This window comes from Sciurus carolinensis, chromosome 8, assembly GCF_902686445.1.
Source record: "Sciurus carolinensis chromosome 8, mSciCar1.2, whole genome shotgun sequence".
NCBI lineage: Eukaryota > Metazoa > Chordata > Mammalia > Rodentia > Sciuridae > Sciurus > Sciurus carolinensis.
Genome location: NC_062220.1, coordinates 85,491,766 through 85,562,770, shown reverse-complemented (window position 1 = coordinate 85,562,770; position 71,005 = coordinate 85,491,766). Strand labels below are relative to the sequence as shown.

General features: G+C 39.7%; 3 protein-coding genes across 14 annotated transcripts; 1 reads left to right on the top strand and 2 right to left on the bottom strand.

Moving 5' to 3' along the window:
- Positions 1-19,844: 19,844 nt before the first annotated feature.
- Positions 19,845-30,019, bottom strand: Cbx3 (chromobox 3). Of its 7 annotated transcripts, none has more exons than XM_047561662.1 (6): positions 29,511-30,018; positions 28,054-28,108; positions 24,846-24,988; positions 23,803-23,965; positions 21,494-21,588; positions 19,845-21,078 (listed from the first exon to the last, which is right to left on the bottom strand). In XM_047561662.1, the coding sequence occupies exons 2-6, from the start codon at positions 28,075-28,077 to the stop codon at positions 20,952-20,954; spliced, it is 552 nt and encodes a 183-aa protein (XP_047417618.1). In that variant the 5' UTR covers positions 28,078-28,108; positions 29,511-30,018; the 3' UTR covers positions 19,845-20,951. The 7 variants fall into 7 exon arrangements, with proteins under 7 accessions (XP_047417618.1, XP_047417615.1, XP_047417617.1 ...); XM_047561659.1 differs by lacking the exon at positions 29,511-30,018 and adding an exon at positions 29,251-29,345; XM_047561661.1 differs by lacking the exon at positions 29,511-30,018 and adding an exon at positions 29,259-29,333.
- Positions 30,020-30,273: 254 nt separating this feature from the next.
- Hnrnpa2b1 (heterogeneous nuclear ribonucleoprotein A2/B1) lies at positions 30,274-40,167 on the top strand. Of its 6 annotated transcripts, none has more exons than XR_007109864.1 (13): positions 30,274-30,492; positions 33,147-33,182; positions 33,280-33,390; positions 33,549-33,695; positions 33,930-34,140; positions 34,277-34,378; positions 34,451-34,531; positions 35,164-35,226; positions 36,262-36,381; positions 36,820-36,942; positions 37,501-37,580; positions 38,949-39,021; positions 39,627-40,167. XR_007109864.1 is itself a non-coding variant. In XM_047561655.1 (12 exons), the coding sequence occupies exons 1-11, from the start codon at positions 30,487-30,489 to the stop codon at positions 37,560-37,562; spliced, it is 1,062 nt and encodes a 353-aa protein (XP_047417611.1). In that variant the 5' UTR covers positions 30,274-30,486; the 3' UTR covers positions 37,563-37,580; positions 39,627-40,167. The 6 variants fall into 6 exon arrangements, 4 of the variants coding, with proteins under 4 accessions (XP_047417611.1, XP_047417614.1, XP_047417610.1 ...); XR_007109863.1 differs by having other exon boundaries at positions 38,949-39,084; XM_047561655.1 differs by lacking the exon at positions 38,949-39,021.
- A 2,421-nt stretch (positions 40,168-42,588) lies between these two features.
- Nfe2l3 (NFE2 like bZIP transcription factor 3) lies at positions 42,589-67,961 on the bottom strand. Its single transcript, XM_047561653.1, has 4 exons — positions 67,171-67,961; positions 50,703-50,879; positions 44,640-44,723; positions 42,589-44,142 (listed from the first exon to the last, which is right to left on the bottom strand). Exons 1-4 carry the CDS (start codon positions 67,726-67,728, stop codon positions 42,907-42,909), a joined length of 2,055 nt encoding a protein of 684 aa, XP_047417609.1. The 5' UTR covers positions 67,729-67,961; the 3' UTR covers positions 42,589-42,906.
- Positions 67,962-71,005: the final 3,044 nt, after the last annotated feature.

Below are 71,005 nucleotides of genomic sequence, written 5' to 3'. Positions count from 1 at the left end.
CAATGCAGGGATCAACCTCAGTACACACAGAAGTTAGAGAAAGGAAATGTAGAAAAAAAAAAAAAAAGAAGAGGATTAGGAATGAATGAGATCAGGTAATGTAATACAGAAATTCTGCTATTTACTAGAACTTTTTTCCTTCTTTTTTTTTTTTTCAGTTGTTGATGGACCTCATTCTACTTATTTATATGTGGTGCTGAGAATGGAACCTAGTGCCTCACACATGCTATGCAATCACTGTACCGCTGAACTTTTAAAACACTGTTAAGATACTCTAGAGTTGTCATGAAGAAATGACAAGATGTTAGAGCTCTTAACCTCTGGATAAAATATTGTATATTCAAACACTTTGTTCTTCTTTCCAATTTGTTTTATTTTACTGTGGGTTTTTTTTTTTTTTTTTTTTTTACAGTTTTGGGGAGTCCATCTCATGTTTATAGATAATGATTCTTCCTGAACAATGGATTCTGCAAGTAGGAGCAAAAAGACCATGAATTATTGATATGGAGTCAATAAATAATAAGACTAGTGCCTCCCTTGTTGCTATGATACAATAACACTGTGTGATACAGATGAACTGTTATACCACAGATATTTTGAATTTTATAAGATGTCATATATGGGGGGAGGAAAGAATAGAAATTCACTGGGTTAGACAAAGGGGAATGAAGGGAAGGGTAAGGGATGGGAATGGGAAAGACAGTAGAATGAATCGGACATAACTTTCCTATGTTCTTATATGAATACATGACCTGTGTAACTCCACATCATGTACAACCACAAAAATGGAAGTTATAGTTCATGTATGTATAATATGTCAAAATATATTCTACTGTGGTGTATAACTAAAAAGAACAAATAAAAAAATTTTTAAATTCACATATGTATGTTAATTGCATCTGTCTAGAACTGGAAGTATCCGGTTTGTGAAGTAATTTGAATTTTGGGTCAATGGCAGGCAAGGACATTACCCAGAATGAACCTGGGAACTTAAGTGGAAATCACTTTTAAGCTCTGGGGCATGTGCATGGTATGGAGCTTGGACAGGTGAGTCAGATCTTCATCAAATGGTGAACTTGAACCGGCTACATGTGTGTACTAGGCACAGGGGTTAAACAGTGAATAAGAAATAGTCCCTGCTGCCTAGGAGCTTGTCAGGGAAAGACAGGCAAATTAGCTAGCAATTTTGTACTGGGAGGTAAGGGATGTAATGGGGTAGAAACAGAAGTTCATGAGAGGAAGCCTAACTCATAAATTTCTTTCTAGGGGAAAAGCGTGAATGAGTGGAAGGAGGGCAATTGAAAGCACAAAGAGGGAGGTAAGGAATGGAAGAGGTACTTAAAAGAAAGGAGAGGTCACAGAATGACCAGAGCTGTCTGAGCACCACACATGAGCATTCTGAAGGACACCAGGAGAGCTCCCTCCTACCACAGTACTTGTAATCCTAACTGTGGAATTCTGCGTTTGAATACCATTTTTTTGATTCTGTTAAGAGTACTCATATATCAAAAGGATGGAGAAGGAGGGCAAAGTACCTCTTAGCTTATAAATTTTACCTTGAAAAGCAGAATCCATGGTTCTGAGAGGTAAGAAACAGGAATGGTAGGTTTAAATAACACTGCAGAGAAGAACTCAAACAGTAACTTTAAACCAACTTTTTTTTTTTGGTCATGAATTTATTCTTCAGAAATATGTTATGATTATGGACCATTCAGCCAGAAAACTACCCCTACCCCGCCACCTCCACCAAGTTCTGCATTAACTTCATAGAACCTGTGTTATCAGGTTAAAAACTCCATGGTTTGAAGCACAGGTATGGCCAGTTCCCAGTAGAGTGCAACATGAGGAGTTCCTGGGCAGCTGTGAGGAAGTCAGAGAGGGGGAAGGGAAGTCTCTAGAAGAAAGGAGGAAGAACTTAAAAGGAAGTGTCACATAGGACATGGCAGCACAGGCCTGTAATCCCAGCAACTCAAAAGGTTGGTCCTTAGCAATTTAGCAAGGCCCTGGTTTAGGAAGACTGCTGTGTTCAATTCCTGGTACCAAAACAAACAAACAAACTCTCACAATTTTCCCAACATTGGCCATGGAAGGTAATGGTGTACTATGATAAAAAGAAGCTAGATGCTGTGATGGATAATGTTAGGTAAAGACTCTTAACCATTCTTTCAGCAGAAAGGTTTACCTATAATCTTAATCCTATAGAATAGAGGTTGTCAAATTATAGTCTTCAGTCCCAATTTAGTCCACCGCCTCTTTTTATTTGCCAGCTACATGTTTTTCTGTGTGACCTGAAAGCTAAAAATGGTTTTAACTTCTTTTTTTTTTTTTTTTTGATACATGGATTCCTCTCCATGTTTCCCAGGCTGACCTTGAACTCCTGGGCTCAAGAGATCCTCCTGCCTCCGACTTCTGAGGGTTGGGACTACTGGCAAACACCACTGAAGTACAGAATTGATGAAATGTGAAAATTACATAAAGTTTAAATTTCAGTGCCAATTTGAAGTTTATTGTTATGCAACATGTTCATTCATCTATGGCTGCTTTTGGGTTTCAGTGGCAGTTAGTAGTTATGCCAGAAGCCACATAACCAAAAAACCTAAACAATATGTACCATGTAGCCAGGCGCTGTGGTGCACACCTGTAATCCCAGCGACTCTGGAGGCTGAGGTAGGAGAATCTTGAGTTCAAAACCAACCTCAGCAACTTAGCAAGGTCCTAAGCAACTCAGAGAGACCCTTTCTCTAAATAAAATATTTTTTAAAAAAGGGCTCAGGATGTGGCTCAGTGGTTGAGTACCCCTGAGTTCCTTGGTACCTGCCCCCCACCAAAAAAAAAAAAAGAAATATACTATGTGGTAGACCTTTATAGAAGGACTCTTTTTAAAATAAAGTTAGTAGGCATCAAAAGACCTAAGTGATAGTGTATTATTTGGGGCTACAATCATTGAAATAATCTTTCTCATAAAAGCAGATCATTTAATTTCCTACATTTCAATTTACAAGAGATTTTTAAAAAGATTTCACCTACTCGTGACATTTATATATATTAAAAAAATTTTTTTTAGATGTTGATAGCCCTTTATTCATTTATTTATATGTGGTGCTGAGAATTGAACCCAGTGCCTCACACATGCGAGACTTATAAATTTTACTTTGAAAAATTTACCACTGAGCCACAATCCCAGCTCCTCATGACATTTATATTAATCTTTAGGAAACATTGCTAAAGCTAAGATAATTTTAAATGTACAATTAATCTACATATGAACTCTTAAGTTAGGGTGATATTTTGTTTAAAGCACAGGGGGGAATAAATAATATAAAAAATTGGAAGATAACTTATTACTTAACCCACACTACTTTCTACTCTCACTGCAATTACCTGTTTACTGGCTGGGATATACGTCACTTTGCTAACTTTAGTGCAGTTATTTATTTTAAGTATGTGTAGTATCTTCTATGCTACAAATTAGAGCACTGTGACAATTACAAATTTTTTCCCCCCAAAATTTAGTTGACCACTGTAATGCAAGAGTCCTTTCTGTGATCCATGAAATGATATTTTTCAAGAAAGTTTCTGGGCTGGGATATAGTTCAGTGGTAGAGCACTTGCCTAGTAGTGTGAGGCCCTGTGTTAGATCTGCAGCACCTTCCCCAGCCCCAATTTCTACCCAGTTCTAAAGCCTCTTTTCTGATCCCCAATCTTCTAACTAAAGTCTTTATCCTAAAGATAATGCTTCCTGTGTTTGGGAATTAAATTTCTGCCTTTTTCCTGTATAAGAACAAATTGGCTACTATATATAGTTAATAAGTTAGAACATTTTTTAAAAATTTGCCAGCTTACTTTAGTAATTTATCTTAGAGTTTTACTTTGATTGCTTTACATTTTGATTTTGGAATTTAGCAAGAATAGTTTTCTCAAGGGCTGGAAGGAATTAGTAAAAATCAGTAAGTGAATATAAAAAATGGTTTTAACTGTTTTTTTTTTTTTTTTTTTTTTTTTTTTTGTCAAAAACCAGAGAAAGTCTGGTTGAAGTTTAGGAATTATTTGGAAGGTGCATTTCATCCTGATTAATTTATCTTGACTGATGCCTGGGTTTCCAGTCTATAGGAAATAAACCAGCAGGGGTAGAATGACCCAGAGGGGACCCCAAAAGACTTAACCTGGAAGTTGTAGCCTAAAATGCAGTGACAATAGCTAAGGATGGGGTCTTCTTGTCAGCACGTATACATGGCATCTGGGTTCTGTGGTGTAAGCCACTAGAGAGCATAAACCACTTTTTCCATCCTATTAGTTGACTGGGAAATCTGTCTTTAAGAGTGACTCTCATCCCCAGCCCTGCTTTGTGGAGTGGAGAGCATTCCTAGGATTCAGGGTTTACCAAGTTCAGGCCATTGTGTATCAAATGCTCTCATATTCATCCTGTTAACTCTGTAAGATGCATAGTGTGACCATTTTGTTGATGTCACCCAAAAGTGTGCAAGAAAGTTTCAAGGAGGCAAGAGAAAATTATATGATCCAATCAAAGAGCCTATGGAGGAGAAAAGAGACATGAATTTTTTTTTTATTGTAAACAAATGGGATACATGTTGTTTCTCTGTTTGTACATAGAGTAAAGGCATACCATTTGTGTAATCATAAATTTACATAGGGTGATGTTGGTTGATTCATTCTGTTATTTTTCCCCTTCCCCCCACCCCTCCCATCCCTCTTTTCCCTCTATACAGTCCTTCCTTCCCCCATTCTTGCCCCCCTCCCTAACCCTCACTCTAACCCTAAAACTAACCCCTCCCACGCCCCATTATGTATCATCATCCACTTATCAGCGAGATCATTCTTCCTTTGGTTTTTTGAGATTGGCTTATCTCACTTAGCATGATATTCTCCAATTTCGTCCATTTGCCTGCAAACGCCATAATTTTATCATTCTTTATGGCTGAGTAATATTCCATTGTATATACATGCCACAGTTTCTTTATCCATTCATCAACTGAAGGGCATCTAGGTTGGTTCCACAATCTGGCTATGGTGAATTGAGCAGCAATGAACATTGATGTGGCTGTATCTCTGTAGTATGCTGATTTTAAGTCCTTTGGGTATAGGCCAAGGAGTGGGATAGCTGGGTCAAAAGGTAGTTCCATTCCAAGTTTTCTAAGGAATCTCCATACTGCCTTCCAGAGTGGCTGCACTAATTTGCAACCCCACCAGCAATGTATGAGTGTGCCTTTTGCCCATATCTTCTCGAACACCTATTGTTGCTTATATTCTTGATAATAGACATTCTAATTGGGGTGAGATGGAATCTTAGGGTAGTTTTGATTTGCATTTCTGTTATTACTAGAGATGTTGAACATTTTTCCATATGTTTGTTGATTGTGTGTAGGTCTTCTTCTGTGAAGTGTCTGTTCATTTCCTTAGCCCATTTGTCGATTGGGTTATTTGTAGTCTTGGTGTTGAGTTTTTTGAGTTCTTTATAGATTCTGGAGATTAGTGCTCTATCTGAAGTATGATTGGCAAAGATTTTCTCCCACTCTGTAGGCTCTTTCTTCGCATTGCTGATAGTTTCCTTTGCTGAGAGAAAGCTTTTTAGATTGAATCTATCCCAGTTGTTGATTCTTGCTTTTATTTCTTGTGCTATGGGAGTCCTGTTGAGAAAGTCTGTTCCTAAGCCAACATGTTGAAGATCTGGACCTACTTTTTCTTCTATAAGATGCAGGGTCTCTGGTCTGATTCCGAGGTCCTTAATCCATTTTGAGTTTAGTTTCGTGCACAGTGAGAGTTATGGGTTTAGTTTCATTTTGTTGCATATGGATTTCCAATTTTCCCAGCACCATTTGTTGAAGAGGCTATCTATTCTCCATTGCATATTTTTGGCCCCTTTGTCTAGTATGAGGAAATTATATTTATTTGGGTTTGTGTCCGTGTCCTCTATTCTGTACCATTGATCTACCTGTCTATTTTGGTACCAATACCACGCCGTTTTTGTTACTATTGCTTTGTAGTACAGTTGAAGTTCAGGTATTGCAATACCCCTGCTTCATTTTTCCTGCGAAGTATTGCTTTAGCAATTCTGGGTTTCTTATTCTTCCAGATGAATTTCACGATTGCTTGTTCTACTTCTGTAAGGTACATCGTTGGGATTTTAATTGGAATTGCATTGAATCTGTATAGCACTTTTGGTAGTATGGCCATTTTGACAATATTAATTCTGCCTATCCAGGAACATGGGAGATCTTTCCATCTTCTAAGGTGTTCTTAATTTCTTTCTTTAGTGTTCTGTAGTTCTCATTGTAGAGGTCTTTCACCTCTTTTGTGAGATTGATTCCCAAGTATTTTAGTTTTTTCGAGGCTATTGTGAATGGGGTAGTTTTCCTAACTTCTCTTTCTGAAGATTCATCACTTATGTATAAAAATGCATTGGATTTATGAGCATTGATCTTGTATCCTGCTACTTTACTGAATTCACTTATGAGTTCTAAGAGTTTTCTGGTGGAATTTCCTGGTTCCTTTAAGTATATAATCATATCATCAGCAAATAGGGATAGTTTGAGTTCTTCTTTTCCAATTCGTATCCCTTTAATTTCTTTGGTCTGTCTAATTGCTCTGGCTAGAGTTTCAAGGACGATATTGAATAGGAGTGGTGAGAGAGGGCATCTCTGCCTTGTTCCACATTTTAGGGGGAATGCTTTCAGTTTTTCACCATTTAGAGTGATATTAGCCATGGGCTTAGCATAGATGGCCTTTACAATGTTAAGGAACGTTCCCACTATCCCTATTTTTTCTAGTGTTTTGAGCATGAAGGGGTGCTGTATTTTATCAAATGCTTTTTCTGCATCTATTGAAATAATCATGTGATTCTTGACTTGAAGTCTATTGATACGGTGAATTACATTTATTGATTTCCTGATGTTGAACCAACCTTGCATCCCTGGGATGAAACCCACTTGATCATGGTGCACTATCTTTTTAATATGTTTTTGTATGCGATTTGCTAAAATTTTGTTGAGAATTTTTGCGTCGATGTTCATTAAGGATATTGGTCTGAAATTTTCTTTCCTTGATTTGTCTCTGTCAAGTTTAGGTATCAGGGTGATATTGGCTTCGTAGAATGAGTTTGGGAGGGTTCCCTCCTCTTCTATTTCATGGAATACTTTGAAAAGTATTGGAATGAGCTCTTCTTTAAAGGTTTTGTAGAACTCGGCTGAGAAACCATCAGGTCCTGGACTTTTCTTTGTTGGTAGGCTTTTGATGACTTCTTCTATTTCATTACTTGAAATTGGTCTATTTAAATTGTGTATGTCCTCCTCGTTCAGTTTAGGCAATTCATAGGTCTCTAGAAACTTGTTGATATCTTCGAAATTTTCTATTTTGTTGGAGTATAGATTTTCAAAATAGCTTCTAATTATGTTTTGTATTTCAATCGTGTCTGTTGTGATATTTCCTTGTTCATTTCGAATTTTGGTGATTTGGGTTTTCTCTCGTCTTCTCTTTGTTAGTATGGCTAAAGGTTTATCAATTTTGTTTATTTTTTCGAAGAACCAACTATTTATTTTGTCAATTTTTTGTATTGTTTCTTTCGTTTCAATTTCGTTGATTTCAGCTCTGAGTTTAACTATTTCCTGTCTTCTACTACTTTTGGTGTTGGTCTGTTCTTCTTTTTCTAGGGCTTTGAGCTGTAGCGTTAGGTCATTTATTTGTTGAGTTTTGCTTCTTTTATTGAATGCACTCCATGAAATAAATTTTCCTCTAAGTACTGCTTTCATAGTGTCCCAGAGATTTTGATATGATGTTTCTTTGTTCTCATTTACCTCTAAGAATTTTTTAAATTCCTTCCTAATATCTTCTGTTATCCATTCTTCATATAATAGCATATTGTTTAATCTCCAGGTGTTGGAGTAATTTCTGTTTTTTACTCTTTCATTTATTTCTAATTTCAATCCATTATGATCTGATAAAATACAAGGAAGTGTCTCTATCTTCTTGTATTTGCTAACATTAGCTTTGTGGCATAATATATGGTCTATTTTAGAGAAGGATCCATGTGCTGCTGAGAAGAAAGTGTATTCACTTTTGGTTGGATGGTATATTCTATAAATGTCGGTTAAGTCTAAATTATTGATTGTGTTATTGAGATCTATGGTTTCTTTGTTCAATTTTTGTTTGGAAGATCTGTCCAGTGGTGAGAGAGGTGTGTTAAAATCACCTAGTATTATTGTATTGTGGTCTATTTGGTTTCTGAGATTGAGAAGGATTTGTTTGACATACATGGGTGAGCCACTCTTTGGGGCATAGATATTTATGATTGTTATGTCTTGCTGATTTATGGTTCCCTTAAGCAGTATGAAATGTCCTTCTTTATCCCTTCTGATTAACTTTGGCTTGAAGTCCACTTTATCTGAAATGAGGATGGATACCCCAGCTTTTTTGCTGGGTCCATGTGCATGGTAAGTTTTTTCCCATCCTTTCACCTTTAGTCTTTGGGTATCTCTTTCTAAGAGATGAGTCTCTTGCAGGCAACATATTGTTGGATCTTTCTTTTTTATCCAATCTGCCAGTCTATGTCTTTTGATTGATGAATTCAGGCCATTAGTATTCAGGGTTATTATTGAGATATGATTTGTATTCCCGGTCATTTGACTCATTTTATTCATTTATTTGTTTATTTTTGACACGACTTGGTTCCTCTTTATTTGAGAGTTCCTTTAGGATATCTCCTCCCTTTGCTGATTTGCTTCTTTGTTTTTTATCTCTTCTTCATGGAATATTTTGCTGAGAATGTTCTGTAATGCTGGCTTTCTTTTTGTATATTCTTTTAGCTTTTGTTTATCATGGAAGGATTTTATTTCGTCGTCAAATCTGAAGGTAAGTTTTGCTGGGTATAAGATTCTTGGTTGGCATCCATTTTCTTTTAGGGCTTGAAAAATGTTATTCCAGGCCCTTCTAGCTTTTAAGGTCTGGATTGAAAAATCTGCTGATATCCGTATTGGTTTCCACCTGAATGTAATTTGGTTCTTTTGTCTCACAGCCTTTAAATTCTGCTTTATTTTGTATGTTAGGTATTTTCATTATAATGTGCCTTGGTGTGGGTCTGTTGTAATTTTGTGTATTTGGAGTCCTATAAGCCTCTTGAACTTGATTTTCCATTTCATTCTTCAGATTTGGGAAATTTTCTGAAATTATCTCATTGAATAGGTTGTTCATTCCTTTGGTTTGTTTCTCTAAGCCTTCCTCAATCCCAATAATTCTCAAATTTGGCCTTTTCATGATATCCCATAGTTCTTGGAGATTCTGTTCATGATTTCTTACCATCTTCTCTGTTTGTTCGACTTTGTTTTCGAGGTTAAATATTTTGTCTTCAATATCTGAGGTTCTGTCTTCCAGGTGTTCTATCCTATTGGTTGAGCTTTCTATGGAGTTCTTATTTTGGTTTATTGTTTCCTTCATTTCAAGGATTTCTGTTTGGTTTTTTTTCAATATCTCTAACTCTTTATTGAAATGGTCTTTTGCTTCCTGTATTTGCTCTTTTAACTGTCGATTGGTGCGTTCATTCAATGCCTGCATTTGCTCTTTCATTTCATCGTTTGCTTCCCTTATCATGTTGTTTATGTACATTCTGAACTCCCTTTCTGACATTTCTTCTGCCATGCTGTCATTGGATTTTATTGATGTAACATCCAGATTTGTTTGAGGCATTTTCTTCCCTTGTTTTCTCATGTCGTTCAGGTGTCAGTGGACTGCAGAGATGTTGCAGATTTCCTCTATTGACTTATAATGTCCCTGAAGATTGCTAGTGTATCCCCTCTTATCCTTCAGTAGCCTGAAGTCTTAGAGGAAGTTGATACTGCGGTGTTCCCCTAGGAAGCTGCCTCTCTAGGGGTGGTGGTCTTCAGGTGGGGTATATTCCCTGCTTGTGGGCAGAGGTGCCTCTACTTGTTGACCAATGGTCATCCAAAGGGGAACTAGACTGCGGGCTGAGGCAAGGCCTGTTTGGGCCTGTGTCTCTGGTTTTACTGTCCTTGTGGGAAAACCTCACCCGGCGGGGAAGACTCACCCTGTGGGGAGGTCTCGCTGGTCAGTTCCCCTCCTAGAGGTTCCCCTCAGTCCACAACTACCGCCTGGGCAGGGCAGCCTTCCCAGGCAACGTTCCCAGGGGCCTGGACCTACCTCCTGGGCCTTGGGAGCCCTGCCCTTCACAGACGAGTCTCCTTAGGTGGCCCCTCCTCAGAGAAGCTGCCCGCAGTCCTGGAACCTTCGCTCCGCCTCTCAGCTTGTCTCTGTGTAGTTCTTTCAAGAAAAGGTGCCTAGGTCCCCAGACCGGACCGTGCTTTGCACCTAATCGCCTGGCTATGCGACCCGTCCTCTGAGCAGTCACTTGGAGCCTCGTACATATGCTCCAAGCCCCAGTGACCCGCCGCTCGTCTCTTCCTCCAGGCAGCCACCCGGTGTTCTGTGTGGGTGCTTGGAGACCAAGCCACTCACTGTGCACCTCCACCACCTCAGGACAGCCCCCTCCCAGTTGTTCAGGCGGTTGCTGAGACCAAATAGCTCGCCGCCCAGCTCTTCCTCTGGCAGCCGCAGGAGCCCCGGCAGATCGCTCCAAAACCAAGCGGTGTGTTGCGCAGCCTCGAGACATGACTTTTAAAAAATAGTTTTATTTTTAAAATCCCCCCAGTTTTATAAAGCATAATTCACAAAATTATATATTTACAGTGTACAATGTAATATTCTGAGAATATACTGTGAAGTGATTAAATCAATTATATTCACATCACTTAGCAATTTTCAAGTGTATAATACATTATTAACTATGTAGCCACGAGGCTATACAGTATATCTTCAGAACTTATTCATCATAACTGTAACTTTACCAATTCACCCACACCACCCTGCTGCCCCCTCCAACCACCATTCTAGTCTGTGCTTCTGTAGATTCCACTTTTAAAATCACACAATATTTGTTTTTCTATGTCTGGCTTTTCTAACTTAATGTTCTTTAGGTTCATCCCCATAGTCGCAAATGATAGGACTTCCCTCTTTTTAAAGGTTGAATAGTACTCCATTTTATATATATATAATATTAAACCTAAATAATACATTATACTAAATACATAATCATATATTTAATATAACATTTATATAAACATACATTTGATACAAATTTATGTTATAAAATAATATGTATACATGTAATATCACATTTTCTTTATCCATTCATCTGATACTGGTTGATTACATATTTTGGCTTTGGGTACAATAGTGCAATGAACATGGGAGTACAGACATCTCCTTGGCAAACTGATTGCATTTCCTGTGAAATGAAAGAAGTGGGATTGCCAGATCACAGTGTAGTTCTATTTTTAGAATCTCCATGCTGTTTTAAGTAATAGCTATACTAATTCACATTCCCACCAACAGTGTACAAAAGTTGTGTTCTCCACATCCTTACCAAAGATTGTTATCTTTTGGCTTTGTGTGTGTGTGTGTGTGTGTGTGTGTGTGTGGTGTGGTGTTAGGGATGAAATCTAGAGCTTTGGGTAGGCAAGAACTTTACCACTGAAGTACATCCCCAGGCCTCTTTTGCACTTTTTTATAATAGCCATTCTTACAGGTGCTGGGTGATACTTTGCTGTGGTTTTAATTTGTAATTCCATGCATTTTATCATATATCTAATTATTTGGAGTAGGACAAAGAATACACGTACAGCTGGTAAGGGGTTAATATCCAAAATATAAAAACTCAATAGCAAGAAAATAATCAGATTTAATCTGAAAAATAATCATGTTAAAATTGACTTTGTAAAATGTGTTTTCAGCTAAAAGCCTTTTTTTCCCCCTTTTTTTTTTTTTTTTTTTGACATCAGGAAGCAGGGCTTTATTCTGCAATGTAAAGGAAACATGGTTTGCCCACCTGCTCCAGAAATAAATTGTTATGACTCAGGTACCAGCCAGCATTGCCCCTTGTGGACCCCATGCAGGATTCTAAAGACAAACCAGAGCCCGAAAATTCTAAGCTTTCTTCCCATAAACACACCCATATCATTATTACAGAATTTACTTCTATACTGGTATCAAAAATTATACTAAAAAATTATCACTAAACTAACAAGTCGGGGTAAAGAAAATAAAAGACTGCTTGATTCAGTTTTTTATTTTTATTTTTTCAAACAGCTCTTTTGAACCGGGTGTAGTGGTGCATGCCTGTAATCCCAGAAGCTCAGGAGGTGAGGCAGGAGATTTGCAAGTTCAAAGCCAACCTCAGCAATTTAGTGAGACCCTGTCTCAAAATAAAACATAAAAAGGGTTGAGGATGTTGTTCAGTGGTAAAGAGCTCCTGAATTCCATTCGAGATACCAAAAAAAAAAAAAAAAAAAAAAAAAAAAAAACCAAAAACCAACACAATCCCCCAAACCTCCCCCAAAACCTCAGCTCTATTAAAATGTAATTCACATGTCATATAGTTCACCCACTAAAAGTATACAATTAAATATATTAGTATATTGGTAGGTTTGTGCAATCAGAAGTATAACTCTGATGTGGCATATTCCTTTAGGATAGCTAGAGTGAAATGTCCCAATTGCATGTGCTTGTTTTATTCAATCCTTTATTTTCAGGACAGCTTTATCAAGTGTTCTCACCAGAATCTGTCTTAAAATGTAAATGCCATTTCAGAAATATGTCTGTCTGAACTAGATCTGGGTCCAACACCTGGATCAATACAAACTAAGTAAGGAGCAAACAGTAAATACTTGTTTCATAATAGTACCAATTTAAACCTGAGGTTGCTTTTTTGAAGGACTTCAATTTCTATCATGGATTTAATTCATCCTTGAAAATGAACTTGTACTTAAAATCCTCACTTTTCCTTTCTCAGGTCAAAATAGGGTGTGGGTCTATTCTAGTCCACTTTTCTATTACTAAAGAAAAATCCTATGCTTTTAGATAAATGAGAAGTAATAGGAGGAGAAAGTATTAACAGCACAGAACACAACAATAAATACAAGGGAGGCTACTGCAGATTATGTGGGGCAAAATAGGCTTCGTAACTTGGAGAAAAAAAGAAAGTGGGTGCATTCAGGCACTAATCTCAACCAGCCTTCTGCATTTTCAATTTTAAATGAAATATAATTTTGTCCTTTCTATTCTGATGTAGAATTCATATGTTGAACTTGATTTTAGGGGTTATTCTCCTTTTGGCAGATCTTTTATCATTTGAGCTTTTGAATGGTAGAACCACTATATTTCAAGCTCAAATTTAAATCTAGGGCTTTCCCTCCAACATTCCTTTCTGTAAATGGAGCTAAGGCCTTATTCCAGGTGCTAGGGATAGATATGGCCGTGGTGAAAAAAACAAGTACTTGCTCCCATGACGTTTAAATTCTAGAAGAGGGAAAAGCAAATAGTTCAAGAGCTCTTTGCCCTCATTTACATAACAACCAGTCGTAGGGAGAGCAGAACCCTATTTATATGTGATAATGTTAAGAGGGCAGTCTGATTTGTTCCAAGAATTCTGTTAGATGTAATGTCTTTGTTCTAGAAAGTTGAGTATGGCCTTTTGTGGTACTACCACTTCACGTAACAAAAAAGCTACAGCATTCCCTCTGCAAAGTGTCCAAACTTCTCTCCTTTTCATCAGAAATAAGTTTCTATTACTGAGAAAGTTTTCCTGGAGCAGAGGAATCAGATATCCCCGAAAACCAAAGAGCCTAGAGAAGTGAAAAGATATAACAGGAAATCTCGTTGTAACAAAAATTGATAGAAAGATGAATTCTCTTTAAAGTGTGTCTATCTTGGAGTCTTATCCAGAGGTATTGTTACTAAAATACCAAAAAAGGCCTTGTTAAGTGGTGGCATGGAACCTGAATGCAACATGTATCTTCCTTTATTATTATTAAGAATATGAATATTCTTTATACATTCTCCACAGTTTCATGTAGTAATATGACTTGAAAAACTAGTTACCAACCAAAATCTAAATTTGATGTTCATTGACACATTTCATAGATACCAAATCAAAATTGGAGACTATTTAGAAAACTGAATATTTTATAATATTCATTTTATTTGTATATGAAAAACCATTTGGTTAAAAATAAAAGTAGTATAAACTATTCAAACTTAATCAAAATGTTATGAAATTTGCCTCAGTGAAGTTCTGCCTTAGTTAAAAATAAACAAACTGTGAGGTCTAAAACCTCAATGTGTAAAACAAGCAACAATCCAGTAGAAAAGGGATGCAGAGGAGGTAGATTCCTAGAGATCCTACCACTCTATTTGATATCCATATTTTTAAAATTATCCTTTAGACAAATTGGTTTGGTACTTTAAACGCTTTTAAAATCACTGTTGAAAACAAGTGACTAAAGTTTCTAATATTGGCACACGAATTTCATGGATTTCAATCCAAAGGTCTATTGGAGAAAAAAGAGGTGCACAAGTATTTTTGTTAGATGTGTGTCTCAAAGGTGTTGAAACAAAATCAGAATAAAATGTTTCAAAAATTATAGCAACAAAATTTGATTGAATCTTTCCTTTTTTTCATAGACATTATTACAGTTGTGAAGTCAAGCAAATACAGGAAAAGTAGCACTTCAAACCTAGAAGTGGCCATGTTGTTAATTGTGGGCTGGCCCAAGACAAAAAATATTACAGAATTGATGTTGCCTTCTCCCATTTCATCCACAGGACTTGCTGTTCACATATCCATTAGTTTTATTCTCTGGTTCATATTTAAGTTTTTATTTCAGAGGTGCAGGGCCCAGAGAGGGGTCCTGTCATTCTTTGAATTCTGGATGACTTTAGATTGAAAAACCAAAATACTGGCTGCTTTTTCCGTGACACTTTCTCTTTTTTGCATTGTTCACCATGTTTTTGTGTTTAAACACCAGGCAAGACAGTTTCAGCAGTCATCTTGTATTCTCATCATGGATGTGGGAGTCACTTGAAGGTCAAGCCTATCAAGAAAGCTGGAGCAAGTGCTGCTCTCAGGTCCCATCTAGGGTGCCAAATTTATTGCCAAAAGTACAGTCCTTGTTCCAGATGCCAATCTAATACTGAGGACACAGTTTTGAGAAAAAGAAAAAAGATGATTTATTCTTCCTTTATTGTTTTATTTTCCAATTTTCCAATGCTCATTCTCACCTGAACTTTCCCCCTGGGTATATGCCTCTCATTTCCCACTTGATTCTCTTACTTCTCCTCATCAAAATGATTAAGAACACTGAGACACTAAAAGTGGCTTCAGAGCATTAAAAATATGTTTAATATATTCAAGAATTACCTATTTAGGGTATAAATTAGGGTTTGTCTGTATCCAATTAATGCACCAAAGAATAGGTAGGAGTTGGTGTGAACTTGATCCTTATAGTAGGAATTGAAATATATAAAATCTAAAATGGCAGAGCAGAGTGGTGCCTATCTGTAATCCCAGCAACTCAGAAGGCTGAGGCAGGAGAATTCCAAGTTCGCAACTAGCCTCAGCAACTTAAGAGAGCTCCTGTCTCAAAATTAAAAAAGGACTAGGGATGTGGCTCAGTGTAGAACATCCCTGGGTTTATTCCCCAGTACTTAAATAAACTAAAATGCGGAAGTCCTGAAGATGGCTCAAAGGCTGAGCTTATGATCTTGTTTTCTTTTTTTAGTTGTCAATGGACCTTTATTATTTTTATTTGTGGTACTGAGAATCAAACCCAGTGCCTCACACATACTAGGTAAGTGCTCTACCACTGAGCAACAACCCCAGTCCATGATCTTTTTTTTTTTTTTTTTGGGTGCTGGGGATCGAACCCAGGGCCTTGTGCTTACAAAGCAAGCACTCTACCGACTGAGCTATCTCCCCAGCCCCATGATCTTATTTTTAAAAAGTGAAAATTCTCTACACATTCATGGAGCCACAAGAATATTTTAAATATCAATGTTCTTTCCCTGATCTCCCAAGTCAATTTTTCTCCCAATTTTCCTCTTAAGGAAAAGGGCAGGTTCTAATTTTCATTTGAAAAGTAAAACTTGGTAGGCAGATCTAGGATGTTCCAGCAGGACAATGAACATATTTATATAAGAAGTTTTCTAAAAAACAAGAAGAAAAGGCTGAAATTCTATGCTTTAGTTTACTAACCTTTTTCTGGAAACTACTCTTCTGGTGATTGATTGATCATAGTACTCCACCCATCTGGTTAGTTTGGAGCTCCTGACCCAGGCCAAGAAATCAGAGATCTTTTAAAGGATTTTGAAACAGGATATTGGAAACACTGTTTCTTACAAGACTTGGGGATCTGGGATTTGCCATTCTCCCTAGTAGCACTGTTTTAGTTTGTGAAAATCATTCTTGAAGAGAGAGTACATAAAAAGAGCAGAAGAAACAAGATGGCATGTGTTGGGGTTGTGTCAGTCCAGGGTTCTCATCATAAGCTTAGAGTTCAGTCTGGTATTGAAGTTTACAGTTAGACTGGCAGTTATATACATCTAGTCCATGTTATGGATCAGACATTCAGCTTTATTTTTTTCTTTCCATGATTCATATTTATTTAACCCTGAACACCTCATGAATATTATCCTCATGGGAGGTTAAGTAATTTGTCTAAGTCCATACAATAAAGAGCTGAGTTGGGATTCAAAATGGGGCTCTGAACCACCTTGTAGTATTGTCTGTAGACTAGTAATTACTCTTATCTAAGCAAACTTGGATTAGTAGCTACTACTTTTGGCCAAATTACATATACTGCAGGCATATTATGTTAAAAGAAACAATCAAAAGAAATTCTTCAACCTATGTTCAAAGCCACTTTAAAAAACAAAACAAAAAAAAAACCCTTTTTATTGTTTTGAGAAAGGACCTTGCTATGTTGCCCAGGCTTGCCTTCAACTTTGGCAAGTGATCTTCCCGCTTCAGCCTCCCTAGTAGCTAGCACTACAGGTGTGTGCAACCACACTTGGTTCCTAAGCCAATTCAATCCTCCATTGAAACTTGTTTCTCCTAGGTTCTTTTTCTCACTAAATGTCATTTTAATCTGTCCAAGATAAAGTGAAATCTTGGTCATTCTGCACCCTTCTTTTCACATTTTATATCCCAAACCAATTTAAACACATAATGGTTAGTTACAAACAGACAAAACATTACCTTTGATAGTTTTTTCCTCTTTCTTCCCAGTCAATGCCTTAGTTTATACAAATCAACTTGATCTTTATTAACCTTTTTTCCCCCCTTACTTTTCTTATCTATAAAATAGGGCAATCATAGCTCCCCCAGGAAATTAGAGTAAAATTCTAGAAAACAGCATAGTGCCTGGTAGATAGTATAAAATGTTAGGTATTCTTCTAGTAACTAACAGTTCTCATGGGGAGAACTGTCATGTACTAAATTTCATTATGTTTATTACAAAAAAAAAAAAAAAAAAAAGCTGTAATGGGAAAATAAAGGCTCCAAATTAGTACTTCGTATTTCGTACTCCTGATAACTGATCATTGCGTGCACAAATGTTTTCACTCTAGTTTTAATTTTTGAAACACACACACACACAACCTCTGGAAATTCAACTCACAATATTCCCTTCCATAATTATTCTATTAGCAATTATATTAGTGATTGTCATGTATCTGAAAAGTGCAGCACATTCAAAGATGCTACGTTTAGAGGATGGGTGAAACAATGAAGTATCAAGATGATTAGCACCTACAACTTCCTCGGTTGTACTAAATTAACTCCTCGAGTTTTTAAGTTGTTAAAATTGCTCCTGTTGTTCATTTACTATAAAGGTACAAATTCATTTATTCAACAAAGGACAAAGGGGTTTATATGTTAGGTTACACATAAATATGCTATTTATTTTCTTCTATAATTCAGATTATATTTTGCTTGATACCCAAAACTTTTGGGTTGATGTAATAAAATTGCCTACTGTAAGAATTAAATGAGATGTAAGACAGCCTTTCGGTTTTATCTATTAAGACACAAATTTAAAAAGAAAACTTTGTCTTCATTAGCTTTCTGGAGGGATATAGACATATGTGTGAGAACAGCTGGAAGCCTGAGAGCATTGTGGTTAAGTGAAACAAACCTGGATGTTCTTTGACAGACCCAGGAAAGACCTAAGGATGATTAAGCTCAAACCCATGATTTCCTTACATTTTCCTATATCAATATGTATCTGCCTTAGTTAAGGATCAAGACATTCCTTCAGCAGATGTACTATGTCCTTGAGAATCAATAAAAAAGTGAGAATCTCTCATATCCAACATAATCTCAGATAGGGACCTGACTATAAATCCAAGTCAATGAAAAGAGAAGAAATCAGTGCCTTGACTTCATTAACGACTTGTGAATCCATCTACATCTATTTGTTACTATACATAAGAATGCTCACATTCCATCTAACAGCAAAAAAACTACAGCCTAAGTACTTAGTGACTGGTTAAGTTGGGGGATCAAGTTAGGGAATCTCCATATACAGCCTATATCTATACTGTTAGGAAAAAACAGGTAAAAAGTATCTTGATTGCTAAGTACAAGGGACCATTCTAAATATCTCATGTGCATACATTTCATCCTTACACCAGCTCAAGAATGTTTCACAGAAGAGAAAACTGAGGCACAGAGTGATGAATAAAAGATGCAAGAGATGGCAGAGTTCAATCTGAACAGTTTGGAAGAGTCAGCAGTTATACTAGAATAGGGTAGAGAAAGACTTGAATGTGAGCTGTTTTGGTGTAAAAAAAAAAAACCCCAAAACTACAAAGAGCAAACAAATGTACAACTGAACATTGGAAAGATTAATGAGGCAGTTTTATTTCTGTAACATTTGACTTAGAGTAAAATGATAGAAAAAGTTGTTCTTTTTCCCCTTCAGCTAAAGATCAGATTTAGGATTCAGGAATTCAAGAACTTGAATGGCTTTGTTCAATCTTTCCACAAAACTCCTGCAGTAACCAGGAGATGGAAAGAGAGGGAGACTACTGGAAGATGCTATATTGCTTGCTGGTATTGAAGGCAGAAGCCAGAGGGTGAAGAACTGGGAAGTAGGTAAGGAAATAGTTGATAACTTGTCTTTAGACCACCAAGACTGATTGTAGGCTTCCAAACTCCAGAACTGTTAAGATAAATACATAGGATTTTAAATAATTTGTGGTAAACGTGTTACAGACCCAACAGGGAACTAATATAACACAATAAATACCCATACTAAAATATAACACAGAGCTACCAACTGGTAATATGCATAGGTTTTGTATCATCTGTGAACTGAGAATAGCACTGGGTCTATAACAAGACTCTAATGAACAGTATGGACATAACTTTCCTTTCTCTGCATGAACTTTGTAATTCTGTAGACATGTCTATCAACCTAAGTATTTTTCAGAATACTTATTGTTTGTAAAGGTAATAATGAAAGAATAGATTCTAAGTATTAAATTTATTTACTGATGCCACGCACAGTGGTGCACACCTGTAATCTCAGTGGCTCAGGAGGCTAAGACGGGAGGCTTGCAAGTTCAAAGCCAGCCTTAGTAACAGCAAGGTGCTAAGCAACTCAGTGAGACCTCTCTCTAAATAAAGTACAAAATAGGTCTGGAGATGTGGCTCAGTGGTTGAGTGCTCCTTAGTTCAATACCTGGTACCAAATTAAAAAAAAAAAAAAAAAAAAAGTTATTTACTGAGTCAAATTCCTCTTATGGATCACATGAAACTAATTTTTATCTTCCCACTAGAAACAGTTTTGTAGAAAGTTCGAAAATTATAAACTCAAAGGTTCAGAGATATATATTGTAATGTCTTACAGGTATCATCCAATTTATAGACATGGGTGTTCACACTCTCATTATAAAGGAAATCAGGTAAAGAAAGTCTCATCACATAAAGGAATATAAAACTATTTATTGACCATTGTTCACCAGTATATTTACAATAAAGTAAACAATATACAGTTGGGTAACATTCTGATTACTACAAAGTTATTTTCCTGGCTTGTGTTGAACCAGTAACCCAAACACTGAAAAGATTGAGCCTACATGTAAGGAATGAATTGGGGTAAAGAAAAAACATGCAGGTCATTAATTTAGACTATAAAAATTTTCTCACCCATTTATGAGAGCAGGTTGTAAATTGCCAACATCTCTAGCCACCTGATCAGGTTTCCATAAGCCAAATCTTAAGACATTCCATGAATTATGACCTTTTAGTACACAGATTTCAACTTTTAAAAAAGGAATGGCTAACCAGAGGAACCCTTAAAATGTCCACTTAAGTCTTGCTAATTAAGACAAACTAGGATTTATCTAGTTTACTTGTTTGGGTGCAGAAGTTGTTGATAGTATTTTTCCTTTCAGGAATTTTGTAAATAAAACTACTGCATTTATGTGACTATAGATGTAGATTTAATGTGGTTGTTTTTAATTATCCAATTTTAATTACAGAATCATTTATTTAATCTGAAGGGTTATGGTTGCAGGAAAAATTTCAATTTAACTTGAAGTGACTTATAGACTGCAGAGAATGATGGCATCTCAGGAACATGGTTTTATACCCATGGTTTTTGTTTTGGTGAATATTTAAAAACAAAAACCATTATGAAAGTATTTTATGTACACATGCACACACACACACACACAAATAAAACCCTCAGAATGGTCCTTAGGAATATGAGTTAAAAACGAATCTGAGTAATGACTATGAAAAATTTCCCCAACTTTTAGAAAAGCAGAGGAAATATACCATCATATCAAATGCTCTTTCCTGATAAAGGAAGCAACTACAGAAAGCTTTTATTTGTTCAAAGTAACCAGTGCTACTGATGCAAAACAAAAAAATAAAATGCAACAATTCCCCCAATACTACTTTCAAAACCAACATATCAAACTTGATTTTCATTAGAATGTAGTTATTTTTTCACACTAGTAAATCAAAAGCCAAGACCCAGATTTTATATATATATATAAATATATATAAAAAACAATGCAAACAGTTATTGAGCTTCATCTTCTGGACAAGAGTGCCAAGTTAGTCTCTCTTCATAAAAAGCAATTACAATTTGAGGACACTTCATATTTGCTTCTTTTGCCAGCACCAAGTCTGCCTCATCTGAATCTTTCCTGTTATGAGGGAAAAAAGTTCAGTTAAAATTGCTTATGTCAACTGAAAACTACTCAGAAAATAATTCAATCAAACAGTATTTAAGTGCTTCATGAGAATTATATGGTAGATGTGGTTATGTTTCTTAAATACACTTCATTTTCCAAAACAGACCACAGGTTTGCTGGCCTTCCTTTAAAAACATGGTTGCTATAAGTAACTAGAATCTTCTTCAGCAGACTATTATTCTCCATTTTATAAAGGAAACTATAAAATCTTTCTAAGATATGGCTTGAAAAAAATTTTGAAAAACTCGTCTATGAGGCTGGGGATGTAGCTCAGGGGTAGAGCACTTGCCCAGAATGCAAGAAGCCATGAGTTCAATCCCAAGGACACTGAAAATATAAATCAACCAAGGATCAATCAATCACTTACCATTTCATGAGAAACATCAATTCTCCACTGCTATCTGTAGCACCGATTATTCGTTCAGGATCAAGACCTCTGGCAAAGCCTCTTGGTTTGTCAGCCTATTTAAAAGAGATTAGGTGATTACTTGTCACACAGCAAACTAATATTAACTTCTTAGTTTGTCTTCATGAAATACACCTTTTACATCAAAATCTTCTAAGAGTGAAATAGAAACAACTGAAGTAAGAGCTCCCATTCATATTAGGACACATTGTAACTTCCATCAAGTTTACAAACAGGAAAATAAATCTTTGTCTTATTTCTTAGGTAGAAGGCTTAAAAATTCAACAAAAAAAACCCCCCAAACTGAACCAAAAGCAGACAACCGGCTTGAAATGTGGTGGCACATGTCAATAATCACAGAGACTCCAGAGGCCCAAGTGGAAGGGTCACAAGTTCATGGTCAGCCTCAGTAATTAAGCCCTAATAAGCAACTTACCAAGACCCTGTCTCAAAAATAATGGCTAAGGATGTAGCTTAGTGGTAAAGTGCCTCTGGGTTCAATCCCCAGTACTAAAAAACAAAACAAAACAAAACAAAACAAAACAAAACAAAACAAAAGTTTTTGAATTTTTGTTCATTCAAAGATATCAAGGGCAGAATTGTGTAGATTACAAGAAAACTAATCCTTTTATTTCCAGTAATGGTAATAATAATAAGCTCTTTAAAGTATTTAAAGTAACTTCTAGAACCTAAGTACAAAACATTCAAGTATTTTAAAATACTATAAACTTAATCAGTATTGTAACAATCCGAATTTGACAAATAGGGGAAATCTTAGAAGATACTTAGTATAAATAAAACTCATGGTTTTCCAAAGGATGGTCTGAGGACCCCTGGGAATCTGAGGCTTTTGGGGAAGAGGTTCTGCTCAGTTTCCTTTTCATGTACCAGAGTGTGGACTGTTTTCATATACCTCCATCTAAACATACCCTAGCAATAAGATGCAGGAGTACAGCTGTCTGCAATCCTTAAGCCAGATGCTGAGAAGGTATGCAAAATGCTGCTTTTCTTAATATTTTGTTTTCGCAAAGTTTTTTAAGTAACTTTTTATGAAAAAAAAAAGTATTTCTAGGCTTTAAAATCATTTGAATAGAAAATATTTTAGAAATCTACTTTAATTTTCATTACGTAAATACTTAAATACTTGTAACCTACATAAACAAAAGTTCTTTGGGATCCTCAAAATTTTTGTAGAGTGTAAACATTTGAGAAATGATACCACTACCAGAGCTTTATATCTATGTACCAGGCTATGGAATCAGCTTGGGTTACAATGATGGTCTATTCTTTATATTCATTAAGGCTTTATGCATGTTAAGTAACCTTTTCATGGTTTAATTCTTTATAAAATAGAAATAATTATGGTACCAATCTCAGATATCGTATCGTACGTGAAATGCAAATCACACAAATCGCCATTAGTTGTATATTAGCAAAAACCTGATAAATAACTTGGTAATTGGTAATGGTTCAATAAAGTTGTGCTTTTTTGTTTGTGATTTACTTTCAGAAACAAATCTTTATTCATCATCTTGTTTTCTTTTGGGTGACGGTATCTACAACCTTAACGCAACTGTTATAAAGATCTAATGTTCAAAGAATCTAATTTCAAATCTATAATCCCTTACCAATTTATATCTGTATTGCAAACTTAGTGCCTGAGCCTAGAAACTAACCTGGCCACCAAAACATTTCTCCAAATTGCCATGCTAAGCCAGTTGGTAGGACAAGTACGATCTGTTTTAAAGTCAAGGGTAGAAGAAGTTACCTGATTTGCCCAATGCAAGACACTATGAAGCAAAGACTGGATCAAAGTATATGTGTAGTGAATGAACCAAATATCTCAATTCATGCCAGAAGTTATAAAGCTATTATCCTTATTAAAGATTACATACTTTGTCAGTGACACTAATGGACTATAAAATGAGGATAAGGTATCTGGACTTCTTTCACTGTAGTATAAAGGCATTCACTCTTAATATTGTTTGCATTTAAGATGGCTAGCCTTAGATCACAAGAAATTGGTCTGATCAGGGATAAAATTCATCAATCTTCTGAAAATAGTACTAGAACATTTTAAGTGGCACAAGTACTTCCTGTACATTTATATAATGTAGGCTAAACCATGCTTATCCTTTTTGGCCCAAACAATAAGCATTTATAAAAGGCTTCTTAATGGTATTTTAAAAGTATCTGAATTAGAAAAAAAAAAACAAAAAACCCCTTGTCTTTTTGAAAAGTCAGCCTGGTAAGTAATGTTTTATACTTACAGCATCTCTCTTCTTCTTTGACTTGCTATCATCAGATTCACTGTCAGATAAAGATTTTCTTTTGGTACCATCTTTTTCTTTACCAGCTTTTTGAGAATTAAGAAATGCTTCAATTAACTCTGGACAATCTAAATTTTCTTCAGGTTCCCAAGTATTGTCAGCACTGTGTTCAGTATAGCAAAGCAAAAGAAAAGTGTTGATATAATCAAACATGTCTGGATCTATTTATAGATCACTGGAAAAAAGTTCTCTGTACAACAATCACTAATCATTCCCTATCCTTTGCATTCTTTTGAGAGTGTATCTAGATTCTTTTTGTGACTGTATTTATAGCCCTAAGTAGGCAATCTGCCATTGTACTCCAAAGTTAATTGAACCTGACTCCAACAGAATTGAGGTAAACATTTTTCCAAGTTTCAAAATTTAGAACCTGACTGGGTCTTATTAAAAACACAATTCTTAATTTCCACCCCAATGTATAGTAACGTTGTTTTAAAACAATGATTCTGAGAAATTTCCAACTGTGAGACAATGTTTTCAATTTCTGGTAGGTGCTCATCATGCAGTAGGAGTTGGTAAACCAAAAACTAATCCAGCCTTTATCATAACCTACAAACTAATTTTTTTTTTTTCTGCGGTGCTGGGGATCGAACCCAGGGACTTGGGCTTGCAACGCAAGCACTCTGCCGACTGAGCTATCTCCCCAGCCCTAATTTTTTTTTTTGGTATCTTTAAGAAGCTGTGGAAGAAGTTTTCAAAACAGAAATCATACAAAATTTGAATTTCAGGATCCATAAATGAAGTGTTATGTGGTGTAATTAATTTCAATTAGTACAATATCTAGCTACATTAAAATGCATTACATAATATACTTTCAACTGAATACTGAAGTCTTGGCTTTTAAAAAACATAATAATAGCCTAGAATAAAAGATTTCTAAAGTAAAACTGGTAAAATGGTAAGAGATCAAGGTCAAAAACAAGTTTTTAGGACTGCAATTAAAGATTAAAAAAAAAAAAAAAAAGAGCACAAAAGTTTCTTACTCTGTAAATCCCTTCCACTTCAGGAAATATTCCACCTTTCCATTTACTACACGCCGGTCTAGTACTTTTTCCACCACGAATTCTTCAGGTTCTGCCTCTTCAACTTTTTTACTCTTTCCATTCTGTTTCTTTCCCATTTTTTGCTAAAAGAGAAATCAGCAAACATTAAAAAATTTGAAGACACTTTAAAGGCTATATTGCTTATATTGTTACATTCAACAAATTTTTACTTCTATATCCCAAGGCAGGCAACTTCTGAAAAATTATCAGATAAAGGAATGCTTTATTTCCTTGATTTAGCCTGAACTCATGATCCAACATATTTCACAAAAATGATAAAATCAGAAATGCTCTCTGGGAAATACCATTATATTTTCCCAACTTCATCCCTAGGTAGTCTACAGACCAAATTTACTGAATTTTCACTCATTTTAACCACAACATAGCAACAATTAACTAGAAAGTATTAGAGAAGGAAACAGAACAGACTAAACTGTAGTGACGAGTCTTATTAAGTGAAAACTATGGTAGCCTTAAATCATACAGCCTTTCCCAACTCAAACAAATGTTAAAAGCTCAATATAAACAAAACGTCAATGAAAAATCAAGTTTTAGAATTATTTTCAATTGTAGGGTCATCCATGGAAAACATGAGGAAGTTAAAAAGGACAAGATTATTTTTCCAGGAATATTATCCACAGGTATTTTCCTGACCACTTGGAACAAACCCCTGTCACTTTCACAGGCCAAGATGCTTTTAATTCTCTAAGATGAACTCCTTTCCTGGTTTCTCAAGAGAATCTTAAGTTGGGAGCAACCAAATTCACTTTTAAAAGAGATGAGCATGTTTCTTCTCTTTCTCTCTCCTTTTTTTGGTATAACACTATTTAAGAGAAGTAGGAGACCAAGTTCAACCAGTTATCTTTTTTTTTTTTTTTTTTTTTGCGGTGCTGGGGATCGAACTCTGCCGGCTGAGCTATCTCCCCAGCCCCTCAACCAGTTATCTTTAATAACTCAGTAGATTTGTTATGGGAGGGGTGAAACTGGGTAAAATTTAAAAAACTTGAAATGGGAATTAGAAGATACCAGTGTGATCAAAAATTGCCCAGCATAATATATTTAATCATTTTATCTTAAACAAATGCTATACAAAAACCAAATTTGTCAAAAACCAGAACTACTTAATTACCCAGTCACTGAAGCCATCCCACAAGTAAAGAATGTAAGCAGAAAAAAGTAAACAGCAATGCCTCAAGACTGTAAAAGGACATATTATGTAAGCACATAAGGGTGTACACACATATACATAAGAAACAAAAATTCTCTGGAATTTAACATCTGATTTTGCTGAATTCTATTTCCAAGTCAGGCCTTAATTATTCTCAGTAATCGAATCTTTAGAATGGGGCTCCTCTATATAGTGAGAGGGAGGTGGTAGGAATAGGAAAAAAAAAAGAAAAAAAAAAACTGTAGCACACCAAAAGCTCACTAGATATTGACCCTAAATGAAAAAGAAGAAACACCACAACAACAAAAACAAAAAGCTACTATCCATGAAGGAAGAAGGCTAACAAAGAACACATAAAAAACAGACAACAAAAAAAAAACACAAGGATTAAACAAACAAAAGGAAAAAAAAAAAAAAAAAAAAAACTCCTGCAAGCAAAAACACTTTATTCATTACCAGGACATTCACAATCTACTTTCTGGTGTTCATTTTTTCCTTTTAAAGTAAAAGTATACACTTGGCTTAAATCAGCAGTCTTTTCAAGCAGGCGGTAGATTTTGGAGCCACAATACATGCCTGCTATTCACCCACACACTTTCCCATTTAAATTACAGGACGCAGTTCCCACTAATGAAATTATTTTAAGATGAAAAATTAGATCAACCCATTAAGTCCCAAGTTTTCAATTCTGCAAATACTCGGTAATACTGGTGCATTCAAATTTGTTAATTCATTGCTCAATTTTCTTTTGGAGGGTGGGTACTGGGGATTGAAACTAGGGGTGCTCAACCATCGAGCCACATTCCAGTTCATTTTTGAGTTTTATTTAGAGACAGGGTCTCAATGAGTTGCTTAGTGCCTCATTAAGTTGCTAAGGCTGGCTCTGAACTTGAGATCCTCTTGCCTCAGCCACCCAAGCCACTGGGATTACAGGCATGCACCACCATGCCTGGCATTCAATTCATGTTTTTATAAGTGTTCTTCATCTGGGATAATGGGACAAAATGGGTCAAATACTTTTAAAGTGGTTAATTTGGTCCTTTTACAAAAGGAGAAAATACCAATAAATACAAGCACTGAAGAGTAATAAAATGTGCAAATAAATCTTACTGAACATCAATTTATTGATTTTCTTATCTATCTACATCCTCAAAGTCCCATGGACAGTTCATGCTTTTCCCATTCAATCCTGGAAGGATACAGGTGACTGAAAAGCCTATTTGATCACCTACACTTTGGTTTACAGACTATGGAATTTGAAGAGCAACTCAATCCTGAAGAGGCAAAGATGAAGCTTCCACTTTTTATGAGTCTATCACAAAGACTCACCAGACAGGCTTCACATGACATCTTTCAATCTGTTTTCCAGAGTATCTGACTTCATGTACATCTAGTTGTGGCACAAATTAAAAAATCACAAACTTGCCCTTTTCAGTGTGAAACTCAAGGGGAGAATGTACAGATTAAAACCAGATATTCTGCCTTTTTAAAAATGTTAACCCACTTTTGTATGCTTATTATTATTATTAATGCAATGCGTTCTCATAAGTTAACATGGTTAAATAGATATGACCTTACACTTCTGCACAACCTTTTATGAAACACAAGAATGCATGTAACATTCTTTCACATCACATATATTAGTGTTTTATTTCAAAATAAACAGCAAAACTCCTGTGTTGTCGATCAGTTTTTAACTCATTCAAAAATTCTGTGAATATAATTCAAACATTAATCCTAAGTTACCAAAAGAAATAAATGTGTTGCTCAATTTTTACAGGTGTTCCATATGACACTTAACATTAAGCAAAGACAACATTAACAACTTCATTTTTGTCCCTAATTCTCTCCTATGGGACTACGGGGGAACTGGAAAATATATGGATGTACATAAATTTCTCAACCACAGAGATGCAGTTATAAATTTTTGGGAAAAATTAAAATTAGATCCTTACATATCTTAGGTTTTAATTAACTTACCAATGTAGTTTTATTGGAGGCCATTTTTTTTTATTGCAGACTTGAAGAGCTATTACTAAAAAAATGCATGAGAGTTAAAAAGTTTTCATGACACAAAAAAGATAGCTAAACAGGCGTTTTGTACGGATTTCAACCCTCCCCCACATTTCAAAAGGCTATCAATCCAGAAAAGCAGATTTGAGCTCCTTGGTAAGTATTAAGTGTTAAATGCCTGGGTCTATCAGAATTTTAACCAAGTTAGGCTAGAAAACCTTAAGTAATTAGCGAAAAACGGAGAAATACTTTCCCAACTAGGTCCCATTTATAATAAAATCAACTTTCAATTTTTTTTTTTTCCCCAACAAAGAACAAACCTTTTGGTTCAAAATCAGGCACGGTAAGTAAATTCACAAGGGTCAACTACCATGAATCTTTTTCTGTAGATCTCTTTAACAGTCCAAAGAGTCTCCTACATATATATAATTCCAAGTTGATTTCTGTTCAGAAAACCTCCCTCTTTTCAGATGGAAATTAGAAATAACGAAAGGAAAGGGAAGGAAAATCAGCCCCAACCCATTTCCTGACACTGTAGACTCACCCCTATATATTCTCTCCGATATGCCCGAGGTCCCTCCTAGCTTAATCCCGCGACCCGAAGCCTAAAGGCCAGATGCCCGCCCCCACCCGGGAGCGCGGGCCTCGTGGTCAGCGGATCCGCGGGGAGAAACAAAGGCCGCGGCGCGGGGGCTCAAGGGCACTGCGCCACAGGGCCCGCGCCACCCCCTCGGGCGGCGGCCACGTAACGGAGCGGAGCGGACGCCGCGGCCTCGAGACAGGGGCCGCGCGCCAGGCCTGGACGATGCAGGAAAATGCACCGCCCTCCCTGGAGGCCCAACTCTGCTAACAGCGCGCGTGGCGGGAAGGCCCCTCTTCCTGACCGGAGACGGGGGAGGGGAAGACATGCGCTTTGTCTAGAGATAAGGCGGTTGTCACCACAGCTCTCTACCCTCTCGAAGACACTGTCGTCCCCCCGACTAACGGCCTGCGCGAAGGCAGGCCAGCTGCAGGGCCTCCGCTAGCCCCTCCGCTCCTTCCCCAAGCTCCGGACAAGAAGTACGGCGGGAAGGGTCGGGAAGCAAGGAAATGGGGATCCCCGGCGCGCAAGGGTTATCTTAAGCACTACCACCGAATTGGGGGGAGAGAAAGCAAGCCACCGACTTCACCACCTCCGATGCTCCAGGTCGCGAATCTGCAGCGTCTCCAGCCCTGCGCGCCTCAAGCTCGAGTCACATCAGAGGGGGGAGGGGCAGGAGCGCTGCGCGCGCGGGGTGTGTGTGACGCCGCCCACGCCGGGCGGCCGCGAGGGGCGGGGCCGAGCGCTCGGGGGAGGGGCGCCGCGCCCGCCGGGAATCCCGGGCCGATGCAAGGGGGGAGGGGTGGAAGAGAAAGACCGCGGCGCCAGCAACCGTGGCACTTACCGTTCGCGGCTGGGGCCTGGTGTTCCCAAGAGCGGGAGGGAGAAAGGGGCGAGAACTGCGACCGGAGTCTTCTTGTAGGCTTTTCTGCGTCGCAGTGGCGGCGGCTGGCGCCAAAACCGAACTCCGCCTACTTCCTCACCCCTAAGAGTGGGCGCCTCCAAACGCAGAGTGGGGAATTGGGAGCTAAGGACGAGTACCCCTCTCGGACCCCCCCTCTGGAAAGGCCTCTCCTGAACCCAAGTGGTCAGCCCCAAAGCCGTTGGCCAGGGCTAGGTTGGTGCACCATAACAGTGTAAATTGTTGACTAGACGTCTCCTCGGGTGTTACCGGAAGGGGCCGAGTCAGGTCTCTTATGCTGGGGGAGGGAAAACGAAGGTTTGCCATAAAGATCTGGGCGGGAGAACAAGGGGGATAGGATTATCAAAGGTGTAGCTGCAAGGGGAACCGCATGGGATGAGGGGGCTGGACCTGAGGTGCCGATTAAGCTCCTCCCGACAGCGTTAATTTCAAACTGCGCGACCGTTTCTCACCTGCCCTGCGCTAAGGCGGGGGCTGAACTCAATTCGGAGAGGAGTAACACGAAGGACTCGAGCCTTCCGCAATTCACTGAATCAATTTACGCAAGTGACGTAAAGCATTATCGCTAGCCGCAGAGTGGGGGGAGGAGCACGTACTCGGCGTAAGGAGGGCGTAGAGCATTCCCGCCATTGGCGGCGGTTAGGGCGTTTACGTAACGGCCTGACGTAGGGGAGGACGCGTTAGTCGGGGGGAAGGTTCTAGAAAAGCGGCGGCAGCGGCACTAGCGGCAGTAGCAGCAGCGCCGGGTCCCGTGTGGAGGTGCTCTTAGCGGTGTTGTTTCTCGAGCAGCGGCAGTTCTCACTACAGCGCCAGGACGAGTCCGGTTCGTGTTCGTCCGCGGAGATCTCTCTCATCTCGCTCGGCTGCGGGAAATCGGGCTGAAGCGACTGAGTCCGCGATGGAGGTAACGGGTTTGAAATCAATGAGTTATTGGAAAGGGCATGGCGAGGCCGTTGGCGCCGCAGTGGAAGTCGGCCCGCCGCCTCCATGGGAGAGTGGCAGGAAACCGGGCCGCTACAGGAGCGGTTGGTCTTAGTGTGTTTGCGAGAGGGGTCGGTAGCGGAGGCCTGATCGTACAAACACCTTCCCCACCCTCAGCCTCCCGGCGCCATTTCCCTGTGCTGGGGTGGGGGATGGGGAACTAACACATGGCGGCCGCGGCCCTGTTTTAGTGGGAGCGGGGCGCGTAGGTGGGAACCATCACTCCTTTTTAAAGGCACGCCGTTTCGGGGACCTGGGTTACTCCGCGATTGAGCGTTTCGGCGGGCAGCGGGCCCTCGTGAGCGAGTCTGCGGAGCTTCCCCTCCCCCCCTCTCCCGGGAACCGGATTTGGCGGCCGCCATTTTCCTGTCTTTCCTTCCTCGCAGCGATTTTCTTATAACTACCTGAATTCTATCAGTTTAGTTTTTTTTATCAAAGCTTAGAAGTGGTTAACTATTTTTCTTTCTTCTCGGGCTGTTTTCATATCGTTTCGAGGTGGATTTGGAATGTTTTGTGAGCTTGGAGCTTTAGCGTCCTGCGCACCTCGTTTAAGGCGCTCTGCCTTCCCCTCGATGAAATGGCGCCATTGCGTTCAGAAGCCACACAGAAGAGGGGGGGAGTGGTTCCGCAGGGCTTGTTGGCGCGGGCTGAGAGAAGGTACCTAGGGCGTTGGGCGCTGTTTTCGCGAGCTTTTTACAAAGAAACCACTTTTCCAGGCCTTGATGTTTTAAGAGTAACGGTTTTATCTGGATGTGCGTTGATTAAGAGCAGTCGAATTGTAGCAAATTCGCAGTAAAAAAAAAAAAATTTGGAGCTCTCGGTACCGAGTGAGTGCAGCGACGAGGAGGGTTACTTTGAGGGGGAGGGGTATTCACTTGCAGTTCTTTAGTGTTCTCAAGGGTTCTGCCTGAATGGTGGAACTTATTTGTATTTCTAATATTTTTACTGGGAAGTTTGAACTTTACTGGGTAAAACTACGGATCCTTGTAAGCCAGTAATTATAAGGAAAATGAAATAAAAGCGATTTTGTTCTAGTTGTATTTGATCACATGACTTGGTCCTTTTTAATGCGTGTATTGCAATATAAATCACTGTTTGGGGCCTGGACCACTGTGTTTGAACTTTGTCACTTGATTTTCTCATTTGTTTGCAATCATGGTTGATCATTACATTGATAAGCGTAAGGTTTCAAGCGAAGGGGGTCTTCCTGATTATTTTCTTTGACCCTAAGCACATTTATAAAATAACTTTGTTTATAATCGATAGTGGACATCGGGTAAGTTTGGAAAAAACTGAGGTAAGTAATGAGTTTTTGCTTTTTGTAGTGATGTGTAAGAATTATATGTATACTTTTTCTTCGGTTTAGAGAGTTCAGACTACAGTAAATGCAGTTAGGTGGAAAACTGCCTTGCTTAATAACCACTGTTTTAAAACTGGAAATTTTCAGGGGAACTAGTTAGACAAATTAAGTTATTTTTAAAATATCAGAATACTGAAAAACTAATCAAAGATCTAAATGGGCTCTTAATCAATATTTTTACGTGCAGATGGGAGACTGCATGGAGCCAGAACTTCCATAGAGTGGTGTTGAAAGCAGTAGTGCTGCTTTAGTTGAAACAGTTTTTTTGTAGTTACGATTATGTTTGATCTTTTACTATATCATGCTTAAATTCAGTTTAATAATTACACTTCCATAATTGCCCAAAATGGAAGACTATTTGATTCAGTATGTTTTTTGCTGGTTTGCAGATACTAAAATACTTTAGCTCAGATTTTTTTTTTTTTAAAGGTTTAAGACTAGCGTGGTTAGTCAGATGGGCCCTAAGTTCAGTAGGCCTGACCTGCTTTAATTGGGCAAATAAGAGGTGGTGTTATAATGTGAAATGTTATAATTTTTGAAATATGAGAGCTATAAGATTTTAATGTATTTTTGTTTATGTGGTTTGCTGACACTGTACTGCCACTCAAGTAACCAAATTGAGTGCCCGCCAAAAAACCAGCATTTTAAACTTTGAGTTTAAGACGTTTTTAAAGATGCTAATGATAAAAACAATTTGCTTACTTATAAGAAAGGATGTTGTTGTTATTATGCATACCTAGAATATTTTTTCTAATTGTTACATGGAGAAACTTGTTTCAGTGGTTCCATTGGGTTGAGATAACTTGTAGTCACCACCAGAGGGGGCAGTTAAGGGAAAATTGCTTCTTAGGTGAAATAAGTTGGTAAGCTTTGGGTTAGTAAGGAACGGAGAGTTTTTACATGTAAAAATCCTAGGTTGAGTAAAGTTAACAGTGATTTTAAGATATAAAATGGAATGACAATTTCATTAAGAATTTGTAAATAACCCTCCAGTGATCATGGAATAGATTGGTTTCTTCTCAGAAAGTTGTAAAAATTTAAGTGATACTAAATTGGTTTAAGATATTTTAATGTGAAGTAAATTTAAATCAAGCTTTAGTGACATTGAAAGTTGTATAATTCAGCTGAGACTTTTTTTTTTTTTTTTGGTGTAACACAACTAATATGCAGTTTAACATATGGTTTAAATTTGATGTAAGTTTTTTTTTTCCCCCCAGAAAACTTTAGAAACTGTTCCTTTGGAGAGGAAAAAGGTACTCTGCCAGCAGGTCACCTCATATTTAAGAATTTAATTTCCTGCATACAAAGAGAAAATGTAAATAAAAATTGAAATGGTGTTTTCCTTTGCAGAGAGAAAAGGAACAGTTCCGTAAACTCTTTATTGGTGGCTTAAGCTTTGAAACCACAGAAGAAAGTTTAAGAAACTACTACGAGCAATGGGGAAAACTTACAGACTGTGTGGTAGGTTAACTGGAAAGTTGGCTGCAGACATTAGCCCTTTATCTCTTGATATTGCGATTAAAATGTGAATCACACAGATAGTAACAACTCAGAATTTGCAGTAAAAAGTTCTAATTTGTTACTAATTTGAATGCTAAAGTTTCCTTTTGGTTTTAAAGGTTATGAGGGATCCTGCAAGCAAAAGATCAAGAGGATTTGGTTTTGTAACTTTCTCATCTATGGCTGAGGTTGATGCTGCCATGGCTGCAAGACCTCATTCAATTGATGGGAGAGTGGTTGAGCCAAAACGAGCTGTAGCAAGAGAGGTAAGCTAAACATACCTTCTGCAATAAACATGAAGAAAAAATCCTAATGAACAGAAAGTAATTTTTGAAAGAATTACTAGTTAATAACTTTTTACTAAAACTGAGTAAAACATATGGACCCCCTGCTGATTTCTCAGAAGAGGGATTATGGAACAGATATAGTACAAGGATGGTATATATATGATCATATCTGGTTTCTTCTGTCAGGATAACATTTTCCTCTCACTATTGTAGGAGTCTGGAAAACCAGGGGCTCATGTGACTGTGAAGAAGCTGTTTGTTGGTGGAATTAAAGAAGATACTGAGGAACACCACCTTAGAGATTACTTTGAAGAATATGGAAAAATTGATACCATTGAGATAATTACTGATAGGCAGTCTGGAAAGAAAAGAGGCTTTGGCTTTGTTACTTTTGATGACCATGATCCTGTGGACAAAATTGTATGTAAGTGTCTTTAAGCACAGGTGTATGGGGTAGATTTGGGGTATGTGAACACATACATAACTTTATTAGGTAAAATTTTGCAGTTTCTCACTATTAAGTGTGCTCAGTTTAATGGAGTCTGAATTGTTCATTCCAGTGCAAAAATACCACACCATCAATGGTCATAATGCAGAAGTAAGAAAGGCTTTGTCTAGACAAGAAATGCAAGAAGTCCAAAGTTCCAGGAGTGGAAGAGGAGGTAAGATTTTAAACTCTCTCCCTTTCTTTTTTCATTTGAGTGTTTGCCATTAATCAGGGCATTTTATTGTAGGCAACTTTGGTTTTGGGGATTCCCGCGGTGGCGGTGGCAATTTTGGACCAGGACCAGGAAGTAACTTCAGAGGAGGATCTGGTAAGTTCAAGTTCTAAAAGGTTAAAGGGTAATGTATGCTTGATTGCAGAAAAATTATTAGGTTTTGGTAAAAATTACCTAAGTTAAATATTTGTCCCAAAGACTTCTAAATCTTGTGTCCTGCCAGTATACTCATTTGTTGGTTAGAAAAGTGATAATAGGTGTGTTTGGGTGTTTTTTGTTTTTGGCAACTGAATTCAGGGTGGTCACATAGGTCTTACCACCTTAAGTTTTCAAACACTTGAAGTGATATCGCAACAGCCTTAAAGAGCATGTACTTTCCTGCCTAGTTAAATTTACACACAGGAATTGTAAGCGTAACAATGTCTAAATATTGGTAGGGATTTTGCTTTAGGCTTCAGTTGTAATTACCCGAATTAATGTACCAAAAAGACATTGGCCTCATATAAATGTATAGAATCATGATTTTAAGGGACAGGTCTAAGTATAAAAGTTAACTGTACTAAAAAGATTTTAGTTCTACACTTTCATATATGTATTTTTATGAATAAACCGGTAAGATTACTATGTTCCGTTCTGTGGTACCTGGTTATTATTTCAAAAAAGTGGGGAAAGAGTATTTCAAATGAATAGGATTAACCAGGTTAAAATTGTTTTTGTATCCCTGACAGATGGATATGGAAGTGGACGTGGATTTGGGGATGGCTATAATGGGTATGGAGGAGGACCTGGAGGTCAGTTTCTTCTACCTGTTGATTTATATGGCTAACAGTCACATCTTATGTTTGTCTGTCTGTTTTACACTACTTAGGCTTTTTTAAAAACAATTAGCTGTATCTTAGGTATTATAACTTAGTACATATATACAGGTTTTGGTGTAGAGCACAAAATCATGGATGGAAAATGTCATGCAGTTTCATTTATTGGAAAAAAGAATTGGAGCTAGGTGTGGTATTATATATTTTGCATTTTCTACAAATACATAGGATAATAGATTTGGCTGAGATCAGTGTATATGAGGGGAATGAATCCACATGTAAAAGCAGTTGAATTGTCTTAGTTTGGATGTCCTAGGATAACAGTATTATGCTTCAGCAGGCTTAACTAATACACGAGCAGTTCAAAACCATGGACTGGTAATAGACTCGATTTTGCTGCTTTTTGGTCATGACTAAATTATTAAATGTATTTCACTGATAACCTTGTTTCAAAAATTCAAATTTTAATTGGACAAAGCAGATTGTGCTTCCTGCAAGTGATTTGAGACTCACTGTACCAGTTTGAGAGGTTTGTAAACTATTTCAGAGTTTACTAGTTTCTTATTTCTAGTCATGAGAAGGTAATGAGCATATTGTGTAAGAAAATTTGGCAATTATTAAGGAAACATTATTTGGAAAGTTTATATCTTTTGGGAAAGTAGGTAGGTGTTGTCTCTTACAGTAACTTTACACCAGTGAAGCTGCTCCCTTAATCTTAACCCAAAATCCAGTACTTAATGAACCATCAAGAAGGGAACCTTAAAACCTTTAGGTGTAGGGGAGAGGTATGTAAGTGTAAATGGTTTTATCCAGTTGTGTGGTAGGTATGCTAGATCCCAAAATGTTCATCAGGTAAGCATTCTATCTTTGAAGTTATTCTAGATAAGATTTTATAGAACAAATGTTTCGTGGTATAAAAGGTATGTACTTTAAGAAATTGTAAATGGGTTTGATGTGACAGTTCAAATGAAATGGAAGGTATTAAGTAGTTAAAGGTTTCTTTTATAATAGGTGGCAATTTTGGAGGTAGCCCTGGTTATGGAGGAGGAAGAGGAGGATATGGTGGTGGAGGACCTGGATATGGAAACCAGGGCGGGGGCTATGGAGGTGGTTATGACAACTATGGAGGAGGTAATTTCACCTGCAAACATTGTGTGGGGGAGGGGTTTGTGTGTGTGTGTGTGTGTGCGCGCGCGCGCGCGCTCTCTGCTGGGGATCAGACACAGGGCCTGGGATATGATAGGCAAAACACTACAGCCAAGTTACATCTGCGACACCTCCAGCCCTTGCAGCCTTTAAATGGGAATTTGGGTTGGAATTAATGACTCTTAGATTTGAGGGGTTTTTTGTTTTGTTTTGTTGTGTGTGTGTGTGGCTGGGAATTGAACCCAAGGCCTTGTGCATGTGAGGTGAGCATGCTATGAATTTTTTTTGTTTGTTTGAATGTCACTATATGCCTTTTAACAATTGTACATTAGGAGGCTTTTTAATTTTTTTGTAGAATACTTGGTCTCTGGTTTGATGTTTGGGTGTATTCCTGAGGTCTGTTATATTTCATTTCTATTACAGGAAATTATGGAAGTGGAAATTACAATGATTTTGGAAATTATAACCAGCAACCTTCTAACTATGGTCCAATGAAGAGTGGAAACTTTGGTGGTAGCAGGAACATGGGGGGACCATATGGTGGAGGTAATTTATAAATACAAATTGAGATTCTTCATCAGAATTTAGTGTGATTATAGGATTAATCTTTCATAATTTGAAAAGGGAAAATAAAGATTGGGGTAAATCTCCCATGGTGTTAATGAAATAATAGTTAGCAAAGATACTGACAAAGTAATTGTATCAGATTAGGGATTATTGGTATGGCAAAGTTGGAAAGTATAAGATTTGGGGATTAGGGATTAGCAAAGTAGATATTGGGGTGGGATCTTTTTTTTTTTTTTTTTTAACAGACATAAGTCGAATTATTGTACGTAGAAGGTGGCTTGAATTAATGTAAATGAGTACCTTTATTCAAGCTGGTTTTTGGCTTAAAGCCAAGTGGTGGTGGAGTGCTTCTTATAAAAATATAGCATCAACAGTGTTGCTAAGTTTTAAGAACGAAATTAAAACATTTATGAATCCAGATATGTGTCCCAAGTAATCTGGTTAACTGGACCATGAATGGTTATATGTTTATAAAAATCAATGATTATAGGAAATGAAAGTAAGTTTGCTTTCTTTTTGCTCTTCTAACCATTCTAGGAAATTATGGTCCAGGAGGCAGTGGAGGAAGTGGGGGTTATGGTGGGAGGAGCCGATACTGAACATCTTATTTGCCATGGGTAAGTAGTTTTTGAGTTTTACAATTATTATTGTCTTGGGAGATCTAGCTGCAGGAGTAAAAAGCTTTTTAGGATGTTATCTTTCCTTAAAATCTGGTTAGATGGATAATTTCATAACCTATTTTTTTTTTACTCTTTACTTCTGTTGAAACAGGCTTCACTGTATAAATAGGAGAGGATGAGAGCCCAGAGGTAACAGAACAGCTTCAGGTTATCGAAATAACAATGTTAAGGAAACTCTTATCTCAGTCATGCATAAATATGCAGTGATATGGCAGAAGACACCAGAGCAGATGCAGAGAGCCATTTTGTGAATGGATTGGATTATTTAATAACATTACCTTACTGTGGAGGAAGGATTGTAAAAAAAAAAAAAAAAAAAATGCCTTTGAGACAGTTTCTTAGCTTTTTAATTGTTGTTTCTTTCTAGTGGTCTTTGTAAGAGTGTAGAAGCATTCCTTCTTTGATAATGTTAAATTTGTAAGTTTCAGGTGACATGTGAAACCTTTTTTAAGATTTTTCTCAAAGTTTTGAAAAGCTATTAGCCAGGATCATGGTGTAATAAGACATAACGTTTTTCCTTTAAAAAAATTTAAGTGCGTGTGTAGAGTTAAGAAGCTGTTGTACATTTATGATTTAATAAAATAATTCTAAAGGAAATTGTGTAATTATAGACTTTTTATTTTAAATAAGTTAAGGAGTGGGTAGTATAATTAAGGTCCATTGCAAAGTTGTTGTTATGTTTGTATAAGATAAATGGTGGTCAGATATAAGTGTGTTGTCTGCAATTCATCAGGATTAAATTAGATAACTTAAGGGATATCTCTGCAAGGAGAAACACCTTTTTAGATCTTTTAGATGCTGCTTCTTCAATGCAAGGAAAGGAAATAACCCCAGCGAGGTACTCTTCAGGGACACAGGTCTAGTACAAGAGAACTCTTGACGGCTACTAAGTTCAGCCAGTCTTAAAAAACTGTGCTGTTTCTACAAAGCTTTAACTACAGTAGTTTATAAGGATGCCAACGAAAGCTGAGGGTGTAGAGCAAAATAGTTCTAAGCTTCAGTTAAACTTCTTTAGGTAAGATCTTATTTACTTTTCCTTTCTTAATTTTCCTCCCTAAAAGATAAACTAATAACTCTTCAATGGTCTTACAGTATAGTGGTTCTTGTGTAGTTTAACATAGCTACAAATTGAGTTTAACAATATATAAACTCAAGAGAATAATTTTTATAAACCCTGTTTTCCAATCTGTCATTTACTTAAATTATTTTGGTTGTTTTCCCTTTTTTTTCCTTCTTTCCCACCCCCTCCCTCTTCATGAAGATTCAGGTGCTTAACATATCATTTTTTTCCCTGCTGGAATTTAGCATTGATATGAACCATGGACAAGTATATTCTGCTGCCACAAAGACTGTAAAGTGCTTCATTTCAACAGCTGAGGCAAGCCAAGTGATCATTAATAAAGCTTTTCTTGGTTCCTTCAGTGGTGTTGGTAGTAAAATGGTAGGTAAAAGTTAGGCTGCAAGTTCAATAAATCATGAGATTTCCCATCATTGCACCCTGTGTATTCACATTTCTTGGAGCAGGCATTTTGAGTGAACCTAGGGTTTTTTTTTGTTGTTGTTTTGTTTTGTTTTTTTTTTAAATAAAGACTTATGGTTCTAACTTTACATACTTATGATGGATGAGGCTGAAAGAAGGTAGGACAAACTAGTTGGATTTTTTTTCAGATAGCTTAAGAGTAAAATGTCTGTCTACATTATGAATCTTGTATGTACCCATTACTGATAGTTGGGTTAAAATGTAATATTTACCCAAGGTCCTGTTCTAAACAGATATAGGTTGACTGCTGAAATTCATTTCTGAAAACTATTCCTCAAAGATTGATTTCCTGGCTTTACTGCCTTTTCAGGAATGTGATATTCAGGGCTTATTCCGTATGCACCAGTGAGTCTTCTTTGATCCTAAGACCACCACTGAAGTTATTTAGGTTCTTTGGACAAACATGATAAACTTCTTCAGATACTTTTTTTTTCCTTTGGCAGGAAGGTGTCTTGCTGCAGGTAACTAATGAAGAAGTGGTCAACCACAGAGTCTTCAAGAAATAAGAAATACTGTACCATCTGAAAGTAGTTCTTGTTGGTGCCTTCATTTAAGAAGCACTTTTTAACATAAAAGGGAAATGTTTTCTGATAAAAACAAATACTTCATTTAGTACAGGTTCTTGATAAAATAATTACAAAATGAGTGTTGTTTGTAAAATAACAAAATAAGCTAGAGAGATACATGTATCATGTTTTAAATTAGGTTTGTGAGTAGACAGATTTAAAGTTCTATTTTAAATACAAAATTTATAAAAATAAATACTTTTGTATCCAAATACCTGGTGTAATGTTTACACATAAAATGTGTGAATCTTGTTCTATCAACATTCAGTTGTCTACAAGATTTCCATCCCTTAATTTTTTACAGCAGTTTCCAGACTTATGCATATTGCCATTTTTCTTTGACTATTAATAGAAAAATGAGAAAAGCATTGTGGACATTATTGGTTGTCCCTAATAAAATGCTATTCTTCATGCACTATATATTCAGCGTTTGAATACTGCTACGGTTTTCCTTTATGTCTAACATTGGTGGTGTTTTAAAACCGTGTTAACCAGCTAAAGCGGTTTATTAACTGGCTTGTGAAAGTTGCTGAGACAAAAATCTGGCATGCCCATAGTGTTTTGTCAACCACTATTTTATTGAAATCTATACTTGTAAGTTAATAGCAGTGATCACCTTAGAAAAATGAAGCTTTGTGGGTCAATTTCATAATGGGGACTTTATACGGACATCTTTACCTGAATGCACTGAGGAAACCAGCAAAGGGCATACAAAGTTGATTTGCTTTAACCAATTTATTTTACTTTTGATAGTAGGTACCTTAACAGGTAAGTCAGATTAATCACTAGCACAAAATTACCAGCTTTGTGTTCATATCTTCCACTTGAAATGCTTTGTATCAGTCCTGTCATCGACCATAAGGTTGTCTGAATACTTGACTTCAATTTTTTTTTTTAAGGAAAAAAATAATTTCAAGGTGTTAGAAAAGTGACTCTACAAAGAAGTTGAACAATGATGAGAAATAAATTGGTGTGACACTACCTCAATACCGATTCTTAACCAAAGTCAAGGGAAATTAAAGGGGAAAATGAACTGGCACATAAGGGTTCACCAAGATGGGGAGCAATGCCAAATATTCCTGCATGTTGTAATTTTCAGAAAAACTAAAAACAGGTAGTGTTTGTGTAACCCTAGACATGTCTTAGGGAAATGACTTACTGGATGGTGTGCATGTTTTTATCTCGGGCATAACCCTTACTACCGCATGATAACATTACTTTTATACTTGGATACCTTGTGCTTTATCTGTGGGTCAGTGGTTGGGAGCATTTTAGCTATGATTCTGGCTTCAACTCGGGGATACAAGCAGAAAACTTGTAATAGCCTCCTAAGGACTGAAAATCTACCATGGCATTTGTCTTCTGAGAGGAACAAGAATAATGCACAAGACAGTCAAAAATGCAGTATTGATCTCCATGTGATAGGACACCACTCACCTGATTACCAAGAACACATCACTGGGAACTACCTTGAGGCTTGGCAAAGTGACTTGCCATATTGTGGCAGCTTTTACAAGTTGATAGGGAAAAGTTTTATCTCAAGGTGGATTTACATGTATTTAACCCTATGACTTAAAGCATTAGGAGGTGTTTGAGGGTTTAATAGTCTTGAGGGACACATCTACATTCTTGCCCTTTTAAGTCTAATCAAGATTCTGAACTTGGGGTATCCATTTGCTTGGTTTTCTTAGCACTTGGCTATTGAGTATCTCTTTGCAGTTTTGGGGATTTTGGAGGGTGGATGAGGACAGCAAGGTAAAAGGAACAATGCTTTGAAGTAAATTCTTTGGGTAATACCGAAGGTCCCAAAACCCCCCACAAGCTGTGCTCTAAGTAAGGTCAGTACAGAACAAGCCAGTGTTGGGACTACATTCCCACTCTCCCGACAGTGTCAATTAGCATACTTGCTTGCAGAGCATTAAAGCTTGAGAATGTGCTGTGTGAAAGTCAATCCTGGTGTGAGTCACTGCCAAAAAAAAATGTGAAGGTCTTAGGGAAAATGATGGCAGCATAGTGGGTGCTTTTTTTAACTAAATCAGTCATTTTACATGAGAAATAATTGGGGAATTTTACATTTGGGCCAATCCACACAACCTGGGAATAAATGCATTAGAAAATGCAAGCTTAAATGTTAGATGGGAGGCATCACATGTTATTGTACATTGCGTGGTTTTTTTTTTTTTTTTTTTCTCATGTTATCCAGGCACAATTGGGCACACAGTGGGTGAGAACAGTCCTGGCTAGCAACAACTTTGCATTGGGTTCTAATGTGTAAAACAAATGAGATTGCCTGCAGCAATACTGGTTCATGTGCCCTTGTATCCATGATTCTTATACTAGCCCTTGGCAAGTAGGAAGTTGCCGCCATTGAGTAAGAAAGCACTCACATCTTAACAGGTATTACTGGTTGAGGTTTCGGCACTTGGAAAATGCGTTCAGTAGGTATCTGTGTGGTGGTGGTCTTCCTCAAAGTGGGCTGTAATTGAAGATGGTACTTTTACAAATTGAATTGCACATTACTAGGCAACAATGCCTATGGGAGATATACAGTAAAAAGAAAATCCATTTCTTGCCTAGTGCTCCAGTAACACTAAAATAATGTTCCTATTCATTTGAGTGAAACTGGTTGACTATATTGTGTTTGGATAGTAACCTGGTGAAAATATAGTGTGGTTATCCGACTCTTGTGCTGCTAGGTACCCTGGGGTTGAGTAGTAAAAGAAGTGACCCAAATAATTACTTAAATTTATCTTTTCAGCACTAAACAGTTATTTATGAGCTCACTAAAAACTTCCCATATTTTTATACTTTTGACTTCACACTATATAGCAAACATTGCTTGGAGTTCAAAGGGAGAAGTTTGTATAGATTTATTTTTTGTATAAAGTTTGTATAAATTTATTTTCACAAAAAGTATAAGTTAAATATACATTAAAAGATTTTGAAAAGCTTACTACAGTGCTAACAAACTGAAAACGTTAAGGGTGGTTTTTTTTTTGTTTCTTAAAATACAAAACACGTCTTAAAAGTAATCCCCAGTGTTTGCTTTTCAAAGTGACTGGATCTTACTATCCCCCCTCCCATAAGTGTGATGATCTTGCAGTAAAGATAATACTTGAATAAAATTCCCAGTGTCCACACAAAAAGGAGTCCATTTTCAATTTCTTCTCTCACCTTTTCTCTTTCCCTTTTGGCCTTCCTTTTTGTGGCCCGAGGTCACCAGTTCTTTGGGCACAATCAGAAAGGTTCCATCATGACTGCACTCAAGTGCATACTGGCTGGGATTGACAGGCCTCCCCTCATCATCTTTCAACCTACTAAAAACATCATGACAGAGGTCCTGCAGTTTTTGTTTCATTATGTTAATTGCTTTGTTACATTGGGCTTGTTCTCTTTTAAGGGTTTCCTTCTTTGCTTGCAAATTACACACATCATCTTCTAGATTCAAAATCATGTCTAATTTACGTTTACGACAGTTCTGGGCAGCAACTTTATTTTTCCCTCTTCGTCTGATGTCACGAATGAGTGAGACTTGTAAGTCTGTTAGATAATACCTGCTTAACATGCTGTTAAAAGAATCAACCGGCATGCGGACAATTTCATCTACAGAAAAAGGGATATGCAAATCTTTAGCACGCTGTTCGTCACGGCTCAGACTTTTATCTGTATCATTGAGATACACTTTCTGTGATTTCCCAGGCCATGAAAAAGATTCAGAAGTGGGTTCTGGTTCATCTGGCTGTGTGTGGTAAGTGTGGTTATGAAGTATGTGTTGAAATGTGAGATCTCCATGAAGACCAGTTTCATTCCCCTGATCCATGTGACACACTTTACTGGGTTCTGGGTAGTAGCCTCCTACAGCTCCTTCTAAATCATGATGAGAAAGAGAATCGAGGTTACTGTAACCTACAGCACCTTCATCACTCACAGAGTGAGAAGAATTGCACTTGGTAATAGAGGTGCTATGGTGACTTGAATTCAGTGAAAGGCCAGAATCTGATTCTGGTTCTTCAAAAAGCTGAGAGATTTCCATTGGATCAAAACTTTCTTCTGTGACAAATGACAGTAAGTTTATCTCATCAAATATGTTAGCATCAAGGTCATATAGAAGATCTTGGCTTGTTAGATGCTCAACGGGTGGAAGAAATCCTGTTATATTAGTTTCTGGAAGGGTTCGCTCAGGATTGGAATGAAAATTCCACTGCAGAAATTGTTCCTGTGAAGTCCTTGCCACTGGATCTCTTCTAAATGTGGTGTTGGGATACAGCAACATGGCCTCATGAAGATTCACGTCATGACTTATAGCCTGGGTAAAATTAACATTGTAATATGTGGAAGAATTCATGCCATCACTGATACTGCCTAGAACAGGTGGAAAATCTTCTGAGATGTTCTGAAAAACAAAGAAGTATGATGGCCCTTTAAATATATATAGATCTATTTCAAAAAAATTCTAATACCTAATAACTACTCACTTTTGTCAGTTCCTCTATACTAATTGTGATGTGCTTTTGGCTGTACTTGGGGATAAAAGAACTGTTCTTAGAATACTCTGGCAATTTGATTGACTCATTGTAGCTGTTGGCAGTCAATCCACATTAATATCGGATAATACCAAACCATAGTGAATTCGCTGAGGTAGAAGTTAAGATCCTACTAAAGTTCATAATGAAGATATAAATGATACCATAAAAATAAAGCTATGCCACAATGTCAAATATTTACTACCATTTTGCTTTTAATATGAATGTGATAAATTGATTTAAGTCCTGTGTGCTTACTGTACAAGTTTGACATTAAGCTGCTATGTCATCCAAATAAAGGATGGTATTTATTCACAGAGGTCAGTGCTGAAGTTTTCATAAGGATAAAAGTCAAGATTGCAGTTACCTCCACAGAATAGTCAGGTTGTGAAGAAAGCAGCTGAAATAAGTCTTCTAGAGAGAAAGATATATCTGTCCCATTTAGATGTCTCTGTAGAAAAACAGGTATACAAAAGGTCAGACAAAAGACAAGTCGCCTGGGGTTTTAGGCTTAATCTTTAGAGGACAAAGTGTTAACTGCCATACTGGATCATTTACCCCTATTCCTCAATTGGGAATGTTACATTCTATTTCTTTCAATATTTTTATAATTAGAATCTCTCTTAAGGCTCTTTAACTACAAACTCCACCATTATTCTTCTAATCTTCCACTTATCTTTTACCACTATTTTTTAGTTCCGCACCTTATTTTGCCCCTCCATAAGGCTACATATTTACATTTACCCTAATGTCTTTCCCAACTTAACTTATAATTTGCTTCACTTCAGTCCTGCCTTCAACATTAGGCTTGTTCAAGTAACTCCTTTGAGAGAAAAGTTGAATAATAGGGTTAGTTTTTGTTTCCTGGAACTATTTTGCCTTCATGCTACAGTGACAATTTTTGGTAAGAATACTAGGCTGCTTGGAATTCTCATGTACTACTTTAGTCTGAGGGCTCATTTTAATTCTGGAAGCATTGCACCATAAACTAATATTAAATATTGCCTTTCATATTTTCTAGTACTTTAGATTTTTTTTTTCTGTCTCAAAATTTTTTTCGTAACATTTTCTATCCTGTGGTACATTGTGGTATTTCGTTATATCTTGAGTCTAATCTGTTCACTTCTTAAACCAGTATTGTAACTACATTTTTCATGCCTGGGATTTCTTTTTTTTTTTTTTTTTTTGGTACCAGGGATTGAACCCAGAACCACTGAGCCATATCCCCAGCCCTTTTTATTTTTGACTTTGAGACGCAGTCTTACTAAATTGCTTAGGGCCTCCTAAGTTGCTGAGGCTGGTTTTGAATGATCCTCCCTCAGCCTTCTGAGCTGCTGGGATTATAGGCATGTGCCACCACAGCTGGCATGCCTATGATTTCATTGGGAATCTTTTCTGTATCCTTTTTCTTAAGTCTCTTCCCTCACAATATATCAATCTTTTTTTTCCTCACATGCTGACTTAGGGCTATTTCTGCATGTTGTCATAGTCTTTAAAAGGTAACCTCATTACATTGTGTTTTTCCCTCCAAAACCTGTTCATATGATTTTCTGAACTTTTTATTGGCTCAGGATTCCTTGATGGTAGTACAGATTCAGACCTTTTAGTTCACATTCCAATCCACTCAATCTTAGTCTCTTGTGAAATTTGGTTCCAAATCCTCTTCTTTAGTACAGTTATCTTAAATTCTGGCTTTGAATCTTTTGGTTTCTTCTATTTATAGAATTCCCTTGTTACTGAGTTCTATTTACTTAAAACTGTCCATTTTATTCAGGACTTCTGTTTTTAGTGTGTACAGGGGTTTTTGTTTTTGAGGTGCTGCAGATTGAACCCAAAGGTCCTCTTCCACTGAGCTACATCCCTAGCCCTTTTTATCTGAGATAGTTTGGCTACAGTTTTGTTAAGTTACCCAGGCTAGTCTTGAAGTTCCAATTCTCCTATTAGACTCCCAAGTCACTGGATTATATAGGCTTGTGTGTCCTCACACCTACCTGGCATAAGGGGTTATCTTTGCTAGTGAATTCATGATCCTGACTGAGATATTCATGTTCTGTGCTTCACTCCTACCCCTATATATTTAATGTTTCCTGGTATTTTTGTTTTTTGGAAGATTTGGACCAGCTGGGGAACTGGAAGTCAAGCTCACTGGTAGAGCACTTGCTTAGTATGCATGAGGCCCCAAGTTCAGTCCCCTAGCCCTGGCCCCCAACAAAAAAAGTTGAATTAAGTTTCAGGGGCTGGGGTTTGGCTCAGCTGTAGAGCATTCCCCTAGCACATGTGAAGCACTGGGTTTGCTCCTCAGCACCACACAAAAATAAAGGTATTGTGGCCGTCTACAACTAAAAAAAATTTTAGAAAATCTGAAGTTTCAGATCACAAATTAGTCCAAATACATGGTTTCCTTTTCTACGAAGCCATGTTTTTTAGGACTCATGATTAGACTTTTCTGTATATTGTGAATGTTATAGGGATATTTAAGCTAAATTGGTGGATAAGATTTTCTTTTTGCTCCTCTTTAACTAGGAAATTACATGTTTTAAGGACTCTGGACTTCTTTGCCAGCCAGACTACTGTTTAAAATGAGACCTCACTTCTTAATATTCTGAAATATTCTACTAATAGCCCCAACTTTGGACTTAGTCCTTGGCCAACTACTAACCAAAATTTACTGGTCATCATAAGTGAGAATGGATAACAACAGCAAAAAAAAAATTCTTACTAGTGGGTAAATAAGGTGGGGGGTGCTGAAAAAAAGAAGTATGGGTATAAGGATAATTTTGCTTAAAAGTGAATTATGGATTGGCTAACTCCTAACCCTCACCCACAAGGTGAGTTGATAGGTCCAACAGGAGATATAGGTAAGAGAGAGTCCCCTAGAGAGTAGGGCTGGCTGAATCATCAATTCCATCTCTCACTGAGCTGTGTCTCCTCAGATTCCTTTATGTCCTAATGGTGGTAAGAGCTTCATGCTGTTTCTAATTCCTCGGTCTTTTTTTTAAACCTCCCCTAATCTATATATTAAAAATTCATTCATTTTTTTCTTCAGACTTTCATCATCACATACCTTTTATTTGAGCATTTCAACTGTAGAAAACATTGTTGCAGATAGTATACTTTTTCTGTCTACTATACCTTGGAGGACAATTTTGAGGCATTGCAAAGAACTCAGCCATTTAAAAATCTAATTAATCTGTAAGATGACTTCTGCTATACTTCAATTCAATTTAGAGTGCCAGGAAATTAAGTCAGATTCTAGTCATTCTTACTAATCTTTATATATAAAATATAAACACACAGTTCCACTGTAGGTCAAGGACTCACTTCATTTTGAACAAAGACCACTAGGAATATTCGGAGAACATGGTAGATACACATAAATTCAGTTTCTCTTTTTTAATCTGCACATACTATGAATTCATTTACTATCCACAGCGTAGCTAGAGAGAAATCAGTAAATTTTACCACTGTCCCTAGGTATTATTCTAGGGTTGTCAACCAAAAGAATGGAAATGACAGTGATTCACTCACCTGACACTTCACTTATTTTAACAAACTAAAAGCATCTAAGTAATAGAATGTGTATAGCCAGGTGCTGTGGTAATCCCTGTAATCCCAATGACTCAGGAGGCTGAGGTAGGAGGATTGCTAGTTCAAAGCCAACCTTAGCAATTTTTCGAGGCCCTAAGCAACTTATTAGCAAGACCCTCTGAAAGGGCTGGGGATGTGGCTCAGTTGTTAAGCACCCTTGGGTTCAATCCCCAGTACCAAAAAAAAAAAATTTTTTTAATGAACCCAACTATGTTCATTATGTACAACTATAAAGCTCTAATAAAAAAATAAACTTAAAAAATGTTTAAGTACACAGACACTTGACATAAATGATGAGGAGAGCCTGATAGGGTCCGGGGCACAAATGCCTTGCTCATGGGTGATTTATGTATTTCTGAAAAGTTTTGTCCAAACTTATGTTTTTCCTATGTCAAATTACATTTTACCTTCTCCCTATTTTATCTACTCTTTAATATTTAATGAGCTGGGTATGGGGGTGCACATCTGTAATCCCAGCAACTAGGGTAGCTGGGGCAGGAGGATCACAAATTCAAAGCCAGCCCCAGAAACTTAGCTAGGCCCTAAGCAACTTTGTGAGAGTGTCCACTATGTACCTAGCAGTGAATTAATTACTGACATTTAATTCAAAGAAGTGAATACCAGTGAGGGAGTAAAGGCAAAGACATACCACATACCAAGGAGAAAAAGTAACCAACAGCATGAGGAAATATATGAGGAAGCATTAAATAAGTAGTACAGAATGTGATAAGAACATCCTTTCCCAGGCTAGGGAAGTGGTTCAGGGCAAGTTTGCCTAACATGCACAAGGCCCTGGGTTTGACCCCCCGTGCTGGGGAGAGTAGGGGATACATACACACACACACACATTTAGGAAAATGGGCTAAAATGTTGTCTCCTGCAAAATAAATATGGACCTTTCAGTATATGTCCACATGTCCACAGGAACTGACATGACCAAATGTTATTGCTTGTGTGTGTGGGCAGTAGTGGTAAAGTCACACAAAAGGTACGTGAATTATGAGAAAAGATAAAAAGTCTACATAAATGAGGGGTCAGGGAGAATACCAGCTGGGAAAAGCATAGGCAGGGGGTAAATGCTTATGAAATTTGAAATGAAATGCCAGGCTGAGACTGAAGGTATAGAAGAGTTTAAGCTAGAGTGAAAATGGGGTAAATCTCTCTTCCCTCCTTCTCACCTAAAGAATAGAAAAGCCTCAGAGAGACCACTAATAAACTTGGTGTGTGCTCCCTACAGTCATTTCTCAGCTTCTGCCTGAGAAATACAAGGGTGTAAAAAGCACATGCCAGAGCTCCATGCTAGGCAGCCAGCAAGTGGCTGAGGGCCACATGGAAAGACTGCCACTGAATATTCAGGAATCCTAAAGGACCAGCTGGAGGTGATGCATTTGCCCTTGTCAAGAGAAGGGCAGATGAAGGACTCCCTGCTATGAGAGCAGGGATTCCCCAAAGAATCTACAAAATGAAAGTAAGTAATCTGAAATGAAACTGTATCCCAAGGTCAAGGGAAACAATGTCCAGTTGGTGCCAAATAACCTCTCCTGAATTCTTAACACTGTATACCCTCAGCCCCAAGTAAAACAGCCTAACTAGAAGAGGAGGACAAACTGAGGAAATGGATGAAATGGCCATACATACCTTTTTCCACACCAGTCAGCCTTGTGGGTTCAGCAGATGAGATGGGAGGAGGGAAGGAGCTAAATTTTGGTTGTACATTTCTGAGAATTGTACTGGCTCATTCTTGTCAGTTGGTGTAGTACAATGACCAGAGGGACTTTTAAATCTGATTATCTAGAAGTCTCATGAGACCTGCATTAGACATTTACCCACAGTGGAAGGAAGAACATGTTCCCCTAGAACAGGTTAGAACAGGCTAGAAGGGGCAGAAAGAAGAGTGGGTAGGCAAAGAGAACAAAGCTATTTCTGATTTCACTCCATAAAAATCAAGTAATGTTCATAATGTGGCATGGTCAAAACTACACTGAGGATGGGTTGTCTGGCATGGGCCAGGGCATGGTATTTTCCATCCTCCAAGAGTGTTTAAGGCTCAGGCTCAACCTCCACCTCCCAGGGAGAGGACATGCTGAAGCATGTCATGATAAAAAGAACCATCAGGACAAGACCTGCAAGGGTGTGCCTTCTGGGTGGAAGTGCCATATGGCTAAAGGTTGGAAGCCCCAGGCCAGTCTCTGGAGCGCCTGTGTGCCAGGCTTGTGCGCAGGAACTCAGCAAGACAGAATAGAAACCAGATGTCACCCAAGTAAAAGAAGAGGGTATGAACCCACCCCTTCAGCCAGGCTTCTGGAGTTCATCTTTCCATACCCTCTTCTCTTAGCTAGATAGAGTATGTTTAGACAATGAGTAGCCAAGAAGGTGGACCAGTGGGCCTGGCCCCTTAGTAGAGACAGACCAGAAGCATGAAATGTACTCCTGGATGCCAGTGGTTCTGCTTGGCTCACTAGCAGACTGCAGATTTGGACCCAAGCCTTAGCAGGAATAGAGGGTAATTTGGCTATAGGGTTAGCCCTCTGTCTTGCTCTCCAGGGACCTGGCCAGCCTGGGTCCAGAATGTCAGTTATCTACTTATCCCTTATCTTGTCAAACACAATGAGCACAACCTGCTTGCTAGCAGGTTCCTGGAGGGTAGGTGTATATGCACTATAACCAGAGAAAACATTCTGTGGGCTGATTCCTTTAAAGTCTAATCATACTTTTTCATATGTCAGACTTGCTAACAGCAGAACACACTTCCATGCAAAATTCATTTCCAACATAAATTACCAATGCCACAAAACTACATGAAAGTCAAAATGAAAAGACTAGAACATTCTGATGTGCTTACCTCATTTCTAGATTCAGTCGTCTTTTCCACCTCCCACTCAGATTTATCTGCTACTTTGTTTCCATCTCCATTATTCTCTTGTAATTTCTCCTTCTGGCCTGACACCCTTTCCTCATTTTTCTCCTGCTCAGATCTGTCATCCACACCTTCACACTTTTCTCTTAGTACTTCATTCTCCTAAAAAGGACCCAACAATGTGCTTAGAAACCCAAATAAAATAGGCAAATGGCATTGCACTTATTGCTTAGTGATCTTATAAACCCTTAAGTCAAAACTGTGACAGGCATTTCATTATTTCAGTATCAAAGAAACATAATTCTGAAACAAAAGCCAATTTTATGACCTGTCCTTAAGTACTCATTTTGAAACAGGGCTAGTCTAACGAGCATGATTTAAAATATTTGCAAATTATATCTGGAAATCAATGTTGCCATTAGGTGATTTTTGTTTAGTTCTCTATAGAAAATACATCAAGCAGCTAAATGGGAAAGAAACACTGATCAAATACATATTATGCAGAAAAATCTGGGAGGCCAGGCACAGCGATGTATACCTATAAGCCCAGCAACTCAGGAGGCTGAGGCTGGAAGGTTTCAAATTCTAGGCCAGCCTGGGTAACTTAGTGAGATCCTGTCTCAAAAGTAATAAAAAGGGTTAAGGATGTAGATTAGTGGCAGAGTGCTTAGCTAGCAGATGCTAGGCTGTGGGTTCAATCCCTAGGACCAGGAAGGGGAGAGAGAGGAAAAGGGAAGGGAACAAATGAACAACAACAAAATCTGGAAAATGTTATTTTACCAACAATTAACTGTAGTTCTTTCTAGAAGGCAGGATGGGTTGGGGACAGGCTGGGGAAGGGTTCACTTTGCTATATATATTTCTGTAATTGAATACTTCACAACAAACATATTCCTTTTACAATCAGAACTATATCAATATGACTCTTTACTCAGAATGGCCTTTCCACCTTTTAACCTGCTAAGGAGACTTAAAAGTAGTCTTCTAAACATTCAGTTACAACTTAACATGTACTGTTTATTTCAATTATGATATTAAAAGTTCTGTTTAATTTTTTCCCTCTAACAAGGTTTCTCATACTCCTTCAAAGGATCAATCTCTTTAATTTGTGAATTCCAGGAACATAGCACTAACTAGCCTAACTCAAGGATAGCACCCCTACCACTAATAACCCTTAAAGAAATGTTCATTCTTTAAGCTGGCAGGGAAAGATGGGAAGGTGAAGGTCCAAGAAATGGAAATCTAGATACAAGAGCAAGGAAAAAAAGCAGAAAGGGGATCCAGATATCCTGGTGGCCCACTTGGCTTCTCTATCTGTACCACTATGCCTAACTGCAGGACACAACACTGCAGGTGACCATCTTGTTCCCAGCACAGTCAGTCTCCATGTGGGCACACCTCACAATCCTGCTAGTGGGTTGAATTGTACCTGCTACTCTTCCTTCTCTGCATCAACAGTGGTGCACTATCAGTTGGGCAATTCCCATCAGCCTACTAACATACACCTGCCACGTGTAAAAACCCCGCCATTGGTCCCACACTACTCCTGGGATTCCACTCCATTTGTCTGCTCCCCTTTAGAACAAAATCCTCCAGAGAGTTATCTGAACTCAATGTATTCTCTTGAATCTTGTGCCCATCACTAGATCCTCTAAGGCTTCCGCTTTGCTGACTCGTCCCTGATCTCTAAAAAGCAATGTCCTCAAACTGTCCTCCTCAGGTCCACCAAGTACCCCCTTCATTTTGCAGCCTTGGATTGACTGCTCCTTATGCCTATAAAGCTCTCTGCCTTCAACTCTACCCACTCTTCTTTCTTATCCATGCATGGTGATACACGCTTATAATCCCAGCAGCTCAGGAGGCTGAGGCAGGAGGATCATGAGTTCAAAGTTAGGATCATCAACTTAGCAAGGCCCTACGCAACTCAGCAAGACCCTGTCTCTAACTTAAACCTCTCTGTCCAACACCTACCCTCCCTTGCTTTGTGTCCCCTACTCCCACAGAATTTAGCAACCAGCTGATAAATTACTGTATGTTAGCAGTCTTGTCTGTCTTGGTAGAATACTAGTTTCTTGAGAACAGGGTCTCTTGTTTGCTTGGGGCTGCTGTATGCCTTCTGTCTACCCTAGTGCCCAGGACACAGTAGACCCTTCACAGACATTTGTTGAATGCTGAATTCTTAGATACAACATCCTAATAAGACTTTGGCAGGGATCCTATGTCAATTACAATGCTGATTTAAATTTGGGGAAGAACTGGCCACTACCTTTTTTTTCTTTAACCTCTCATCTTTTGTCCAAGCAAGATTTGTTAAATTTGAAGATGATTAAATTCAAAATTCTGGATTCCCAACACAGTTAACTTTGCTGATGGACAGAGGAACTTCTAATTTCTAAATCACATGATCAATTTTAGAACCACAAAGCAAGGTCCCCTTATTCTGTAATATGTGAATTGGTACAACACACATGAATACCCATGTAAACATGCAAACTTGAGAATGTTACCTATAAAATTACATAATAGCAAAAGGAAACAAATCAAGCCCATAAGGAAAATGATAAAGTAAACATTAGTCTGGAAAGTTGATAGATTGGTATAGTAGCAAAGGTATGTAAAATAGTCTGAAGGAAACACTCAGGGAAAGGAGGACCAAGGACAGAGAAATTCTACATGACCAGTGCACACAATGCAGGAATTAAGTTTAAAAATCCAATTATATAATAATGGATCGTAACCATTGAATAAAGGGTTATTTAGTAGTCTACTAAATATAAGCAGCTAAATAAATGAGGAAAAAAATTTTTTCCTTATAGAATACAAACAATATAGATGCAGAATGACAGAAAACTATCAATGGATGCTACAACGAGGGAGTAAAAATTTGGTGAGAAACAAATATTTAAATGGTCTCAAATATCATTGCAGATTATTTTTAATTACAAAGAGAAAAACACTACAAGAAAAACCTGGCAGACACCATCTTAACCAAATGGGTATACCATCACCAAAATATAAACTGATACCATGGTCCTCCTGATATGAAGAACACTACCATGTCTGTGTTTCTGTCTAAAATTCATACCCTCAATCTGTGCAGAAACATCAGATGAATCAAAATTGGGGGTTGCTTTACAAAATAACTGATACTCTTCAAAAATCTAAAGGTCAAGAAATTCTGAAGCCGAGGAACTTTTCCATTAGTGACTAATGGAACATAGCAACTAAATTGCAATGTATGATCCTGGATTAGATGCTGATCCAGAAGAGAAAGGAACTATAAAGCATGGGTGACAGATTCTGAACATAGACAGTAGAATAGATTATAGTCTTGGATGCCTGTTAAGCTTCCTGGCTTTGGTAATTGGCTACAGAAAAGAAAATCATTGTTCTCAAGAAACACACACTAAAGTATCTTGGAATTAAGGGATACAATAGCTTTAATTTACTCTTTAAATGTTTCAGAACAAAGAGAATATATTACATGTTATTAATATAGATAAATAGGGATAATATAAACAACAGGTAAATCTGGGCAAAGGATATATGTACTATTCTCACAATTTTTTAAGTTTAAAAAGATGTTCCATCCCACAAGTTTAAATGTATATGTATTTCCTTTCTTCATTTTTCTAATGAAACATCAGTCTTTTTCTCATTCATCAGTAGTAGTGTCAGATCATTTTTATTCACTTCACATCCAGTCTTCACAAGAGTGGAAGTGGGGAAAGCAGCTAGGAGGCTACTGTGGTGATTTCTGTGAGTGGATGGCAATCTAGAAAGGGATGGTGACAGACACAGATGGAAGTGAAGGAATCCATGATATACTGGAGGGTTGGAGCTGTAGTCCAGTGGTAGAGCATTTGCCCAGCACATGTGAGGCACTAGGTTCGATACTCAGCACCACATAAAAAATAAACAAAATATATTGTGTCCATCTATAACTAAAAAAAAAAATAAATAAAATTAAATAAGAAATAAAGATTAGTTGGGGCTTGTCAATGAAATATAAATAGGAGAAGGGAAGAACTAAGACCGACTCTTAGAGCTGACTCTTGAAAAATGGTATAGCTGAGAGGAAAATAGTTTAAAAGGGAAACAGTTCTTCTATTTTGGATATGTTAAATTTAAGATGTGAAAAGTCAAGTAGAAATATCAATCATACTAAGAATTTGGAAATCCGAGCTAATGTCTGATCTGAAGTCTACATGTCAAGACCAGTAGAGGTGGGAGTGGGGTCACAGGAACTGATGAGATTCCTAGCAAGAGAGTACAGGGGGAGGAGAGGCTTGGCACCGAGTCTTGAGGAACTGTAATGTTAGAATATGAAGGGGTCAGGCAGAGCCCAGAGCATGCTTGCAATCCCTGCAACTCAGGTGTCTGAGGCTGGATGATTCAAGTTCGAGTTGAGTAGCAAGACTGTCTCAAAATAACAAGGACTGGGGATGTTGCTCAGTGCTGAAGTGCCCGTGGGTTCCAGAAAAAAAAGAGGACAAGCAGAGAAGCGACAAGAGCAAAGTAGACTAAGGACAGTAAGGAGAGAGGAGGAAGAAGAAGCTATTATAAGATTGGCATCTATATTCTTTGTGTGTCTTGCTATTAGTTTAATATTTTGCATGAATAAGAGTGACAATGATTTTCTTTCTTTCTGCTACTGGTTTTCTTTAATGTATTATTTTTAGGTCTTGGTATCCTCATCCTGCTGATTTTGAAAAAGGAACTGGGAAGCTTTATGTAACATAAAAATTCCCTATTCCTGTAAAGTTTGAAGGAGTTGTTCCCCTTAAATTCTGCACAAAGAATTTTTTTTTTGTTTTTTGAAGAAATTATTCTGAAAATTTTCCAACTTCTTTTGTGGGATATGACAATTTACCCTCACTCCCAAAAGGCCTGTTCCATTTTAACATTGTCATCAATGGTATGTGAGCATACCCATTTCCTCATCCCTGCCCCACTTTTCCCTGGGTTTGTTACTTTCTTAATATCCAACAATTAAAAGGCTAAAAATGCAGCTCATCAGCAGTTGCGACCCCACAGATAACAATGTACGTATAAATATGAAGACAGCAGAGGCAGCACTAGACTGAAGTAGGGGACAGATTCAAATAGTAAGAGAAATCCTGAGTGCTCTTAGAAAAGAGTTGTTCAAGGAACCAAATTCAAGTCATGGTTGGGGTAGGTATTTATGCTTTGCCACCTCTGGGTATTTCCTCTTCCTCTAGGGCCAGGTCCAGAAGACTAAGAGGCAGACAGTGAGCCCTGGAGCAAATCATTTCAACTTGGACAATCTGGTTTCCTTAAAGGGAAACCCTTACCTCTGATACTCCAGGGGTCTATGAATAAATGGCCACGACAACTACTAAGTTCACAGTTCACTTGAGAGGGTAAGAGGGTGCCATTAATAATTAAGCTGGGCAACCAACATAAACCAGAACTGTCTCATATGGTCACCCTGCCTATGAGGCCACAAGGGGAAAGAGGTGCCTGCAAAACTATTGAGAATCCTGATGGCAGACTGTTGGCCAAATTCCATAGACCTAGGGAAGATGAATACTAAAACTTGCATAGTCCCAAGTAATAAATATGTTAGATGGTCCTTCCTGAATTTATTTGCCTCTGACTTACTGAAAGTCTATTAGGAAGCTAACAGGAACACATCACAAGACGTGATAAACAAAAGAAAAAAATTTCAGTTAGTGTTAAGCATGTGGGGATGTACAGCCCAGATCCCCTACCAGGAAGGACTTGTGGTGACTCCTGTGGGCAGTCAGCCTCCAGCTGCTGAGAGCTCCCCCACCCAAGATCATGCCTTTCCACATCCCAGTACTGATCAGGCTAAGGCAGAGAGGCCTAGTCATCTTGATGCACCATGTCAACCCACATCACAGCTAAACTCTGGCTTCTGTCTAAGCTGCTTTCTAGTCCACCTTTCCCTCCTGCACACTAAACTCAGTCTAGGAGTCTACATTCCAGAGAATCCAACTGTGCCAGCTATCAATTCTATTTTGGGAGGACAGTGAGGGCAGAGACCAGAATCTCAAGGCATGGAAGTGTAGGATTCACTATTATAATATTCATATTTATACAGTGTAAAAGGTCTGTGGCATGTGTAATGTCACTTGCAGTCTGCAAAGCCTTAAAAAGTCTATTGCTGGGCTGGGGAGATAGCTCAGTTGGTAGTGCTGCCCTTGCACACACAAGGCCCCCAGCACCGCACCAAAAAAAAAAAAAAAAAAAAAAAAGTCTATTGCTAGAAGGGCACAGGTTTGACAGACAAGAGTAAAAAGACCTGTTGTAATCCAATGGCTGTGTAACCTTGGGAACCTTGGGACAGTTGTTAAACCTCTCTGACCCGACTGTGAAATGAGAGGGCAATATTATCTAATTCTCATTTTAAGGACTTAGTTGAAAAAAATGCCTTCATACATATCAAGGTGCTTTATAAACATGAGTTACTGCTCCTTTTTGATTCTGACTGCCAACAACTCAACTGGAATTTCAAGAGAAAGTGATACCAGCCCCTGGTAGGCAGCAGTTATTATCTGTTCTCTTCTTTCCTGTTTTCTCAACTCAATGGCACAGAGATACATGGATGTATTTTACAAGTGGTACTGTATATGCTGGAAGTTTATGGTCCATGATCTTAAAAGAACAGGCAAGTTAAACCCATCATTAAATTACTTTTTATTTGTGTATAGGTAATTTCTACCCTTGTCCCAATTAAAAAAAAAAAAAAAAAAAAAAAGTAAGTTAGTTTCCATACTTGCCATAGGAAGCCATCATAAACTTGTGAGTTGGGTCCCTTAATCACAACTGAAACCCTTGTGACTTGCAGAGAACTAGCACCTCCAGGAAAGGTCTTTTCTACCACATTTTCTGCTGGGAAGTGATCCATCTCATCCTCTGCAAGGAGCCAGAACCCTCTTAGCTTGGGCCCATAAGCCAAAAAGAGCTTCTCCTGCCATGGTTCTAAGTATTCTCTTATGGTACCTATCTTATTCCATCTAACCAATCATTGATCCCTTTTCTGGCCTGTAAACTTTTGCCACCTGCCTTCCTGTTACTCACTTTGGGCACAACAGCCCTCTACAAAGGTTTTTTTGACCCAGTAAAAGGAAAGGGGAGAGAAGAACAGAAACGGGCTCATCTTGCAAAGCCTCCAAAGCCCCTGTCCACTGGCAACACATACTAATTACACTGTTTTGGGACCTAAACAACAGGGTGGAGATCTTGCCCCTGAAAACAACACCCTATGTGAACAGTCCCAGCTGGCCTGACAGGCCTTTCATTTACTCATCAGGGGGAGGGATTGAAACCTGCTTCAACCTCTGAGGTTGGATGAACCTTCAAAGACAAAGAACAGTGTGATGCCTATGAGCAGGATGACATCAGAGGGAAACAGGAGGGCCAAAGAATTCTGAGGCTGTCTCTAGGCTGAAGGCAAGCTGGAGTCACCAGGTCTACAGAAACAAGGAGCCAGATAAAGAAAGACGGTGCCCTGTTTGGCCTAGATGGTTTTTAATAGCAGTTTATAATAATTATAGCTCATTTATTGAGTACTCACTGTGGACCAGGCATCATGGGCATTATTATTTATTTATTTATTTATTTTGAAGTTTTGGTCTTTTTTTTTTTTTTAATTATTTTATTTTTAGTGGTGCTGAGGATCGAACTCAGTGTCTCACATGGGCTACGAAAGCACCTTCCCACTGAACTACAGCCCCAGCCCGACATTATCTCATTTAATTAGCTCAGCATCCCTTCATGGTAAGTACTGTTACCATCCTTCCTGGGGGGTGGGGGACTGAGGAGAGAAGTTATAAACTATTTGCCTGAAGTCACACTGCTCGTGAGTGACAAAACCAGGATCTGGCTGCAAGCAGTTTTATTTCATGGCCAGCTCTTAGCCCTAGTAGTGGGTCATTTGTCCATCCAGATCCATGCATGTCCCCTGGAAGCTGAGTCCACCAGGGGGAGGCTGGAACAGAACTGCAGGGTGGACAAAATAGGGGTCAGGGCACTTCTTCCATGGTTCTCCAACATTCCTCAACACCAACACCCCCACCTGCCCTTAGCCACATGGCGTAAGAAGTCATTCACTTAAGTCTCCTCATGAGCCACCTGAGGGGAGTTCTGTTCCCTATCACCATCTTGACCCACATTGGCTCCCAGTTACTTCACATGAGGCACAGCTTCCAACTGTGGTGGTGGAACAGCTGATCTCATACGGATCAAACATGTTCTTGTCTGTTTGAATTATTACTTTATCATGCAAAAATAGGTGGCTAAAATGCAGGGTGGGGAATCTTGTTTGGATTATGCTTCAAACCAACCATGAGAGACTACTGATGATAAAATAGGAAATTTGAACAATGACTGGCTATTTGATATTAAAGAATTGTTATTAATTTCTTATAGATGTGTTAATGGCACTGTATAGAAGCGTCTTCACACTTCAAGAGTATATACTGAAATATTTACAGGTTTTCTTAGCCAAGGAAAGTAGTGGGAAGAATTAAGAAAGGATCAAAGTTGGACTTTTCTCTTTGCAAAGTCGCTGCAGAAAGCTTGCACAAGAATCAGAAGGGATGTAGTGCAGTAGTTGAGTACTTATCCCAAATGCAGAGGTCCTAGGTCCAATTCCTGCATTCACTCTCTAGCACAGGGGAAAAAAAAAAAAAAAAAAAAAAAAAAATCACATTACAGGGGGAAAGAGGGAGTCACAAATGATGAGGACTACAGTGAACTAGACCTTTGAAGCTGGGGTCATTATCCCAGTCTCCATCTCTCCACTTGTGATATATGCTTGGAATTTTCTGTAGTAAGACACGTGATAAGCTAAACTCACTTCTGAAGATCCCTGGAGGAAGTAGAGAGACAGCTCTACACTTGTCAGACACCCTCAAGTCTTGATGTAACCCCCTCCAGGAGAGGTCAGGCATAACCACCACTACGCTTGCAAACATCAGGGCTTCAGGGCCCTAGCACCAACTCGCAGGCTCTGATTTTAAAAGGCGCTGCTTGTCATGAAAGTAACCCCTCCTGCAGGCCAGGGGTGGGGGATTTGCTCATGATCTTTTTTTTAATCTTAGTTTACCCCAGCAGGTCGGATAGGCCACCTGGTCCTCACAGAATGCACAATGCTTTTTATGTTATAGAAGAAAACATCAAACACATGTAAACAGAGTGCAGAGTACTACAGTGAAGTTTCCATGCACCCATCACTCCGTGTCAATAATTACCCAGCATTCATGGATCAATACCTCCACCCCTCCCCAATTATTCTTTCACAGTTTTGGGGTAGGACTGACACATGCAGAGCTGCAGAAAACTTAGCTGTACAATTTAGCAAATGGAGGCACCCATGTAACCGGTGACACACCACTATATAGAACATTTCAGAAAGTTCTCTCCTGTTCTGGTACTTTTCCCTCAGCCTTGCTAGAACTCAAGCATGAGTTTAAAACTTCATTTTACATGCAAGTTCTGCATTCATTATTAGTACTTTTCTTTCTTTCTTTCCTTTTTTTTTTTTTTTTTTTTTGCAAGACAGTTCCCCATCGCCTGACCTAGCCCACCCCTATCCAGAGGAAAGTTCTTTGGAATATGCAGGGAAATAATCAAAAGTAGAGATATTGGGCTTTGACTTTAAATACACCTGGTAAGTTGGGGTAGCCCTGGTCCTTTCCCCAGGCATGTCCCTGTGGCCCAGTCCTTCAGTTATTCTGAGCTTTTAAATTCACAGAAGGGGTGTTGTCTAGGCCTTCCCTCCACCCAGGTGTTGCTGGACACCAGGAAGCCCTAGGGGAGGACCCTCAAGCTTGGGGTACTACAAAACCCAGAGGCTCTGATTCAGTAAGTGTGAGTGGGCCTGGCACTCTGCACTTTACCAAGCACCCACGTGACGGACTTGGTCACTGACCACTCCTGGAGAAGCTCTGAAGAAAGATGAAGCCCCTCCTGCACCTGAGCCTCAGGAAGGCCTCACTCTGCCTCTGGGGATCTGCCTTCTCCGCAAGTCCAGGGTCTCCTTCACAAGACAGCTCTACAAGTACTTGAGGATGGTGATCATGTTCCTTCCCCCTGATCTTAGTGCAAACGGCCCCAGTTCATCCAACCATTCCCAGTATGACTTCCCCCACTTAGAGGAAGAAAGGGCTCCTCTCATGCCAGAGCAGAGTCCCTGCATGACTGAGCACTCACTGGTAATTTCCTGCAGAGGACAGGGGTTTCCTGGAGATTTTACCTGGGGCTCAGCAACAGCAAATCATTTGTTGAGCATCTATTACCACACTAGGAACTGGTACCAACCCTTCAATGTGGTGTCATTTAATCCTCACAAGGCTCAAGGAAAGATGTTAATATCCGCCTTTTGCCAATTTGGGAACAAATGCCCAGAAGGACATGGAGTACAGATGCTTAGTTTTACATGTCAACATGGTTAAGTTACAGTATTGTTGTTCAATTACACAGCTACCTAAGGTTGGGTGATATAGCTCAGTTGATAGGTTGCTTGCCTTCCAAGCACAAGGCCCTGGGTTCAATCCCCAGCACTGCAAAAAACAAACAAACAAAATCAAACAAACAAAACCAGCTACCTAGGTGTTGCTCTGAAGACATTTGTAGATGTGCTTAATGTCTGCAATCAACTAGCTGACTTCAGGTACCTTCAATAATCTGGGTGGGCCTCATCTAATCAGCTGCAGGGCTTTAAGAACAAAACTGAGGCTTCCCTGAGGAAGAAATTCTACCTCAAGCCTGCAGCATCCCAGCTCCTGCTCTTATCAGGGTTTCTCACTGTTCTAAAGATTTTGGACATCCAGCCTCCACAACTGTGTGAGCCAATTTTCTGAAATCAGTCTTTGTGTATTTACTTATTCATACTCTACTGGTTCTGTCTGTCTGGAAGAAGCCTGACTGATATAGATGGAAACTCAGTTCTAGCCTACTTCAAAAGGTCTTCTCCTGCCTCCACACCATGGCCACAGTCTGCCAAGCATCAATTTGATCAAAAGTAACCCAGGCATGTACCTTGGATGCCCCAGAACCTGGGAATGAATGTAAATCCTTAACAACTCAATGGTGAGAATGATTTATCCCTATCCAAGACTGCCATGAATGTAAACAGCTTTTGTTTGGCAGGTTGCAGTGGGCGGGAGGTGGTTTCTTCCGTGCTTACGAACAGTATCCTGCTCTGTTCCAGCAAGGTCACTGCCGATGCTCTACAACTTCAGGCAATTCCAAGTTTCACCACCTGATTCATTATAATGCCAACCTGTCGGTCTGCTCTCCTCTGCCCCAGCCACTCAAGTAGTTGGCATTAAATGGTCTGGATTTCAGGTCTGACCTACTTTCTAGTTGGAATTCTGGCCCTGAAGGACCCAAGGCACATTCAGGGTTGGGGCGGCCTTGGAAGTGCTGCAAAGTCTGTGTGCAACACTGGACAGTAAGTGGTCAACAGACACCGGCGGCACTGCCCTCTGCTCTGAACCCTGGCCCTGGGTGCTACTGCAGATGAAAGTGAAGACCCCATTTCCATCCTCAAGACACCCTAGTTCAAAGTACAGGGTGCCAAGTCTTACAGAAGATAGGTTACAGGGTGCAGCAGAGCTCAAGGAAGAACAGGAACAGTCTGAGAATTTAACAGTGAAAGCAAGTAGGGACTCCAGGCAGGAACTCTGGGCAAGGGGGACAGTTAAGAGGTAGCATGGGGATGGGGAAGGGGAGAGGAGAAAAGGTCTGAGCAGGAAAGTAGGCTACAGGCAGAGCACCAGGGGCAACAAGCTTAGCAAGGGAAGGTGGGGATGGGTTACACTGGCCACCTGGTAGCCTTGAATGACACGTGGAAGTGGGGAGATGCACCAAGGTGTGCTTTAGAAACCTCCCCCTGGCAACAGAATGAGCAGGGCTAAGCTGGGGAGTGATTATTACAGAGCCCTCAGTTCAGCAGTAGTTAAAACCAAAAGTCTACTACATACCAACCCTGCTTACTTGACCTGCACTATCTCTCTGATCCCCCAACAACTCCCTCAGGTACTCTTACCAAAGCTCAGAGAGGTAAGAAGCGTGTCACAGTCAGGTGTGGTGGGGCACCCCTGTAATCCCAAAAACTCTGAAAGCTGAGGAAGAAGAATTGTAAGTTTAAGATCAGCCTCAGCAACTTAGCAAGACCCTGGCTCAAAATAAAAAATAGAAAGGACTGAGGATGTAGATCAGTGGTAAAGCACTTATGGGTTCAATCCCTAGTGTACACACACACACACACACACACACACACACACACACAGTGTACCACAGTCACACAACCAGTCAGTGGAAAGCTGAGATCACCCTGGCTGGCCAGACTCCAGTGCCAGTACCCTTGGCCCCAAGACCATGACCCTGCATATTGATTTCCCATTGTCTGAGCACAGAAGCAGGGGGATGGAGAGGAGACGAATGATTCAAAAGTCATTGCAGAGACTCTCTCTGTAACCTGCCAATCAAGGTGAAAGACTGACTACAAAAAGATGGTTTGAACTAAGGTTCCCAGGTTTACACATCAAGTTCCCAAACCCAACTTCCTCAAGAGCACCACCCAAGTCCTTCTGCAAATAGTCCTACACACAGGTCAGTCGCTCCCAGAAACGGCTGACTTAGCTCTTAATGGCTGGAACCTAAGCAACCTGAACACCCTGAGAGCTGACAGAAGGGCAATAGTGACTGTCAGGGGTTGAACTGTATCCCTATGTTTAAGTCAGAATTCCTAGAACCTTAGATTCAAATCTTATTTGCAAATTGGGTCACTGCCAGTGTGAGTAGGCAAATTAAGATGTCAGGGTGGATCCTTACCCAATATGAATGATGTTCCTATAAAAAAGGACTCCTGGACACAGACACACCCACAAGAGAACTCAGTGAAGATGAAGGCATGCATTGGGGTGATGCCGCTGAAGCCAAGAAATGCCAAAGATCACCAAAAAAGCCACCCCAAAAGCAGGAGAGATTTGTGAGATTCTCCCTCACAGGCCTCAGAAGAGACCAAAGATACTGACACTTTGTGGATTTCTTGCCTCCTCAACTGTAAGACAGTAAATTTCCATTTAAGTCTGGCATTTTGCTACAGCAGCCCTAGGACAGTAATACAGTAACTTGGGCCATCCTCTCCCAGGCAAGACCATAAGCACTTTACAATGTCTGTTAGTAGGCAAAATGAGAAGCTTACTTCGAAACTTTGTTGTACTTTAATGTATGTAATTATAAGACTATTTCTGTATTATGCTATGAGTTAAAAACAGGCAAGTGTCTGCTTTTCATCTGTGTCATTACCCAGGTGTTAATGATTTGAATCTGAAATGAAAAACAAATTTTAACAATCAAGGACCTTATTTTCCTTTTCCCTTTACTCTTAGAATTAAATACTGACCGTATCAGATTCCTTCCGTGACCTGAAAAAAACAGCCCAAAAGGCAGTAAATGGAGAGGTCCTCTATGGGTCCTGTCCTGTGACAGGCCACTGTCACAGACCACATGCCCTCTCAGTTGCAAAGTGGCAACAGTTCTCTCAAATACTGATGCTGGCTGCAGGTGGTTATCCATCTCTTCAAATATGATCAAACATCCTGTTCTAAAAGCTGTTCATGTCTTGGTTTAACCTGTGCGTAATTGTGAAGGACGTGTTCATTGGTTGTAGTGAATGGCTGTGGTTATGAAGGGAAGTTTGTCGGGCCTGGGAAATTCCGGGAGTTTGTTTTTAGATAATGATTACCCCATTAAGAGGTGAGACCAAAGCAGTACTTCTTTTGACACCTACTTGGAAAATCCCCTACTCCAAAATGTTTTGCATGTGTTACAAAAATTATGAAAACATATACACTAAAACCAGAATGTCCTGAACTCAACTGTGAGCCACTAGAATTATTAAAACAACAACAAAAAACACCTATAATGTTCCTATGGGGTAAAATATGTCCCCCCTCTTCCAAGTTAATAGTAGTTTACATATTAAGCACTTAAGACAGAAGCAGTTCTAAGTCCTTTACATGGAATGAAATTTTATTCTTACTTCAACCGTATGGGGCAGGTACATTTATTGCTCCCACTGTATGGCAGAGAACAGGAAGGTTAAGACATTCATCCGAGGACACAAGAGCTATAAATGGAAGAACTAGTACTTGAAACAGGCAGTCTGACTCCTATACACCCCAACCCCTTAATGATCAACCAATCAACCAGCCACCAAGCCAGGCACGGAGACAGACAAGCCAGAAGGAATAAAGCGAATGGGACAGGTAAGAGGTTAGGAAAGATGGGCACAAGAGGACACCCACAATCTAGGCACTGTACTGGCACTTCACACATGCTTTTCCCATTTAACCAGCACAACACCCTGATCTGAGGTAAACATTTCTCTCCCTCTTGACATATGAGACACAGAGCCGGGGAGTGATTTGAAAATCTGTGGGAGGGAGAGAACGCTAGTAAGTGATAAATACAGGGTAGATAATTGCAAAGACTGGTATTGTTTCTCTAGTCCATTTTTTCCCAAAGTGCTGGTCTTCATTATGAGTTTAAAATCTTCTTTTTTAAAAAAAACTCAGCACCAGAGAGTAGTTGTCCTGGGGGCAGGAGACAAGGTGAGGGGGAGCTGAGTCAACCCATTCCAGGTGCATGCTTGTCCAGACAGCCTGAGTACAGGGCACATTGCTTAATTTACGAGCAAGTCTGGGAGACAGGAGACTCAGGTTCAGGTCCCACCTCTGCCATTAATTAATGTGTGGCTTTAGTCAAGTCCTCTCACTCACTGGGCTTCTGTTTTCCATAAATACAAACTCAACCTAAGGATGCCAGCCTGTGGATCTCACAAGGCTTAAGCAAGAGACATTTCTGACAAAGAGGACCCGGCATGGAAACTCTTAAGATCTCAAAGTTGGTCATTACCAGACTGAACAGAACCAGGTCATCCCAGCAGCTAAGATATCTAACAGGTACACACATGCCAGTCTGGACCTCCTGGGAGGTTGTCAGAGCCTCCCTTCCCTCCAGTCCCTGCACACTTTGCAAACAGGCTGGCGTTCAGCTGTGAGGGCTGCAGAGTGCCACCTAGTGCGGAATCCAGCAGTGGGTTTCAAACTGATTGTTACAGAACCAGGTAAGGTAGCAGGGCAGCAGGTACTCCTCCTCAGGTAAGACAGGTCCCACAGATTCCAGATCTGAAGAGTGAGCTAGTGTTGCAGGAAGAACCTTCAATTGTTCTAAAAGACAGGAGCCCACCAAGACTCACCAACTCCAGCCCCCTTAGTTCCGGTCACCTGAAGGAGGAAGAGATCAGACCAGCATAACAATGAATCACCCAGAACTTCACACAATGACCCCTCTTGGAGAGGGTGGAGAAGCCTGTCTGGCAACTGCCTACACAAACAGGGTGATTCTGAAGGGCTGCAAACAAACCAGTTTATCCCCAATTCCCTTTTTGCATAAGACTCCACCTCACAAAACAATAAAAATCCCAAGGAACACTTGTTGATCCATACCAGTTTACACTAAGATTTGGGTCAAGGAGTTTAAAAGCCCCTTGCAGGAGCTCTGGATAGAGTGGTCTAGGGTTGGGTAGCACTAGATATTTCAATCCACAGAACTTGGTGAACTGTGTTAAAAAAAGGGGGGGGTGGTGGTTTGGGAATGTAGTTCAGTTGGTAAAGTGCTTGCCTCGCATGCACAAGGCCCTGGGTTTAATCCCCAGCACCCCCCCCCCAAATTTAAGCTGCAAAAGAGGTTGTACCAATAAACCAAAGGGACCTTGTTGGTCACAAGCAACTCTCGGGGTACCTGTTATCTGTATGCTAATGGGTTATAAAATTCCAGGACAGAGGATTGTTAGGTGAGGGGGATGCTGGTTGGCCGTGGAGTGCACACGGACTCGGCATCTTACTCCAGGGGATGGAGCACACACGGATAACCACTGGATTACGCTCACGGTGAGGGCCACTGCGCAAGGTCGCAGCGTGGTTCTTAGGAGAACATGCATCCTCAGAGGTCAAGGCCGCTTCCATTATCCTCTAGTCCCGCATAGGTACTGGGGAAAAAACACATTCCCATGCACACGAGGTGCTGAACCAAAAGAGTGAGGAAGAAAATTAATCCCAACCCTTTTTCCCCTCCCCACTCCAGAACTACCCCTGACAGCTACAAGAAACACAAGGAAAGATGTTCTCTAAACCCAACTGAATGACTTCACCCAGTTCTTTCTCAAAACCCTAAAAACCAATGCGACAGCACTAACAGGCTTCATTTGGATTCTCAAAAATGAGGGGCAGAGTCATTTAGGTACCTACAACTACCCAGGGGCTTAGAACAGGACAGCGTGAGTGAGCCCCGCTGCCTAGCTCCATCACAAGCCTCGAGGGCTCATGGCCAGTTCCCCGGCCCCAGCGGTGTAGACGCCGCACTCGCTAGCGTCCCGCTCTCGGGTTACCTGGCTCGCGCGTCCGCCGGCGTCCGGCACCTGCGCCGTGGGTTCCGCGGGTGCCTTCTCCTCCTCCTCAGCGGCCAAAGGGCTACTGCGACCCGCTCGGGGGCCCCCGCCGCCTCCCGGCGCTGCCTGGCTGCCGCCGTCCACCCCGGCACCCGACGAGGCGGCGGCACCGAGTAGCCCATGGGCCCCGGTCGCGTCCCCGGCAGCCACACTGTGCACCAGCCACGCATCAACCCGTGTGTGGGGGATGAAGGGGACTCCGAGTGCGCGCACCTCCCGGAGCAGATGGCCCTCGAGTGACGCGGTAGGGTCCGGCTCCCGGCCCTTGGGATGCAGCCGGCCGGCGCGCCCCCACCCTCCGGAGGCTGGGAAGGGGCTGAGCGCGTAAGCAGAGCGGGTCGGACCGCCTAGAAGCAGTAGCTCATCCCGGAGTAGGGTGGGTGGCGGTGGCGGCAGCAGGTAGAGGTCCAGATCTACGCGGAGCCCCGCCAAGCTCAGTAGCATGGTGAGGTGCAGGAGGCCACCGCCCGTCGACCACCACTGCTTCAAGAGCTTCATTTCCCGCCGCGCGCCCGGGGACGCCCCAGCCGGCGTCCCGGGCTTTCAGTGCTGCAGCCGCGGCGGCACGTGCGAGTCCCGTGCGTCGCGGGCACCTGCCCGGAAGAGACAGACAGGCGAAACAATGGGCCCAGGCGGGCAGCAGCCGTCGCGGGCTCCCCCGGCCGGGCACAAAGGCTCTCCCTCCGCAGCCAGCTCGGCCAACGATCTAGGGAGGCAGAGGAGGAGCCACCTGCGCGCCCTTAGCCCCGCGCCGAGGTCAGACCCCGCCCCGCGCCGCGGGCGCAGCCGCGGGGGACACGCCCACGGCCTCCCGGGCCCGCGCCCGTGGGAGGGGCCGCGCAGGGCGGGGCTCCCGGACTCAAGGTCTCTTTATGCGGGGGGCGCAAAGCCTTCTGGGAACAGATGTTCTGGGCACTCAAATGGTCCCAGGTAACCTGTGGCCCCGAAGTGAGACATCCTAACTGAAGATTCCAGGTGGGAATGGTGAGGCCAGGGTAGGTAGGTGGGAAGGGACAGGTTGTGTAGACCCGGGGGGGTGGGGGGGAGTGGGCAACTTCGAAGCTTCTGGCAGCTTGCAAAGGGCTTTTCCCCATGTGAGGACGTTTGGCTGGCACAGTGTGTTAAGGATAGGCTCACTGAATTCACACTCCAACCCTACCCTAGCCATTTGTGTGATCTTGGATGAGTTATTTAACTTCTCTGTGCTTCAGTTAACTTATCCGTAAAATGGGGATAATAACGCCTGTCAAATAGGATGAGGCCAGATGAAATATACATGAAGTCTGGGGTTTCATACGTGAATTCCAAACTACCATTGGGATCAAGCAATATTACACACACACACACACACACACACACACACACACACAACCTCATAGACCCTTCACTTGTTGCCTCTGGCTGTTCTGCAAGTTGCTAGGCCCTCCCTTGTGATATCCTTTGCTTCCTTAACAGAGTGCTCCAAACACCTGGTTTACAGTTGCCTCCATGTGTTCAAATCCACCCGCCTCTGCTTCCTAGGCTGAACCTTAGACAAATAGTTCACTCTCCCCGTGCCTCAGTTTATTCAATGTAAAATGAGACTAATAAGAATACTTCCCCATTCGACCTTTCCTGAATTTCAGATGAGTTAATACATGTAAAGTAGGAAGTCTCTCTCTTACCATTTTTATTACCCATCCTCCAAGGTTTAGCTCCAAACTTACACCCTCTGAATTTTCACCAGTTGAAATTAATCTCTCCCCATCTGTTCTCCCACGGTGCTTTCTCCATCTGCCAACATTGCAACATTTGGACCATTCTACTTTGTATTTTCAGTAACTGAAGGTTGGTCTGATTTGTCCATTGTAAATTCTTGAAGGAATTTATGGGAGAATCTTTGGTTCACTATGTGCCTGCACAGTACCCACCTTGCAAATATAAGCTTTACTAACCATTACTCCCTTACTTTGAGAGAAGAAGAGGATGACCAACTGGGGTTTGGCAGTTGGCTAAGAAGTTGAGTAAGACTTGTTTTAAAGGTCCTTTCCTGCCTGGTCCCTGACTCACACCTGTAATCCCAGCTGTTTAGGAGGTTGAGGCAGGAGGATTGCAAGTTCAAAGCCAACCTCAGCAACTTAGCAAGTCCTTAAACAACTTACTGAGACCCTGCCTCAAAATAAAAAAGGGCTGGGGATGTGGTGCAGTGGTTGAGTACCCCTAATACAAAAAGTAAAATAAAAAAGGCCCTTCCCTCCACTGAGTTTTCTCTTCTCTCTCCTGGGGCTAGTGTGATGAGAGGAGATTTCTGTTTACCCAGTGGAGGCCCAAGAAGCAGAAACAGACTTCTTAAAGTCACTTCTCTTCTCACTTAAGCTTTGGAGGATGGCAGGGGGTGATGAAGAGAATGAAGAGAGCCCACCGATTTAGCAAGATTTACACGGAAGCCTTGTTCACAGCTCTTGGTCCCTGAGGAGAGGATTCCCAGTCTTGGCTTAGTAAATGGCTGCTTCGTTCAAGTTTTTTGTGGGACTGCTAAGATGGGAATTTGAGAATACAGAATAAGGAGAACTGAGTCTCAAAAGAGAAGTGCCCAGGAGCTGTTGGAATGAAGGAAATGCTTATGAACTTTTGAAATGCAAAACAAGCATTTGTGAGCAACTCAGCCCTTGTCCTTAGGGACCTTGTGCCTTTGGCCTGCGCCCTTGACCCATGCAATGCTGGCATGAAGTAAAAGAAGGACAGTACCCAGACCCAGGGCAAACAGGTGAGAAGTTGTGTAACTCTCCCTACTACTGTTCCTCTGCAAATAGTAACATCCCATACCAAGGGGTTACTGTATCTTACTCTCAAGATGGCTGGCATTCTCCCTTGAATGTGTACTTCTTACTTTTCCCCAAAAGGTGTCTCTCCCTTGAGAAAACCCACATTGTCCACAAACTGTGTCTCTGCTTTCCTAAATGAATCTGACTGGAGTGTGCTCTAATTCTTTTCTGTCCTATGCCAAAGACCCCCTCTTGTCTGAGTCGAGGTCCCCCTCTCTGGGGACTTCTCCAGCAATACTAACTGCCCGATGCTGTGGTGGAGGTGGTGAAGGATATGAGCTGGAGTATTTTTGTTCAGTAGGTTTATGGTTTATTAGTAGGAGTAGATAAAATTTGTGGAACACTTAGAAAGAAGAGAAAGAAGAAACTCAAATGCTAAATACTGCTCAGCATGGTGTCTGAGGCCCTAGGTTCAATCCCTAGTCTGTCCCCCCCCCCCCCGCATCCCCAAACAGCACACACACACACACACACAAACTGAACCAAAATACTGAGATGTAAATGACCTCAGGATTTATAAAGGAAGTGCCAAAGTGGGGTGGGGTGGGGGAAGGAGGGAGGGGTAGAAACCATCCCTTTCTTCAAGGAAGGTGGAGCTGACTCAATCAGTGATCACCCCCACACCTCCCCCACCCGAGAGAAAAATAGGACCCCTCTGGATTAAAAGAACACCTCTCCTCTCGGACGAAATAAATCAGCCAAGCTAGCTCTCTGACTTCTGAGGTTAGCAACCATGATAGAAAAATGGGAGTTAAAAGATGGACTAATCTTCAAGGCAATGGGAGTGAGATAACAGGCCAGGAGGTGGGAGGCTGGGAAAGTCATCTCAGTCCTCTCAGACTACAGGGTCAGCAGAAGTGCCAGCTAAAGCCAGACAAAGCAGTCTGCAGTATTCTGGAAATAATAAAGCCAGAACTGGAGACAGGCAGTTAGTGTAGAAACAGGGAATTGGGTCAAATCGAGGAAATGGA

Bases quoted from the DNA above. Each gene is read 5' to 3' on its own strand.
- Cbx3 (XM_047561662.1), bottom strand. From the start codon at position 28,077: ATGGCCTCCAATAAAACTACATTG. The intron at 23,966-24,845 runs GTAAGAAACTTT...TACTGAACACAG, and splicing joins AAGTGGAAGGGATTTACAGA to TGCTGACAATACTTGGGAAC. The intron at 21,079-21,493 runs GTAAGTGATTGA...CCCTCATAACAG, and splicing joins TTGATGTTTCTCATGAAATG to GAAAGATTCAGATGAGGCAG.
- Hnrnpa2b1 (XM_047561655.1), top strand. The intron at 34,379-34,450 runs GTAAGATTTTAA...ATTTTATTGTAG, and splicing joins TTCCAGGAGTGGAAGAGGAG to GCAACTTTGGTTTTGGGGAT. The intron at 36,943-37,500 runs GTAATTTATAAA...TAACCATTCTAG, and splicing joins GGGGGGACCATATGGTGGAG to GAAATTATGGTCCAGGAGGC.
- Nfe2l3 (XM_047561653.1), bottom strand. From the start codon at position 67,728: ATGAAGCTCTTGAAGCAGTGGTGGTCGACGGGCGGTGGCCTCCTGCAC. The intron at 50,880-67,170 runs GTAACCCGAGAG...GGTCCTTTTTAG, and splicing joins CCGGCGGACGCGCGAGCCAG to GAGAATGAAGTACTAAGAGA. The intron at 44,724-50,702 runs GTAAGCACATCA...GTTTTTCTACAG, and splicing joins CGACTGAATCTAGAAATGAG to AGACATCTAAATGGGACAGA.